We start from the raw sequence: 72,089 nt of genomic DNA, 5'->3' as shown, positions 1-72,089 counted from the left end.
TGAACCCAAATAATGATATGGACTGTGCTTAAAACTACAAGTAAATGTTTTTACCTCCTTCAAAATGAGAAAAAGGCAGACAGGCAAAATTTAGTGGGATACTAAAGTGCAGCAAAGCCCAGACAGTGCAACAGGGCACCATGAGCTGGGGAAGAAGCACCTACAGGGTCAGAGTTGACCCAACACACAGCCAACCGCTTAATGCCAACTGCACCCCAAAGGGACAGCTGCCTGTCTAACTGTGCACACTGGGGAAGAGTTTTTAAAAGCAACCAGTGCTAAAGAATGCTTGGCTGTAATGTGGGCACTAGAGAAGAGTATCTGTATGGCCATATGTTCACCACTGTCACTGATAAAAGAACTTAAACATTAGTAAGCCTGTTCTCCGGGCACAGCAGGTCCATAGCTGATCATTTAGCCCTGCAAAAGGAGGCCAGTGTCTATACCATTGGTGGACTGTCTTATGAATAATGCACGATATTCCTCTTATGCACCATACTGGAATCAACCATGCGATTAAAAGGGTGCTGTAATGACTCCTGATTGGTCACAGTTTACAACATAGATTAAATACTCAGCACACCAACAAGCTTGTTTAAAAGCGCAAAGCAGTTTATTCTTCTATAATCACAAAGAAAAGCAACATTTGGAACCATGCAGGGACCCTTCCTTAGCCATGTGACATCACATGGCTGAGGGAGGTGTTCCTGCATGGTCCCAAAACATTGCTTTTCTTTGTGGTCATACAAAAATAAAGAACATTGCAATTTGAAAGAAGCTTTTCAGGGCCTTGGTGGAATGTTTCATCCATGTCCTGTGAGGAAGACTCCTATGTGAGCTCTGTTAATGTAGATATGCTTTATATAATTGTTTGGGATTCATTAGGAAAGTTTTGTGTTTTTACTATTTGGGTTCCTAGTTCCTGGCATTTGTGTACAGTTTCTTTGAACTCCTGGTAAGCCCTCATTCACATTGAGGGAAGGTTTGAATTCAGCTGAACTCGCACGATTTCAAATCTGCATTTCAGTCCGACTTCAGGGGTGATTTGAAAGACATCTGTGTGGGTTCATGCACAGATGTCTATTGAAATTGCCCCCAAAGTCGCCAAAAGTAGTGCAGGAACTACTTTTGGGAATTGGTGCGGTGTTGCAAAGTCGGCGTCGCACCGATTCAGATGATACCTGCACAGTGGTTGCTTTCAGAAAGGAATATATTTCAAGCTTAAATCCACTCAGATACATGATATTTATTTATTACAGGTACTTATATAGTGGAAACAGTTTTACATACTGCGCATTCACACCAGTCCGTGCAGATACGTAAACATTTTAATTTACATTGTCAATTCTCTTTCTGTGTATGAATGATGGCATTATAATTATTTTAATTTAATAAAAATTAAAATCTAAATACATTTTTCCCATGTATCCAGCTGTCGCATGACCCGATATACCTGATGTACAGCTGTCACATGACTCAGATCTTTCCCAGCCTTTCTGCAGGGAAACATAAGCAGGAGGAGCTTCTAGTCCTCTGCTACTGGTCACATGTTCAAAATAAAAAAACAGCCTTTGGAATGCAGAGTCAAAATAAATAATTAATATTAATAAACTGTTTTAAATTGGCATACAAATATGTATTTGAAATCAAATCTTTATTTGTGTATTTTTTTGGCAATAACATGGTGGGTTGATTTTCTGCCAGTCACAGGCTGAGTCACGACCCTCCAGCCTGTGTCGTAGAATAAGAGGGAGGTGAAGCCTCCATCAATCTCCACGTAATATCCCGCCCTCATTGTGTTTAGATTGTTAGTGGGCATAGAAGAGGAGGGAGGGAGTGGGCTGTCATTTACCAGTGTATACACCCACATGTGTGATCCTAATGGGCTACTCAGATGTGATGGGAGGAAATACTTAGCATAGAATCTCACTGAAAACTGTGCAGAGCTGCCAACAATGCTCTGCAAAATCCCTTGCTGCGTTGGGGAGTCGGACAGAAGGGGGGGATAGGGAGCAGCTGAATCAACCAGGTTATTTTGCAGAATACATTTAATAAATCTCAAAGTGACTGAGTGAGTATGAACAGCATTCAATATACCATTTATAGATAGTTTTATATGACATGGGATTAGTGACACTTTAACTCACATACTAGGACCAGTTTAGACAGGAGTCAATGAACTTACCAGTATGTCTTTGGAGTAAGAGAGAAGACCCATGCAAGAACAGGTAAAACATACAAACTCCATGCAGAGTGTCCTGCTTGGAACTAGAACTGTGAACCCCGATGCTGCAAGGCAGGAGTGCAAACCACTAAGCACCGTGCTGCCCAATGATAAATGCATTATTTTCTGCATATTGCGTTGACTCACTTGACAAGTTTTTTTTAGAGGAGAACTTTTCGAGATTTCCAAAAATCCAGAAAAAAAAAAAAGATTTTTGATACAAACGGATATATGGCTGTAAAAAAGAGTAAAAAAATAACATTGCAAGAGGGAAATTGTCTATGTTTATACAGTATGTATCCTAATCCACCTTAAACTGGCAAAATAAAATAAACAGCAAGTAACACAAGTTGCAATTTAAGTGGCCATCAAATTGCAAATGTGACTACAAAAACTGTGGATGTAAATAAGATTTTTTTGCTACACACACAGTTAGGTTTTGGTTTAATTCTTCATATAAACAGTTTGCTTTCGGGTTTGAATAACCTCTTTGTAACTATGAGAATGGGGAAACAGGACAAGAGAATAGAATAGAACAAAGGAACAGTAAAACTCATGTTCAGGAATTTTACAAACTGTGACCCAAATGTGCCATCTAGTGGTAGTTTATGCTAAAGACAGTCACTAAGGCTTAGCGTTGTTCACTCTAGCTGTGATCATGGTCCAGTTACTACTTTTCTTTCTAGGAAGCTATGATTAGGCAGTAGTAAGGTGCTGATAAAAGATGTTTACATTGTTATTCTTTAGCACAGAATTATCTTTCATGTGGCATCTGTCCTTCTGGTGGAACTGTTGTGCACTTTAATGTTTTGTCAAAATACAATTCAAATTATTTCATTTAACAATTTTTTTAGCTGTTTAAAAATATAAGAAAATGTTTTGAAAATCTTGTCACACTTGTAAAAGGTTAGTTTAATTAGTCTGACCCATAATGGTACTTTTGAAGGCAAGTGCTTATATTTAGAGGTACACAGTTTAAAATCGAAGTTTAGTTTAAAAAAAAAAAGAAAACAGTACAAGGGACATTCCTATCAGTGGGATCTGTCCCTTGTGCTGCTGTCTTCTAGTTTAGCAGAAATCTTCCTCCTCCAATCCCGCTCCTACCCTGGCTGCTGTAATGTGGGAGGATTCTTAAACTGGAGACACACTATACAATATTCTTTAGATTTTTTCCTTTAGATTTACCAAAACCATATAATATGAGGTCAAACCTAAACACTTTCAATTTGTATGCAATCTGGCAGGCCCTTGCACTACATAGTTGAAGGTAAATCTAAAGGAAATCTAACAACAAAAGTTGTATAGTGTCTATCCAGCCTTAGCTGAGGAAGCTGTGACAAGCAGTCATCTAGGGTTCCCAATTATGCCCGCTCTTTCTGCCCTCCTCCTCAAGTCATTAAAGCTGTACTATAAATTCTATGAATGAAAATGATCTATGAATGGAGGATGGGTGGATGACTGAACGATCCACCCAAATTTCTACTAAAGCAGCAACACAAGGGTCACATCCTGTTGAGAGTAAGTGACTTCCCATGTGCTGTTTTTTATTAATTTTTTTAACCACACTTAACCTCCTTAGCGGTATTCCCGAGTGTGGCTTTGGGAGAAATTTTAGTGCCATTAGCGGTAACCCCGAGCCACACTCGGGGTACCGCCAGGGAGCATCGCTCGATCCTGGTAGAGGGTACTTGCCTTGTCCCCGGGATCCCGCGATGTGTCCCTGCAGCATACGGTTCTTCCGCCCGATGCTGTGAGCCCCAGCTTCCGTCTACAGCGACGTGATGCTCGCAGGGGTGTGGAACTGGTGGCAAATTCGAAAAAAAGTAAAACACACAAACACACTGATATATTGTAATCCTATTGGATTACATTACAAAATAAAATAAATTGATATTAGTTTGTCCCCCAGTGCCCTTTCCTGCAGCTTTACTGTACTTTATATATATATATATATATATATATATATATATATATATATATACTTTAACTTATTTATAATTATTTATTATATTATAATTTATGATTTTGTGTTTCAAACTTTATCATACCCGAGATGTTATAAAGAAGGACGCTTTGGGCTGCTCATTCTTAAGAATTACATGCAAAATAATCGTACCGCTTTCAGCACCTAAAATCGGAAAGAATCATACCGCCAGGAAGGTTAAGCTGGCCATACACTATGCGAAAAATCATTCAAAATCATTTTCGAAAAATGAACACTGGGATGTGAGAGCAGAAGATCGTGCCATCATGTAATGACCAAATTTAGAATGAATAATCGTTCAATGGACATAAATGAATCAGTTTTTTGTTAATTTTGTCACATACAGTATGCCTAGTGCAAACAGTTAAACACATTAACCTTTCAATTTATCGTTAGTTCGGCAGAATTTTTCCAAACTGTCCCTTCGATTTTTCGGCTCCGAAAAGTTTAAACAGATTTTCGATTTGTGCCCATTAACTGGACAAAAAACAAATGAATGGACCAAATGACAGATTTTCGAACAATTTTTTGGCTAGTGTATGACCAGCATTAGGCTTTAACAAAGTTAAGAAATGCTGCCTTAGCACACTTCATGTACTCTGCTTGGTTCGATCAGCCAATTCTTACACTGGTAGGTTTCCTTATATGACTGCAGTGATGTAAAAAAAAAAAAACACCCCTGATAAAAGTAAAAGGACCAATAAAAACTGATCATGTAAGCACCACTCAGGCAATAAAGCATATACTGGTAACAGTCTTGCTTACAGGTGAGCTGGTTTAATTAAGGGTGCAGTCCCTTCTTTTTTTGTTTTTAGTTATACAAACATTTAAACAATGCACATCCACCTTACAAATACAAAGAAGAAGGAAGAAAAAAACAAAAAGAAAAAAAAACAAAAAAAAGGACCCCATTTCTGTGCAACCCAAACTTACATATAAATAAGTAGGTATCTAAATATAATATATATATATATTAGCGCATATATGAATGAATATATATATATATATATATATATATATATATATATATATATATATATATATATATATATATTATAATATCCATGTACGGTCAAATTCAAATGTTGCATTACATAGATACAAGATATGTTTACTTCTCATATGGACTACACTTATTCAACTCCTCAGTAATTGTAGGGGGAGAGGCTAATGGGCCATACACACTATAAGATTTTCTGAAGACTTTTTCCTTTAGATTTACCAAAACCATATAATATGAGGTCAAACCTAAACACTTTCAAATTGTATGCAATCAGGCAGGCCCTTGCACTACATAGAAAAGGTAAATCTGAAGGAAAAAGTCTTCAGAAAATCTTATCGTGTGTATGGCCCTTAACACTCATTAAACTGTAATCCCTCTGTAGGCAATAAAAAGTGACCTAGAGGCTGGCAGCTACTTTTCTTTAAAATACAGATGAGATATCAGGTAAAGTCACTTATTGTACGTATCCAGAGCAATTAAACTGTTAAATTGGACAGTTCTGTAATCTGCTAGATTGTAAGTTCTGAAAGACAGGTGCTCTTCCCTTCCTGTGCCATGGCTTTGTATTTGTTGTTGTTGTATAGCTGTGGTTAACACCCTTTATTATTTAACCCCTTCCCACCAACCACCTCCCGGCCCTTAAAGAGTTCTAAAAGCCAGGAGGCGGGCATTCAGGTCATGTGACCGCTGTGATTGGCTTTTACATGATCAGAAAGCTCCCGATCGGTATGCATCAGGAGCTTGCTGATCCCTGCCAGCTGCCGTGTTCTCAGCGCGGTATGTTCTTTACATTGGGTGCTCAGCCGACCCGCTGAGAGGCTACATATATATGTACTGTCGGCACCAAGGGGTAAATGTATAGCAGAGTGCAATGTGTTGGCACTTTATCAAAAAGGTTATTCCAGCATCAGGAGGACATTCCACAGTTTGTCAGCGATGGCAATCTAAACATTTCTGTTTTCACAGATTCACTTTTAAGCCATTACAAAATACAAACATTAAAAACTTAAAAATCGTTACTTAAAGTGGATCTAAACTGTATCTGAGCACCACATAGTGAAAATGTGATTTAATTCATTTTTAATATTCATTGCAAACTCACCCATCCACCAATGTCTCAATGCTTTGTTTTGTTGAGAATCATGCTGAAAAACATGTGCCATCTTTTCTGGCCAGAGGCCTTCATGAGTAAGGGCAGATGATTTATGTAGTACTTGCTTCCTGGAATTCACCTGCCCTTTGCTCAGGCTTCCCCAGATAAAAGAAAATAAATGCTCATGAAGACCCCTGGGATGTATGACACAATTCAGGCCTAGGCCAGGATCCAGGAAGCAACTGAAGAAATGTAAAAAAAAGTTTAAATATAATATATTTGCCTGTCTATTTACTAATGCTAGCAGCATAAGGATTAAAATATTTAATACTGATTTAGAGAGTTTAGTCATACCTCCCAACATTTTGAGAAAGAAATGAGGGACACCTATTAGCAAAAGTATGTGGGCATAGTACACACCCCCCTGGCACGCCCCCTTAACCTCTTGCTGACCATCCACCGTAGTACTACGTGATTTCGTGCACAAGTTTTTGGTGGCGCGCGCGCTGCCGGAGCTGCGCTTCCGCCGTGTTTAGACACAGCGGGAGGCGGCCGCGGGAGTAGAGGCAGCGATCGCCGTCGGCCTCCCGCAATCGTCAGATAAACTGACAGAAGACCCGCCTGCTTATGTAAACAAAGCAGGCGGGTCTTCTGTCAGACAGGCAGGGAGAGATCAGAAGTTTCAGCTAAGCTGGAACCCCGATCTCTCTGTGCCTGTCACAGAACCATTCCCATACACAGTAATCATATTTAGGTACACATTAACCCCTTTGATCACCCCCAGTGTTAACCCCTTCCCTGACGGTGTCATTTATACAGTAACAGTGCATAATATTTAGCACTAATTACTGTATTAATGTCACTGGCCCCCAAAAAGTGTCAAAAATGTCAGGGGCCAGATCTGTCCGCCGCAATGTCGCAGTCCCGCTAAAAATCGCTGATCACCGCCATTGCTAATGAAAACAAATACATTTATGAAAATTCCAAAAATCTATCTCTTAGTTTGTAAACACTATAACTTTTGCGCAAACCATTTAAAATACGCTTTTTGGGATTTTTTTTACCAGAAATATGTAGCAGAACACAAATTGGCCTAAACTGATAAAAAAAATTAGATTTTTTACATTTTATTATTGGGAATGTTTTATAGCAGAAAGTAAAAAAAATATGGCGTTTTTTTCAAAATTGACACTCTTTTTTTGTTTATAGCGCAAAATCTAAAAACCGCAGAAGTGATCAAATACCACCAAAAGAAAGCTCTATTTGTGGGAAAAAAGGGCATAAATTGTATTTGAGTACAGCGTCACATGACCGCGCAATTTTTCATTAAAATAACGCAGTGCCGAATTGCAAAAAATGGCCTGGTCATTAAGGGGGTGGAATCTTCCGGAGCTGAAGTGGTAAAAGGAGAATAATACAAAAAAAAAAAAAAAGATTAGTTAAACCCAGGGCTTTTTTTTTTTTTTCAGAAAATAGGTGCAGGAACTCAACCACAACCCCCAAAAATCTGCCACCCCCTCCCCCTCCCCACACCCTACAAACAGCAACAAATAGTGGGTTTAGTCAGATTTCACAAACAGAGGAAGGGTCTTAAAGGGGAATTAAATACCAGGAGTGCATTACGTACAAAGTGCAGATTTTGGCGGTGCGCTACACAGAGTGCAGAGTTCAGGGGTGCACTACACACAAAGTGCAGAGTTCAGGGGTGCGCTACACACAGAGTGCAGAGTTCAGGGGTGCGCTACACACAGAGTGCAGAGTTCAGGGGTGCGCTACACACAGAGTGCAGAGTTCAGGGGTGCGCTACACACAGAGTGCAGAGTTCAGGGGTGCGCTACACACAGAGTGCAGAGTTCAGAGGTGTGCTACACACAGAGTGCAGAGTTCAGCCTTTTTTCCACATCTGCTTACCTCTGCATTCCCCATCCACATCTCACTTTCACTCCTATTCAGCTCTGACCCCTGCATACAAACCCCCCTCCACTGCCCCCATCCCCTCCCCCCCCTTAAAAGCTCCACAATCTTCCACATGTCTTACTTGTGTTGCTGTATTAAGCTGAAGCACCCAGCTGGCTCTAGTAGCCCCCCGCACACTGCCTCTTTTATTTGCAGGGAGATCATCCAGTGGGGGTGTCAGCATCTGCACTGCACCCCAGGCACCTGCATCTCCTTTGCCCCCATCCTGCACTCAATGGGAGCTCCTGGGAGACAAGCTATCACTTGTAAACACATAAACCAGACATCTGTGTTTACAAGTGATAGTGGTGATCTGGGAGCAGAGGGCCTGAGCCAGAGGTGGTGGAACTAAAGCCCCGTACACACGTACCGATCGTCGTCATACAAACGTTCGTCTTTTCTCCCCGGGATGTCGATGTCTGTTGAAAAGTGCAAAGACAGCACAAGAATTTTGTCCGCCGACTTCAGCTGACTGCAGAAGTGATGTCATGTAATGGTTAACTTTCCCTATGTTTTTTCTTTTCTGAGCATGCCCAGTCTTGCAAATCTGCGGTCTGTCGGCTGATTTCTGTACTGACTGGCGAACAATCGTCCGTTCTAGTGTCGGCATACAAAAATTTTTATGTTTGCAAGAAAGACTCTTGTCGGCAGAATGTGTGCAGACATCTGTCGGAGGCACCATACTAACAAGCGTACAATCGGCAGATCTTTCGTCCGCCGACGTTTGTATGACGACGATCGGTACGTGTGTACGGGCCTTAAGTTCCACCAAGTTCCAGCAGAAGAAAAGCCCTGGGTAAACACACAAGTGCTTTTTTTACCACTACTTTTCCCTTATATTGTCTTTTCAAATGCAGCAATTTAGAAATTGGATGAAAGGTTTAGCACTGGGAAACACCTTTTGAAAGATATAGAGTGCATTTTATATACAAATATATAGACTAGACCAAAATGCATCTTCTGGTCCGTTTCAGACAAAAATTCAGACTGAAATCAGACCTGAAACTGTGAGCCGCACCGCCTTGCCTTATTTTTTTTTGTCCACTGCTGGTTCATATACAGTAAGTCTGTATAGGTTGCTACACAAACCTAATGTAAGCAAGTATCTGACTATATGTAATACCTGAATAAAGACATACCTTAAGAGAATTTATATTAAAATGGTTGAAAACCTCTGACATGAAATATGAACAACGCATATCCCTCTATCTTGTGAACGTGTTTCAATCCAGAGTGTCATTTCTCTCTTCTACCTAGTTTCTCTACTATCAGCGTGACTCACTTCTTGTCTTGCAAATTTACCTGACACCAGGAGATAAAAAGGTGACAGGGGTTTCATTGCGTTGTATATGCATTTTTCAACTAAAGCTTTTGGAGAAAACAAAAAACAAAACAAAAAACAAAGTTACAGGGGAGGAAGCGCCAGCACACTGCCTGTGATTGACAGTTTTAGCTCTGTTCCTGTGTGAAGAGGGGGTGTGCCACTTCCTTCTAATCAGCTTTCAACTCTCCTCATTGAGCTCTGCAGAGTAGAATTTCAGCTCCCCATCCACTGCTTTCTGAAAGTCACACAAGCTGAATAAATTCTGCACTTTAAAGAGATGTAGAAAAGATAATACTGTAGATAAACAGGTACAACTGATGTAGGAGGATTTGTTTCACCTCTGTGTATCACCCACTTCATTGCGTATATATATATATATATATATATATATATATATATATATATATATATATATATATATATATATATATATATATATATATATATATATAATGTGTTTACAACCACTTTAGAGTAGAGCTAAATGCAAAATGTTTTTTTTTCCTTTTGGATAGAGTAAAAGAGGGATAGAACGCCTGTCAGTTTTTTATTTTTTTTTGCCATTTGTGTCTCATTGGGGATTTCCCTTCACTCTCTGTCTCACAGTCAAAACAGGATAGGAGAGGAAAATCCAATTCAAAGTGAAGGAATCCCTGGTTGTCACCAGAACTAGTATCCCCCACTGGAAGATTTGCTCTCTAGTACTGTTCTGGTGACAACCCAAAATTTGTGATTTTATTTCATTTTCCACAACGACAGTAAACATGACAAATAGAGAGGGTAAATCCCCCTAACAAGGGCACAGGTGGCAGTAAAAATCTGACAGTTGTGCTAATCCCTCTCCATACTGTCCAAAATGAAAAATAAAATTTCCTTTAGCTATACTTAAAATCTGTAACATGTATTTTTACATTTTTAGATAACATTTCCACACTGCCTGAAGAAGCAGAGTTCCTCTGTGAAAAGTGTAACAGTTAATGTCGCTGATGTATTAGCGACAATAAGCTAACTAGGCTGACAATAAAGTGAAAAGACTATAAGTAGCTGGTGTTAAGATAGAAACTGTCTGTTGTATAAAAAGAGGTGCCTTTACGGCGCATCCACTCCTGCAAATGTACCCTTAATGTGTACAAAGGAGAACTTATGCACTGTATGGCTGTTAGACATGTTCTTGTTCTTTCCATAGCTTACATAGGCTTTTTTATTGTTAAGAGAAAAGGTTAGATCAGGTCTGAATTGGCTGAGACCAGGGCTGGATTAAGAACATCATGGGCCTGGTGCTGAGGATTTTGGTGGTTCAGGGCTTCAGGTATGAATGAACACAGTCAGTAAATGGTAAGGATCAGTACCCAGAGAGCAGGGGGAATCTGATGGACAGTCTGGGGTGAATGTTGCAGGGGGTGGGGGAAATTATAAGCACTGATCTCCCTCTATGGCTCACAAAGGAAGCAGCTGAAAGTCGCAGGAGGGAGAGGAGGAGAAGCAGCTTTCAGCTGCTTCATAGAAAGTCAAAGAGGGCGATTGGTGCTTGTATTTGCCCCTACCACCGCACCGATAAACCTCCCACCCTCCTACCTCCCTCCCACCAATAGCCCCTATGTTAATCTGGTCCTGGCTGAGACAGAATACAACTTCTATGCCCAGTGAACAAGATCAGTGCTGGCTTTGCTCCTAAAATATTGAATGTTATCTCTATGTTCCCATGAGAATGTGTGCTGAAGCAAAGGAATCATTAAAAGGGAATTCTATGTGTATATCCACTTCCCAACCTTGCTATAGCTAAAAGATGGCTACAGAGCAGTCATCCAGTTCTGGGAGGGTGTCCTGACAGAACCACGTACCCTGCGCACCCCCTTCGGACACAGCTGATCAGATTGGGGTAAAGGGCCAATGACAGCGGCCCTTAACCATGTGGTCAGTTGTGTCCAATCACAGCTGATCACATGTAAACAAACTTGCTGGTTATGAGCATTCCTTTCCTCATGCACTGTCACAGCATGAGGAAAAGAGAACCAGCAATCCTGACAAGGCACATTTACACTGATAATCAGGGCACTGATCAGTGCCCATCAGTTGCAGCCTCATCAGTGCACACCAGTGAAGGAAACAAAATTGCTTATTTACACAATTTTATGAAAAACTAAGAAAAACCTATTTTTTTTTTTAAATGTTAGTCTTTTTTGATTAATTTAACAGCCAGTGGTGATTAAATACCACCAAAAGAAAGCTCCATCTGCATAAAAAAAATAAATCATTTAAGTACAGTGTTGCATGACAGTGCAATTGTCATTCAAAGTGTGACAGTGCTGAAAGCTGGAAACTGGCCTGGACAGGAAGGAGATGAAAGTGCCCGGTATTGAAATGGATATAAAATACAAAATGGAGCCTCAGCTTAACTACGAGCGAATCCCACTTGCTCACTGGTAACAGATATTTTGTTGAGAGTTGTTTTTGACAGGGTCTACATTGCATATAGTTTAATTGGTGTAAAATGTTTCTGAATTGTAACTACAAGCTAAGTTTTATTATACAGTAAAATAGTACAAACCTTAACAGTAATACGGTGAAACCTTGGATTGCGAACAGAATTCATTTTGGAAACATGCTTGTAATTCAAAACACTCCTATATCAAAGCGAATTTCCCCATAAGAAATAATGTAAACTCAGATAAATCCTTCCACAACCATTTATTCATAAGTCTCTCAGTCTATAGTCCATATAAAAAGATTATAGCAATGTGATAAGTGGTGTACTCAAAATGTCAATCCATAAAATGACAGCCTCAACAAGGGGATTAGAAGCAAAATACAGCAGGAGCTGCAGAGTATGAAAAAGAAGAGAGGTGCCTCAATATGGTTATGGAGAAGAGTGTGTCGCAATATGGTTACATTTATTGAAGGTACAACATTTAACAACTCACATGGTTGATGAGTAAAAGAGGCACATCTAAGAATGCAGGCATCCGGGGTAAAGCTGTCCACAAAGACCATCCTCAGCACTGCCGGCTCTCACCAGTCAGTCTGCAGTCATGACCGGGAAGACTACCCTGCAGTAGAGTGACCCGAAAGCAAAGCTTGAAGCGCTCGTGGAGCGCAGCATGGAAAGGATGACGGTCTTTACCCCAAATGCCTGCATACTTAGATGTGCCTGTTTTAAGCATAAACCATGTGAGTTGCTAAATGTTGTACCCTTATTAAATGTAATTATATTGCTACACTTAGAGACACCTCTCTTATCTTTTATACTCCGTTGTGACATGGCGCTACTTGCATATCAAGACATCGCTTGTTTATCAAGTCAAAATTTGTGTTTTCTAGTTTATTGTATATATCGACCCCTAAAAATACCCTTCTGTCCTATTTTACAATGGCATATTTACCAGACCAAAGGCAGTAATAATAGAGTTATTACCTGATAACTCCTTTTCCAGGAATCCTCCAGGACGGTCACATGAGAGATAGGCTCCACCTCCTGCAGGAAACACAAGCACACAAGTTTAAAACAAGCCGCCCTAGGCTGCCCCTTCAGTTGTATAAAGATTTCCTTGTTGTCTAACACGTATGTGCTGATATATGGACTTAGTATCTTACATCTATAAGGGTGGGGGTCTACCGTCCTGAAGGATTCCTGGAAAAGGAGTTATCAGGTAATAACTCTATTATTCCCCAGTCATCCTCCAGGACGGTCACATGAGACCCCAAAGATTCATACCTAGGGTGGGACTACCTCTTGCAGGACCTTTCGACCAAAGGTTAGGTCTTGGGTGGAGACCAAGTCGATCCTATAGTGATTCGCGAACGTGGAGTCACTGGACCAGATAGCTGCCCGGCAGATCTGCTCAATAGACGCCCCAGCGCTCTCTTCCCAGGAAGTGGCTATGGAGAGTGTGGAATGAGCTTTTATTTTTGTTGGTCTGACTGATTCCTGGCTGTCGTAGGCTACTTTAATTACAATCCTGATCCATCTTGCGATGGAGCTTTTAGATGCTGTTTTTCCTTTGTGGGTACCTCCAAATAGTACAAACAGATTTGAGGATTTTCTAAATTGCCTGGTGGCTTCAAGGTAGGCCAAAGTGCACCTCCTGACATCCAGGGTTGCAAATTTTTCTTCCCCCTGGTTTGTTGGGTTTTGACAGAAGGATGGCAGTATGACTTCTTGTGTACGATGGAAGTCTGAAGAGACTTTGGGGAGGAATAGCGGATCCGTTTTGAGTATCAGTTTATCTGGAAAGGCCCGTGAGAAACGGTTCTTTTATGGAAAAAGCTTGAATTTCGCTAACCCTTCTGGCTGACGTGATTGCCACCAGAAAAGCCGTTTTCAGTGTTAGGTTTTTTAGAGAAGCTTCCGAAATTGGCTCGAAGGGTGCTTGGGTAAGTGCCCCGATTTTTTTGCGTAACCGGTTTTCTGCTTTTCAGAAGAGTTTCTACCACCCTCGGGGTAAGTCCCTTTACCCGTAAGATTCCCCGTTCAACAGCCAGGCTGTCAACTTTAAGGTTTGGAGTTGGGGGTGGTAGGCTCCTGACTGCAGGAGAAGATCTTCTTGTATTGGTAGGGTCCAAGGTTTTTCTTCTGTCATATTTCCCAGGAACGAGAACCAAGACCTTTTTGGCCAGTAGGGTGTTATCAGGATTACCCTCGCCCTCTCCGTCCGGATCTTCCGGAGTGTTTTGGGGATTAGCTGTATGGGCGGGAAAGCATACCCCAGTTTGAATGACCATGGGAAGCCCAGTGAGTCTACTCCTAGGGAGTCTTTCTCCCTCTTTAGGGAGAAGTATTGCTTTGTCTTCCTGTTGCTTGCTGAGGAAAAGAGATCCACCTCCGGGGTTCCCCACCTTTTGATGATTCGGGAAAAAGAACCCCTGTTCAGCTCCCACTCTGTTGGGTCTAGCTGTTGCCGACTTAGTATGTCTGCTAGTGTGTTGAGTGAGCCCTTTATGTGTATTGCTGATATCGACTGGAGGTGTATTTCTGCCCAAGAAAGGAGCGAATATGTCGTCTTCATTAGGGTTTTTGACCTTGTGCCCCCTTGACGGTTGATGTAAGCCACCATCGTTGCATTGTCCGACAGGATCTGGACATGTTTTCCTATTATCATTTCCTGAAACGCCTGAAGGGCCTTCCATACTGCTGACAATTCTCGCAGGTTGGAAGATGCTTTCGCTAGCTGGGGTTCCCAGGGCCCCTGTCTGACTTGCTGCCCTATATGTGCCCCCCAGCCAGAAGCGCTTGCGTCCGTGGTGACCCGAACTTGTGTGTGAGGTAGCCACAGTCTGCCTCTTCCTAGGGTGTTCTTCCCGGTCCACCAGGTTAGAGTTTCCCTGACCGTTCTTGGGATTGGTATGACTTCTTCCAGGGAGTCTTGATTTTTGTCCCAGCCTTGCAGCAGATGATGTTGTAGAGCTCTCATATGTAGTTGGCTCCACTGGACCGCCGGGATTGCTGCCGCCATCAATCCCAGGAGTGACATGACTGCTCTCCTTTTCCCCTGTTTTTCGGTTATAAGTTGGTTTACTTTGTCGCCCAGCTTCATTATTTTTTCCTCCGGGAGGATAATTTTCTGCTCTATGGTGTTGATGGTGTATCCCAGGAACGTGGTCACTTGGGAGGGAATACTGCTTGATTTTTTTAAATTGATTTGCCACCCCAGATAAGTTAGGAACTCTTCTGTCTTCTGTAGGTTTGCTAGGGTTTCTTCTCTGGAAACCCCATAAATTAGGAAGTCGTCCAGGTATGGGACTATCTGTACTCCTTTTAACCTCAGTTCCTGTACTACCTCCGCTATTATCTTGGTGAAAATGCGCGGGGCTGAAGAGATGCCGAAGGGAAGCGCTTGGTATTGAAAATGGCGCATTTTCGCACCCTCCTGTGTGGCGAAACGCAGGAACTTTTGGTGGTCGGGGTGGATTGGTACATGAATGTAAGCGTCCTTCAGATCTAGTGTTACTAGGAAGGCTGCTGGTGGTAGGATTGTTCTTATTGAAAAGATTGTTTCCATCTTTCTGTATTTTTTGGATTTGTTTAGATTCTTTAGATTCAGAATTAAACGAGACCTGCCCGAGGGTTTCTCTCTGAGAAATATGTGAGAATAGTGCCCTCTGGTGTGAAGGGTTGGTTGTATCTCCACTATCACACCTTCACTTAGTAGGTCTTTGATTGCCAAGTCCATGAGTATTTTGCCTTTTGATCCTACTTGGACCTTTGTAGTTTTGAATCTGTACTGGGGTTCTGATTCAAATTCTATCATGTAACCCAGTGCAATGATCTGTAAAATAAACTGATTTGAACAGAACGTTTCCCATTGTGGGAGAAAATGACGTAGCCTGCCCCCCACCGCCATTCGGCTGGCGTCATTGGGTTTTGCTGGTAGATGCGGATTTTGGGAACAGGAAATTGGTCCTGCCCTTGTTCCTGTTGAAGTTCCACCGGCGTTGAGTCTGGGGTCTTTCCCCTTTCGCCTGGTTTTCTCATCTTGGTTGACGAAAGGAATGTTTTTCCCTTTGTTTGGGTTTTTTGAAGGGAAGCCCTTTGTTCTGTCAGCTGATCTTTCTAGCACTTTCTCTAACTCTGAGCCAGTAGGTTGCCATCAAAGGGAATGTTACATAGCTTGTTTTTAGAAGCATAGTCACCCTCCCAGGTCTTCAGCCATAGTGCTCTCCTGGTTGCGTTGATCAGGCCCGTGGTTCGGGCAGCGAATCTTACCGCTTCTGCTGAAGCATCAGCCATATATGCCACTCCTTTCTCAATGAGTAGGAGGGAGTCAAGGGCCTCTTCTGTCCCTGGAACCTTGCTCAGATGACCTCTGAGTTGTTCCAGCCAGAATGAAACATTTCTGGCCACGCAAGTATTTGCGATATTGGGTTGAAACCCCGCTGCCCCTGCCTCATAGGCTCGCCGGAGTACAACCTCCATCTTTTTATCTATTGGGTCTTTCAATTGGCCCATGTCCTCGAAGGATAGGTCCGATCTCTTCGAGATTTTGGCCAAAGATGCGTCCAGTTTTGGGCATTTGGTCGCGGTGATCTGGTTCTCCTCGAATGGGAATCGTCTTTTCAGCGCCTTGGGGAAGAAAAGTTTATTTTCTGGGTTCTTACATTCTTTTTCTATCATGTTTTTGATTGCCTGGTGTATTGGGAACGTTTTACGTTTTTCTTCCTGGAGTCCCCTGTACAGTCTATCCCTGATGGAGACTGTGGGGAGTGTTTCTGGGATGTCTTCGGTTATATATATATATATATATATATAGCCTGTAGTAATCCTTCCGTTTCCTCCGCCGGGAAGAGGTGTTTGGGCGTTTTTGGGGGTTCCGCCGTTCCCGGATCGTCATCTGAATCAGAGCTGCTTTTATCTAGCAGTTCCCCCTCTTCTGATTCCGAATCGAAATCGGAGGAGCTTGGTTGGGGTACTAGTTTGGGTTTCCCCTTAAGTTTAGGTGTTTTGCCTCTTGATGCCGTGGAGGGCTGATCCTCCCCTTTCATGGCATTAATTGTGGCCTGCAGAGACTGCATTGTGGCTGTCATTTCCTTTTTGAAATCCAAAAAGTCTTTTGCTAATGGCTTTGTTTCTTCGTCGACAATTTTTTTAATGCATTTGCTGCATAAAAGTTTTTCGCTTTCTGTTGGAAGTTTTGTGCTGCATGTACGGCAGTATTTTCTCTTTTTTGGTTTGTTCAGACTGTCCGTCTGTTCCTGGCTTTTGGTCTACAGGGGTGCAGGCGGAAAGTAGGGGAGAAAAGGAAGAATAGGTGGGAGTGGAGGTGGGAGGAGACATACAAGAAAAAGTGGGGGTAAGTGGTTGCCCTTCCTCTGTAAGACCCCCCTTTTTGGATTGCCCCTTGCTCACTTACCGAGTGAGAGCTGGGGCTGGGCTCTGCAGCCTCTGGCAGTCTGGTGCGGTCCTCTGCCATTGTGCCGCCTGGAGGGGTATCACTGCAGGAGCTGTGTGCAGTGGTGATCCACTTCTTATATTGTTTTGGGTCACTTTTAAAAAATTGCGCCAAAACGAGTGTGGGGCCCGCCCTGTTAAAGTAAGGGCATCCGCCCTATCTGCCATGTATTTTTCCCTTATCCAAGATGGCTGCCGAGGCACTTCCTGTGCGGGCGCCATCTTGGTGATATGTATGTTGAAGGGAAAGAGTTTGTAAACGGCGCTACCTGTTTGAGCAGTTTCTGAAAAAAAGGGGGGGAGAGTGACCCCTGTACAGGTGTATATACACCCAAAGAAAACTTAATAAAGTGCTTAGTGCAGTAGGTGGATGTTGAACCACCCCTCAAGGGGAAAAAAGTGCAATGTGACTAATAAACAATATATTTAAACGTGACTGCTCATATATTTATATAACGTGTAAAAACTGGTGACATATAAGGTGCCAGTGATAAATGTGCAAAAATGCAACATAAATACCAATATATCAATTGTTTTATTTTTGAAAGCACACCCTATAAGTGAAAGTGGGTACTGGTGAATAAAGTGAAAGTTCAACCACAGGGTGTATTTTGAGTGAGGTGCTCAAAATATATCATTCGATCAGTAACACTCTCCCCCTAAAAAACCCTCTTCTGGGCCAGAGAACTGGATATGTGACCACAGAAAAATCCAAAGTCAGGGGTTTCTTCAATCCTTCAGCTCGGTAGAAAAACGTTGGGAGTTGCCCCCCTTTAAAGCTGCGGTGCTCAAGCAGAAAGATATGGGACCCCAATAGCATAGCAATCCATGGGAAATACAATAGCAAGTGCAGAGTGACTTACAGTTCGGACTGATCACATCAGCTGTAGACAGGACGCCGGGACGCCTCCGCGTTCCACGGCTCCGAACCACTTAGACCGGAAGTAACGTATGGCGTACACAGCTCCGCCCTACGCGTTTCATCATCAGATGTCAACTGGAGCGGTTTAATGCATTTGCTGCATAAAAGTTTGTCGCTTTCTGTTGGAAGTTTTGTGCTGCATGTACGGCAGTATTTTCTCTTTTATGGTTTGTCCAGACTGTCCGTCTGTTCCTGACTTTTGGTCTACAGGGGTGCAGGCAGAAAGTAGGGGAGAAAAGGAAGAATAGGTGGGAGCAGAGGTGAGGGAGGTGGGAGGAGACATACAAGAAAAAGTGGGGGTAAGTGGTTGCCCTTCCTCTGTAAGATCCCCCTTTTTGGATTGCCCCTTGCTCACTTACCGAGTGAGAGCTGGGGCTGGGCTCTGCAGCCTCTGGCAGTCTGGTGCGGTCCTCTGCCATTGTGCCGCCTGGAGGGGTATCACTGCAGGAGCTGTGTGCAGTGGTGATCCACTGCTGTATTGTTTTGGGTCACTTTTAAAAAATTGCGCCAAAACGAGTGTGAGGCCCGCCCTGTTAAAGTAAGGGCTCCGCCCTATCTGCCATGTATTTTTCCCTTATCCAAGATGGCTGCCGAGGCACTTCCTGTGCGGGCGCCTTCTTGGTGACGTCACTTCCACTCCGATGTCCGTGGGTGAAGCAGACGCCGAGGGAGTAGGAGAGCTTGCCGGCAGTATGCGGGGAGATGTGAACAGCCTCTACAGCAGCCATCCCCTGCATGAGCCCGCCCGGAGGCTTACGAAGTGGCGACCGCACTGGGGGAGACCATCTGGAGTCCCAGTGAGTACCGTCAGGGCTGTATACCCATCCCCCACTTTGCCTAAAGCGGGAATGGGAAGTGTCCGGGAAATCCCTTTTGGAAAACCTCTGAGAAGCACCCGCCAGTGACTTACCTGTATCGCAGGGGAGGGTTGCTATGGTGACCCCCCCCCATTAGTCCCCCTTTTCCTTGGACCTGCATGGATCCCTACATGCATCCCTGAGCGTACACTGGGATGGGACCAATGAATGGCTCAAAACGCTGACATTTGAGCATTGGTTCCAAGATACAAACTCATTGATGCATGTGAAGATTCGTGCAGCCATCTGCCTGACTGCACAGATTTGTGTACCTCCTGGGCGGATTAATTCAGTCCTCTACATCAGTGGTCTCCAAACTGCAGCCCTGGGGGTCAGATTTGGCCCTTTTTCTTACCTCTATCCAGCTCCTGGGGCACTATTCCATCCACAGCTGACCCTAATGAAGGTGCACTATTCCTCCCAAGGATGGGGTGCTATTCCTCTAACTGATATCAACAATAGTGCATTATTCCTTCCACTAATGATGGGGCATGGTTTACTTCCACTGACGTTAGGGCATTTTGTACTCACATTGGTCAGTCTGGCCCCCATAAAGCCTAAAAGGACAGTAAACTGGCCCTTTGTTTAGAAAGTTTAGAGACCCCTGCTCTACATGATTGGTTGCCACATGTGAATGCGCCCCTAATATACTTTAATGTTTTGACCATAGCTACGCAATTTCCTGGTATTTTTTAAAATGTTATGAAACAATTTTACAAGAAAATCAGTAAGAGTTTTGGCCTCTATAAATGTTGTTATGTACTTGCTATGTTATTGAGCACTACATAAAATGCAAAAATTAAACTCTGGACCTCAAGACTGAAGGAACTCCATGTTGCCTGTAGGCACCAAGTTTTGTTTTACAGATAAATAGAAAAAATAAAAAGCAGAAGCTGTTTAACCAAGTTATGCAATATAGACAGTTCTGCTTTCAAATATTTTTTATAGCAAGGTCTTTGAAAAACAAATAAGTGGAGGTGCCTTATATATGTGAACATAAAAGAATGGGGGAAATTTTAATTTTCCCCATTCCAAGCAATGTGAAGCTGACAGCACCCACTGCCGTTTGCAGTTAATTGAACAAGCCGATAATTTGTGTCCAGAGCCGATCATCTGCAGGTAATAGCTGCATTTTCAGAAATGCTGCGAATGGCTGCAGGTGAGGTCAGCCTCCCATTTATTGCTTTGCGTGTGGCTTTCCGCCCGCAATTGTTTGCAGGAAACCCTGCTGAGTCTCCTGCAGGAAATTGTGGTTGGCCCCATACACAAGTGTGAATGAGGACTGTCTGCTACTCCTCTGTAAATTCCTCCACTGGCTTCCGCTCACCCAACAAATTAAATTCAAAATACTAACAACTTACAAAGCCATCCGCAACTCTGCCCCACCTACATTACTAACCTAGTGTCAAAATACCAACCACATTGTTTTTTTCGTTCCTCCTAAGCCCTCCTGCTCTCTAGCTCCCTCATCACCTCCTCCCATGCTTGCCTCCAGGACTTCTTCAGAGCCTCTCCCATCCTATGGAACTCCCTACCCCAATCTGTCCCACTATCTCCGCTGTTAAGAGGATACCTAAAAACCCTTCGCATCAGGGAGGCCTATCCTGCCCCCACCTAAGAACTGTACTTCATCAGCTCATCCCCCACAGGTATTACCTTTTGTATCACTTGACCCTCCCTTCTACATTGTAAGCTGTAATGAGCAGAGCCCTCCAATTCCTCTTGTATTAAATTGCATTATAACTGCACTGTCTGCCCTCTTGTTGTAAAACGCTGTGCAAACTGTTGGCGCTATATAAATCTTGTATAATAATGATGATGAGGTATAAGAATGGAACATTCTGATCAAACACTGAGTAGTCTTGCGAGTACAAAAACATTAGGGATTAAAATAATACAACCAGGTATATGCAAAACTTTGAACTTTTAATATCCTCAACTTTCATCCAATCACAAAATAGGACAGAGAATACTTTTTTGCCAGTTCCTTTCTAATTGCACTGACAAGAGGGAAAAGAGTCTTATCGAGCACGGCACCTTTACATTTTCACAGACCAGCCTACCAAGGTTATCTTGCAGCTACCTGGGATACTCAAGTGCAATTTACGTATAAAATTCATTGGTAAACCATGATGGCCGTTTCCGTTTTCTCTCAATAATCCTCTTTCCGTCATCTCCTGAATGTGGCTTTTCACCATCATAGAGGACAACTGACTCCACGGTAGGAGAATTGAACGGTCCATCTTCTTTCGCTTTTATTTCTTGCCTAATAAGATGTGTTTCATGTCGAACCTTCTCATAGCAAAATCCACATAGCACATGTTTCAGTTTCAAATGACCACATTCGGGACACTGATCAATGTTGTTCTGCAAAAGAATGAAAGATGGGTATTGGGTTAATGGCATCACGGTAACAACAAAGTATGTGAACTCTGGTATGTACTCCTACATTACTAAACATATCATTGCTTAGAACACATGTGTCAAACACAAGGCCCCTGGGCTGAATGCGGCACTCCAGGTCATTTCATGTGGACCTCGCACCTCTCCTGCAGCTACGGCAACCCCCTCATCTCTGTCCCCACCCTGTTTCAGCATTTCACACCAAATAGGAGGACAGCGCTTCTAATACAGATTCTGTGCAGCTGCAACACTTCCTCATCTTTGCCTACCCTGGTCTCAGCACTCAGCCCTTCTCTGGTCCTCCTCCAGACCCTGCACTTTCTGCTTCCCAGCTCCATCCACAGCTTCTTCCAGGCAGAAGAACAAGGTAAAGGGGCTGTATGGTAAGGGAGGGTGGGGGACTTTTGACCTCTGATAGCAGGGGGGCTCTTGACATCTGATGTATGGGGGGGGGGGGAAGTAGGGTGCTCTTAGAACCTCTGTCATGTTTCATTTCTATCTGCATCCCTATTGAGGAGATTTTTTCTCCTCACTTTCTATTGTAGATAACACTCGCCACGGGGACAAGAAGCGATAGCAATAAAAACTTGGGCAAAGGATTTAACACTGAACTCGTCTTACCTTCAGTTCAGCACAATTTATTTATTCATTTTTTTCCACGGTGGTGCAAATCTACAACGAAAAAACCTGATAACTGAACCAAAAAGGTGCATGTGGAGCACAATTTTTCTTTTTTTTTTCTTAAGCCCGTGGTGTGTGAAACACACTCAAGCTACACCCGGTGCATAAAAAAGTTTGCACACGCAAAACGTGAGAAACACAAAAAGTGCACAAGGCGTACACGTGGCCCTCCCCCGAAAAGGAAGGGCCCTAACCCTGATCCCCCGGGGCGCGAGGCTCCTGACAGGGACTGAAGTACTCACTTGGTCCTTGGCCGAGACCCCGTTCTCTGGGAGGACTGCCGAAACAGCCCACCCAAAGTACTAGGTGGGGCTCCCCTGAAGGGAGACCCCATGAGAGAGGGCGAACTAAGCCAGAAGGCCATATCCACCCCCTCCCAAGACTTTCAGGGCAGGCCCGAGGACCGACGCCATACTAGTCGTGCCGTGAAAGTATACACCGCCACATAAAAAGACAAACGTGAACACACACAACACAAAAAAGAGTGGGGAAAGGGAAGAGGAGAAGTGCGGGTAGTGTCAAAGTGCAAGACCTTGACAGGCCCCCCGGCCAGAAATAAAAAATTCCTCTGGTCCCAGCCAAAAGGCCTGTCCCAAGAGGCAGGTGCGAAAAAAGTGTATGTGGTGCAGTGACCAAGGTGCCAAAAACTCAAAGATTAACTGCGTCTCACCAGTGAGAATTACGGCACCCCTGAGCTGCCACCCCAAGGGCACATACACTATGGGCTTTTTTCAGTCCCGGCCTTCGGCCAGACCAGTGCAGCCTATCCCTACCAGCAGGCATCGGAACTTGAACAGCTTAGGGAGAGCCTACCTTCAACTGGGGACAAGCCTTTTGCAAGGCCAGATTCAACTCAGGAGGAAAGGCCCTCCCATCACCATCCCTGTTCCTCAGCCAATTACATCCAGGAGCAATACTAACTGGCCTCCAGGACAGACCGGCTTTCTTGCTCCCTTCAAACTGGTAAGAACAGCTTAACCCATTCAAATCAGAAGGCGACGGACCCCACATGCTTTCCCGGACATGACCTACTCTCCATACCCCAGTGACGTCCAGGCGCTCCGGATTTTGGTCATGCCGGTACTAGCCAAGGTCCATACCAACTGATAAGAACAGATACTACACTTGATCTTAGCCAAAAGGCAGAGAAGCGATGTAGGAGCACAATTGTACAGGTTCCTCCCCGATTGACATTACTTACTTTAATTTCACTGCACACTGTGAGCTTCTCTGAGGTCCCTTAGCCGCTGCAGCGAGTTAGATAGAGCCCTTCTTCTTTCCTGGCTGGAGGACATCCAGCATCATTTAACCCTTTTCCTCCCCAGCTATAATGTCTCTGGTTCACTGGATTTCAGTTCTTTCAAACATTTAAGACTCATCCTCACATATGGGCATTACAGTCCAATACAGTCTGCACACTAATGCAGCCTGCCTATGAACACCCACTCCTCCAAGACTGACATCCACTGATCAAGGTATTTTGATATTTTCATACCTCCTCCCAAGATGTAGCCCACTGTTTGCATTAGGGCTCGAGATAAAAACTGGCTCAGAGTGCTGTGTTGTGTTCAAGAAGCTATGTACAGCACCCTGCTGGCCCCTCCCATAAGCCATAATCTGCAGACAATGCACAGAAACCCTGTAATGACCTCACTAGGTCCAGAATAAGGTCTTTATCGAAAACAGAAAAGGTTTTATATATAACAAAAAAAAAAAAAAAATCACTTGAATGTTGATGGAGAAATCAGAGAAAGCAAAATATAACCAGATTAACTTTGACTTCAACCGTTTGTTGTTTCACTCACTTCCTGTTCCAATAGACAGTCAATAGAAGTAACAAAAGAATAAATTGGAACCATTTAAAGCTGATTTCCATGTTTGAGGGAAATTAGAACAGTTTGTTTGGACTAAGCTGGTCCAAATTAAATAATTTACTTCACTAACAGATGCTGTGGCTGGATATGCTGTAAAAACTGTATACAGCGCTGTGTTTTGGAAGTAGAAAGGAACTTTGCATCCTGCCCCTGGAACAAACTCGAGTTCAGCTGAATCCTGTTCAGCTATTCACAGCAAGCAGCTTTGTGTTCTATGAATACGAAAACCTTTCTTGACGTCCGCCCCCCCCCTCTTAGCCAATCAGAGGAAGCTTTGCATTCATAGAATACAAAGCTCCCTGTGAATGACTAAGCAACCCTCAGCCCGACTCAATTTTGTTCTTGGAGAGGGATAATGAGAAGTTTCTGTTTGGATGCAAAGAGACTGCACTGTATACTGTGTGTAGTTGAGGCTACATACGGTTTATCCAGCACACACAGCAACTGCATCTGTTACTGAAGTAAAATTGTTTGTTTGGACTAATAAAAAAAAAAAAAAAAAAATGATTGAACCCCAAGGGCTCTTACCCATATAGTGCTAGACAGCACACTATATTATCACAATATGGCATACTTACCTAGCAAGCAATCCCCTCCAAGCAGTGCGCTATCAGCATTCCCATCAGCCACAGGGCTTGCCATCTTCTCCTGATCTTCCCTAATGGGCCTGACTCTTCAGCCACTTGGTTGACTGGGCTGCGGTTATGCCATATGAGTCCATGCGTATTTGAGTCACATCATCTCGGCACACAGCATTGCTGCAAATGTATGTTGAGCTATGCAAGCACGGCTCAGTGTACATAAAAACGCTGACAGGCAGGGAGAAGGGTTAATGACAGAAGAGACCAATAGGGGCTCTTCTGTCATAAAAATCCTACCTGTCGGCAATTTGTTCTTTTTTAGGTTTAATCCCACTTTATACTTCAATTAATTTTTATTTGATTTTCACATGAAACAATACAGACATATAAAATATAAGAAAATATAGTAAAGAAAAAAATATAGATATGTTAATAAATTACAATGAGTTATAACAATATATAGAGCAAGAACAGGAAACAAAAGGATCTCATACTATATAGATTTAAGACCTAAGAAAATACCATCATGCTTTGAATCACGCCATAAGCTGGCGTTAGTATCTCGTTATACACTATGGAAGTAAGGGCTTTGTTGCCAAAGAGACTAGGCTGTGTGGAATTTGCTACCTCGAAACACAGAGTAGGCGTATGCCTTTTCCAAAGAGAAGTGTTGGTTGACTAAACTTATTACTTCTATGTGGGAAGGGGCTATAGGTTGTTTCCAGCACCTAGCAATGACCGTTTTGGCTGCTATCAATATATGTATGAACACCGTTCTAATGTCAAATGGGATGTTTTCAATGCCCAAAAATAATAACGCTAAGGCGGGTTCGGGTTTGATTAATATACCTGTAACCTCGGAAAGTATTTCAAAGATTTTCCTCCAGAAACTAATAAGACCTTTACAGGACCAAAATATATGAAAAAGTGTGCCAGTTTGGTCACACTTACGCCAGCATAATGAATCATATTTAGGGTATATTAAAGACAGACGATAGGGGGGTCAGGTACCATCTAGTAACTATTTTCTGAAATTGTTCCCAGTGTGTAACGCATTGTGTTGCTTTATAAGACGTACGTATCGCCCATTTCCATTGCTCGTTGGAAAAGGACGAACCGAGGTCTCTTTCCCATTTTGTCATGTAAGATGTTTTAAAAAAAGTGAGTTTCTGCTGTAGTTGGTTGTAGAACACCGATATCCCTTTGATCTTGGAGTTTGGATCTGTGAGGTATTTCCAAAGTGGTTGAGGAATATCGAATTTAGGGAGTGGATGTTTAGATATAAAGCTCACTATGCTAATATAAGCGAAAACAGCCTGAGGAGTGAGTAAATATTCTTGTTGGAGGGCTGCAAAAGATTTAATAGTGTTGCCTTGATACAATTGCGTAACTGTATCAATGCCTGCCGCCACCAATTTATTAATGTGAACACAAGGAAGCAAAATGCTCATGGTCGATAAGGGTATGGGAACTGATATATTATTTTGCTGTGGTTTTAGCTGTGATTGGGCAGTTAAGTATCGCCAAGACTGTAGAGAGGCTCTTATTGTTAGTGGGAGAGTATGCATTGTTATAGGTTTCCACATATCTGCCAAAAGTAACGTATATAGGTCCTGTGAATTGGATAGTACAGCTTCTATTGGAAGCCACGGAAGAGATGTTTTATGAGTTCTATGGGTAAACCAATGCTGCAAAGGAGCCAGGCGAGATGCATGGTAATAATCCTCTAGATTTGGTAATCCCAACCCCCCAACCGATTTAGGTCGTGTCATATGTGTATATGCGCATCTTGCTCGTTTCCCCTGCCAAACGAAGGTACGCAGGAGTTTGTTAAATGAGTTGATATAATGTTTAGGGATATGAATCGGAAGGGCGCGAAAGATATACAGTATCTTAGGGAGGCCCGTCATTTTAAATGCAGCTATTCTTCCAGCCCAGGATAATTCCGTCTTCTTTAATTTATTTATGTCATTAGAAATATAAGTTATCAGTGGTCGCAAATTAGATGTCAGTAACCCAGAAGTCGGAAACGTCAAGGATATACCCAGATATTGCAAAGCTTGAAGGGTCCATGTATAGGGTAGTTTTTGCTTAAGATGACTAAGTGCATGGCCCTGTATGCCCATATTTAAAATGAGAGATTTATCGAAATTGACCTTATAATAAGAGATAGTGCTAAATGTTTGCAAAATATTGTGGACAGCAGGTAAGGACACGGTGGGGTTCGTCAAGCTCAAAATTATGTCATCAGCAAAAAGCGTGATGATGTGTTGTGAATGCTGAAATTTAAAGCCGGAGACCCCAGAATTTTGTCTAAGCGTTTCCGCCAAAGGTTCGATCAATAAATTAAATATCAGAGGGGAGAGTGGGCAGCCTTGACGTGTGCCATTTAGTATCGGAAAAGTTTTTGATAAAGTACCCGCCGACAACACTCTGGCCGTTGGGGAAGTGTATAAGGTCATAATAGCCGAAAAAAATCGGACCATTAAAACCAAACCTTTCCAATACTGCGCTCATATACCCCCAATGGACACGATCAAACGCCTTCTCTGCGTCTATGGATAAGAGCAGAGAAGGCGTTTTAGTGCGCTCAGCATGATGAAGCAGATTGATAACTTGTCTTGTGGCGTCAGAAGCCTGTCTCCCCTTAACAAACCCCATCTGGTCCCACTTTAAAGTATAACTAAAGGCAAAAAACTTTTACATTTCAGTTTGGAATAGAGCGGGATTAGAACACCTGTTGTTTTTATTGCGGTCTGTATCCCGGGAACACTAGTTCTGATGATGACCAAGAGATTTCCTTTATTTGGAGGGATTTCCTCTCACTTCCTGTTTTGGCTATGGGACAGGAAGTGAACCTTAATCTCCCTAATGGGGCACAGATGGCAAAAATTAAACCAAAATGGGTTATGACCTTCCTTCTATCCAAAATGAAAAAAAAAAAAAAAAAAAGTTTTGCCTATAGTTCTACTTTAAAGGATAAACATACAGGAAACCTTAATAGAAAAAAAAAAAAAAAAAAAAAGGAAATGTATACAAGTCATTATTTACACACAGTGTATGATGGCATGATATACAATTACCTGGGATGATGTGGGTAGACCCATTATTCTCCACTATTAGAACACCATTTTTTTCAAGGTTATCAAAACTTCTAGAGCAACCGTTATAAAACAAACATCCCTAAAAGCTTTTTATTTTGGTGGCATTTGACCCACAAAAGAATGCATCATATGTCACTATGTCCCTTTAGAATGACTCTGTGGCTGTCAGTAGATTAGACACATGGGTCGAATATCAGGCGGCATAGGCCAGTTCAATTGAAATCAGCCAACATTCGGCTCAAGTGTACAGGAGTCGGTCCCACAGACGACTTCTGTCCAAGGGGCATGACTGAAAAAAGGTCTGTCGATCAGCACCCAATCAGCGATCTCTGCCAACGGCTGAAATCGCTGACCGGTGTGTTCTGGTAGGGCCCCCCCTCCCATTAGAATACAGTAGCTTAGTGGTGGCTCCTCCTGAGCGCTTCAGCTTTTTTTGTTCAGCTCGCTGGGTTGAATGAAAAAAAAAACAAAAAAAAAACAAAGTGTGTAGCAGGTTTTAGCTTTTAGGGTAAGGGCCACACTGGTAGGAGCTTCTTGTGATAAAGACTATTGTTCTTTCAAAACAGGGGGGAGCCGCACACAAAGGGTTTTTAGCTTAAAGCAGAGAATGCATTTGGTTAAAAAAAATCTTCTGCCATTAGAACCACTTTAATAAAAATCATGTTATTTTAAACATGTACAGTATATGTATAGGAGTGGCAGTTTTTTTATACAATCTAAATAGGGTGTCTGCAGAGTCCCACTTGCATTCCTTATTGAATGATATAATAACTGGAATGGCGACACCCTAATATGTGGAGAAACAGACTCCTACTTCATATCTCTAGTGGTCTATTATTCTTGGCTTAAAGCTCAATTACTGCTTATTAAGAATTAGTAAATACACAAGTGCCTATAGCCTGCCTCCAAGTCCAGTTCAAGAGGTATATTATAGTTCATAGTCCTATCGCACACCTTCCTGGTTTGTAGGCTCGTGTGTACTGGGTGCTGAAGCGATCACCAGTTGGCAACTGGATCGGTTACAAGTAGATACATATTCGCCAGCACACCAAGGATCTTGCAAAAGCAGTCCAAAAACTTTATTCCAAATAAGATCACATCAAAAAAATATAGTGCAGCGTTTCGGAGCTGCACAGGACCCCTTTGTCAGGCATGTGACGAAGGGGTCCTGTGCGGCTCCGAAACGTTGCATTATAATATGTATCTACAGTTCAAGATGTAGACAAAAGAAAAGCATCATGTTTAGCAAATTTCGGAATGACAGGTCGCAGTATTTCAATACAGCATTATGCATCAACACTATTAAGAGACTTAATGCAAAGAGAACATTGAAGTTAAGCTTTAAACAAATATTACCTTTTCTTTTATAAGTTTATTAGGATTTCTTCGTCTACAGCGATTTACTTCAATAGTTCTCCTGGACTTAGGTGCAGCCATCCAAAAGATGCTATCCAGAAAACTGGGAACATTGTCAGATCTGTCCTCCTCCTCTGCCTCAATGGGACTGGTTACTGGAGACTGAATAGCTAAAGCTGCATGAGAAGAACACACTGTTAATTAAAAAGAACCCTTTAGTGCTGGTTCACATTTGTGCGATGCGGGAACGCTGCAAAGATGCAGCGTGATCCCGCATCGCATCCGCACCTCTGGCAGTTCACACTGCCACATGCGATACGCAGGGGATGTCAATTAAAAATTAACGACACCCCCAGTTGCGATCGCATATCGCAGTGCGATCTGCAAGTTCGCACTAGTGTGAACCACTATGCGATCCGATTCTGCTGCTGCGGATAAAAAAAAAAAGCCTCATGTGCGAGTTTAGTGTGGATACGGTGTGAATTCAGCCATACAAAGTGTATGGCTGAAATTTGCACTGCACATGAGATCACATGTAATTTAGGAGCAGTGCGCTCCAAATTACATGCGATCGCACTAATGTGAACCGGGGCTTAATTTTAGAGCGTAGCGCAGGACTGCTTTAAAAAGGGAACTCAGATGTCATAGCATACACTTTTAATTTTTTTACATCAACACTATAATAACAAAAAAAATATATATAACTATCCAATATAAGCTTATTTGAGAAATCTCTTTTGATGTTGTGATTGCTACCTGTCTCCTGTCTGCTGACCATCTCTTTCCACAACTTCCTGGATTCCCTGCATGCTATTGGGGTTTATTTTAAAATTTCTAAAGACTACATATCCCATGGTATCTTGCTGCCTGCAAGCAGTGATTCCTGTACTGACTCCACCTCCTGAAACTCCTCTTCTCAGCACTTCTGTAGTACAAAAGCTGGCTCTCTAAAATGTGTGACACAGCAATGGCTCCAACAGGGCATAATAAATATATATGTCAAAGAATAAAAGAAATTAAATCTGGGGGGGATCTTTACAACATAAGTTGTAAGATTATTAGAAGTAGGCTAGAAATAATTGAAACAATGTAGAAATGACACAAGAATTTCAGGTTTTGACTATAGATGGGCTTTAAATGAACCCATGCAATGGGGTGCCCTCCTCACTCCATGGGTTAAATGCTCATTTGGCTGGGAAGGGGGAAGCTACCCTGGCAGCTGGTCCTCTCTTCCACTGTCTGACGCTCCGGGTTATGGGCAGGTCCTCACTGCCCTCTGGTACAATACTAGGCTTCTTATGTTGCATATTATGTGATGAGTGAGAGTGCTTGTTTCTGTGACGTTCCCCAACTGCCAGGCCTTCCCGACGTGCTCGCGCTCCGCCATGTTGTTGTGGTTGTGAGGAGGAAGGAAGAGCCGGGACTGGCAGCAACCGAGAACGGGGAGGGGGTGAAGCAACAGCTGACTTCGGGGGGGAGCTCCTGTGGTATAACCTGCACGATCTGGCAAAAATAAGATGTATTGAAGAAATCACTATTCCCAAGAGGGACATTCACTTATACAGGCGTGTTTCCTATGATCTCTGGTAAGCGCATGAGTGTGTCTATGTACTGAGCACCAAGGACCACAACTTTATCCCTATCGGTGGAGGACATTCGCTACATTTCACTTACCTGCAGAGATTTTGGACTTTTTGTGTTGTGTTCACTGCATTTGCACTTTATTCCATTCTCTATTGCCTGATTTGGGATCTATTTCAATCATTTACAGTGCACTGTAATTTTTCTGTGTTTGTTCACTCATTTGCACTGTTTTATTTGATCATTTATAGTGCACTGTACTTATATAATTTTTGTTCTGTGTTTGTTCACTCATTTGCACTGTTTTATTTGATCATTTAATCATTTATAGTGCACTGTACTTATATCAATTTTTTTGTGTGTTTGTTCACTCGTTTGCCCTGTTCATTTTGTAGCGCAGCTTTATTTTTTACTTATATTATGTGAGGACATCAGAGAGCTGCAACCCGCTTTAGGGGACCAGTTGCATGAAAAGAAGAATGTCTGCGGGAGCGAGGAAATGAGCTAAAGTGTTTTATGATTGGAGGAGGGGAGATTCTGTAATTCATCCTAGATTTGAGAGGAACCCTCTCCCACTTCTGCTCGGGCCGCCTAGGCAGCTCAAGCAGAAGTTCTCATCTCCCCCACCCTCCCTGCAATCTGTCACAGGCCCCAGAAAATTGCCCGTCCACTCGCGACTTGCGCAGTATGCACCAGGCTGTGAAATCGGTAGTATCCCGCTTTTTGACACTTTTACCTACAGGTAAGCCTATAATAAGGCTTACCTGTAGGTACAAATAATATCTCCTAAACCAGCACGGTTTAGGAGATATTTACAGTGCATGCAGCCGCTCGCGCGGCGCTCTGAAGGTCCAGGGGGACCTTCAATTAAGTTGCCGGGAGCTTGCCGGAAAAATCACTCCCACGCGCATGCGCGGGAGTGACGTCATCGCGGCTCCGGCCAATCATCGCGCCGGAGCCGTCTCTTCCGGCCAATCAGCTCGCCGGAGCCGCCGAACCCGGAAGAGACGACGAGGGATCATGGCAGCGCCCGCAGCGATGTCCGGGGGTCCGTGTCGGGGCTTCGTTTTAAGGTAAGTTACACATAATGGGCTAGTATGCGATGCATACTAGCTCATTATGCCTTTGTCTTGCAGGTTTTTTTTTTTTTATAGGGTTTACAACCGCTTGAAGCTGCAAGCTGTCACGGCTGGGTGCCCACACTACAGATGCCGATGCCACGGAAAGAAGAGGGAGAGGCATCTGGCCGCATCCCTAGACCGTGGGACAGGTAAGCGTGTGTTTATTGTTCAGCAGCTACAATTTTTGTAGCTGCTGACTTTTAATAAACACAAAAACGGGTGGAACGCCGCTTTAGTGCTGGGTCACACTTGTGCGATGCGGGAAGGCTGCGAATATACAGCGTGTTCCCGCATCGCATCCGCACATCTGGCAGTTCACACTGCCATATGCGATATGCTGGGGGTGTCAATGAAATGTTAACGACACCCCCAGTTTGATCGCATATCGCAGTGCGATCTGACAGTTCGCACAGGATCGGATCGCACAAGTATGAACAACTGTGCAATCCGATCCTGAGGTGGCTGAAAAAATGCCTCATGTGCGACTTTTTGTACAGGTGCAGTGCGAATTTAGCCATACAAAGTGTATGGCTGAATTCGCACTGCACATCCGATCGCATGTAATGAAGGAGCAGTGCGCTCCGATATTACATGCGATCGCCGCACACGCGAAGTGTGAACCGGCACTAAAAAAATCACTTGGTGCCTTATGTGCATTATATCAGCCTCAGAACCTGTGTACTATATTAAAGGGATGAGGTGGCAACCCTACTGTGAGAACTGGTGCTCAGCCTCGGTCCATACAGGAGAAGCTGATGTCTAACTGCTAGAAGCATGTAGAAAAATTGTCACCTGGATGGAAGGGCTGCAGGCCCAGAGCCCTGAGAAGAGTCTCCTCTGTCCTTATCCAACACCTCAGCAGCAGGCTGAAGACACCTCCGGATGGTCCTAAGGGTAACGCCATCTTTCCCTTGACCTCCCTCCTGTCAAAGAGCAAACGAGCACGCGCCGTAGCACCATCCAACCACGTGACATGTTCCCACCACAACATGGCCTCTGCCAACCAGCCTTCACACTACACTGCGCATGCCTCAAATTCCCTGCCACATAAAAGAGCCCTTATTACACGTAGACCACAAAAAAATAAAATAGACTTAATAAATAATGAACTCTGACAGAATAAAAAACGGGTTTTGTTGTGCTTTCTGAACATCCATAGTGCGTATTGTATTTCCTTGTACTACATTTCCCGGCAGGCAGTGCGCGGCCCCTGACGTAGCGAGGAGTGAGGCGCTCGCCTTACGGCTCACAAAGAGGAGGAGCGGAGTAAAGATGGCGGAACGTGGTTACAGTTTCTCTCTCACCACTTTTAGGTAAGTGGGATGCTAAGGCGAGGACCTACCGCTGTATGAGACGTATAATATCCGCCACCCATCCCCAGTGTGTTCCCTCTACCTCCCCGGCCGGCCGCCCCCCTCAGCCCGCTCTGTGTCCCGCCAGCCGGCACTTTGCAGAGTCACTCCGCCGCCCGGCCGTCCAATCACAGCGTGCGAGGTGTTCTGTACACATGGAGTATGCACGGCTGTCATATCCTCTCTACCACCTACCTAGGCCCATAACGAATGGTTAGTCCAGCCCGGGAGCGTGCTTCAGGGCCTAGAGCCTCACTGCATTAGTGGCCTGACACTGTCTGTGTAAGCCGACCAATCACATTATCCCTTTCATTTAGAAGCTGGCCAAGAAGCAAGAAAAATAGATTGTGATTGGTGGAGCATCAACGCTTTCTTATTCAGTAGCTTTCATTGTGCTGATGTCTGTGTCACCTAATGTATGGATGGGAGGTTGTGGCTGGGCCTTCTTTTTTACTTTCACATGTAAAAATGTGGGTCTTAGGTTTTGTATTTGGTGAACTTGTGTCACTTTCTGTTCTGGCCTGTTATAGTATTAAGCCATCCACAGACACTGCCACTGATTGGATGTCACAGTGGTCACATGACCAGGAGTCCATCCGGCCAGATCCTGATGACTAGAGACTGAGCTGTCTGTGATCGCTCAGTGCTAAAATCTCAGCTATCCATGGATAGCAAAGCTTATCGTCCTACGTAACGCACGTGTGCAGCCGCAAAGAGAGCGAGCTTTAACGCACATATGCGTCCATGGATAGCTGAGATTTTAGCACTGAGCGATCAGACCATAGACCGCTCACAGTCTCTAGTCATCAGGATGTGGCGATAGTAGGTAGGATGGCGCTCAGAGGTAGTGCTATGGGAGTGACAGCTGCAATGGAAGGTTAGTGCCAGAGGATGTATCCGGGGTATCTAACCGGGATACAGTTCGGCATCACACAGTGAATCATAATAGGTAAGCACAAGGGGGGGATGGAAAGTACATGTGCAAGTCCCAGGGGGAGGAAGATGTTAAATTAACTTGAAATCCAGTGAGGGATGAGCAGGTCCGGGGTGGTTTCAGGGATGGATGGATGGACACTCAGGGCAGCTGACCAGGGGAGTGAAGCCAACTCTATGTAAAAGGAGGGGAAAGCACCTCTTGAGTGTGATAAAAGATTTTTATTACAATAATGATGTAGCAACTTACATAAAGGTAAGAGGATACGCAAGTCAAACGTCACGCTACATCTGGTGATGTATGCGGCATCTAGGCAAAGTCACTCAGTTCCGGAGGCCTCTCCAGTCCTCCAGAACTGAGTGACTTTGCCTGGATGCTGCATACATCACCAGCGTGAGGTTTGACTCGCGTATCCTCTTACCTTTATGTAAGTTGCTACATCATTATTGTAATAAAAATCTTTTATCACACTCAAGGCGCTTTCCCCTCCTTTTACTTATCAGGATGGACTGCTGGTCATGTGACCACTGTGACATCCAATCAGTGGCCCCCGGACAGCCTTATAGACAGTACTAAAGCCATGAGACTGCATTGTGGCACAGGGCATACTCAGTAGGTGGTATCACCTGTCAAGATGTTCCACAGATGTGTGTACACTGTAACCTTGTCTAATGGACGTGGTGAAGAGTGATTTGTGTGAAATGGGTCTCTGAGGCAATGCTGCAACACATACCCATTATTGACAGGCTAGGGTTACACGTATGTGGCAGGTGTGGCTCTCATTTGTCAGGCACAGTAGCCTATCCATTTGAATAAGTTGCTGTACCTGTGGGAAATGCTCCCCCCTTTTTTTTTTTATCTCAGCCACATGAAAATCGCATAGCGATTTCCTGCACCTGGATTTCAGAGGAGTGGGGGTGCAAGTAACGCCCTTTCACACAGGCAGACCGATCGGGGTCCACCTGTCAGTTTTTCAGACAGACTGGATCGCACCCTCCAGGCTCTTCTGTGGAGCAGCGGGTGTCAGCTAATGATGCACTGTAATTTCGGCGGCTGAAAATACAGTTTTCAGCATTGTGGGGAAACAAAAATAAAAGGCGCCGATAATGACTGTCAAAAACGGCCGCAATTTTGCTGTGCTTTTGGTGTGTTTTTCATAGGTCATATGACTCAAAAACCGTGCGGGTGCATTTTTGATGCTTTCTTGTTGCGTTTTCAATGGGGAGGTGCATTTTTGGTGCCGGTTTTTTTTTTTAAAACTCACTAAACATGCACCAAAATTGCAGCAAGCAGGATTTTTACCATCACTTCAAATGTGCCGACAATAAATTCATAATTTAAATTCATGATATTGGAGTCGAATATAATACAATTATTTATAACAATATGTATATTTTTAAACTGCCAATTTTGGTTTTCGGCCAAGTGCATCCTGAATTTTCGGTTTTGGCATCAGAATTTTCATTTCAGTGCACCACTAGTGTCAACCAATATGTGTCTGTTGACCCCCGCTGACATCTGATCCAATCCTGTCCACTAAAAACAGACAGATGGGGGTCATATGGGAGTCGGGTGTGGACACGGACAGCCATCAGCCTGCTCAGCTGGGATCAGAGGACAGATTTCCTGCTAAGCAGGTGGAGTCCAAAAGAGCCCGGTCTGTGTGGAAGGGGCCTAATGCCTTGTTTCCACTGAGCGGTTCGGTTCGGTACACCTTGGATCAGGTTTGCATTTCCACTGCCAACAGTACCTAAGCTTAACAGTACCTCAACAGTATTGCTCCACCCTGTTGGTACGGTACTAATGTGCTTGGTACCCCAACGAAAGGGTACCAAAAAAGTGGTACGGTTTGGAATTAGGGTACCATTTACAACCTTTGACAATGGAAACAGCAAAAATTGCGTACCTAACCGTACCACTCAGTGGAAACAAGGCATTAGACTTAATGGCACCCCTGTGCATCTGCTAAAAAGCAGTGCATTTTGCCTACAGGTGCAGGAATGCGTGAGTCTTGCATTCATTACTGCACCCACTTATATGTGGCCCTATAGTGTATAATTCTGTATTCCAGAGACCTTTTCCGCTGCCATCGGGGGATACACTCTAAATTCGAGATGTACACTCATATAGTGATAAGGATCGGTGAAATCTACCAAGGATAGTTTGGGTTGTTTTACAATATCAGGATCATTTTTGGGTGGTAGTAATCTACCTCAGTCTATTCAGTTGTTTAGGGCCTCAGGCGTTTTTTACAGCTGCTTTAAGGAGCGTCAAATTTTTTTTTGCGGCTTAAAAAACGCCCCTCCATGTTATTTTATGGCCTCATGCACACATTTCAGGTACTTGTATATAGCGCTGTCAATTTACGCAGTGCTTTACATTTACATTGTACATTCACATCAGTCCCTGCCCTAAAGGAGCTTACAATCTAAGGTCCCTAACTCACATTTATTCATACATACATAGTAGGGCCAATTTTTTTATACAGGATCCAATTAACCTATCAGCATGTCTTTGGAGTTTTACACACATAGGCTTTTAAGAGCTGTAAGTGGCATAGGCATTTTCAAGCTGTAAAAAAAAAAAAAAACCCAGGGCCAGTGCGTTTTGGAGCAGCAGCGTTAGGCTGTAAAAACGCCTAACGCGCCTAAACGTGTTAACGCTGTATACAGCCTTAAGCCGCATCAAGCATTTTTAAGCTGTAGTAGTTGGATTTGAGTGGAAAATAGAAGAGGGCAGAGGAGGGCTGCTAAATGTGGCTAAACGCACATTAACGCCAGCGCAAAACTCTTCTAAAAGCATTTTTACAGCTGCTTTTTCCTGGCGTCAGAACTGGCTTTGCAGCTCGTTTTTCAAACGCCCTGTGTGTATGAGGCCTTACAATTGAAAGTAGTTACGTTGAAGCTCTGTAGCTAGCATTGTGGCTGAGTCACTTCCTGAATTGTAATATATCTGGATAAGTGAAAGATCGCACCATCACAGTTTCAGTCCAAGGCCGAGGCCTAAATTATTCCTTGTGCTGAGACCCAGAAAAAGGCAAAGTTGATGTTTTATAACGAAGGAATTCAGCAATGTCTACAGTATAGGGTTTTTTTGTGGGGTGAGCCCACGTTTGTTATGTTCTCCCTGGGATGGGGGTAGCTGCATGCCAAGTGGTGCACCCAGAATTTGGGGATCCATTTAGCTTGTGTCTTGTACATTTGCCTTAGTGCATGCATATAGATCAGTGTTTTTGGGGGTGCTTGTCGGGAATGACCATCTGCCAAGCAGTAATGCTAGTAAAGCCTTTTTCTTCTCTTCTTCCACCACAAAATATTAGTTTGGCATGAAGTTGGTATTCTTGGCAGGCGCCAAACTATTTTTCGTCCCAAAAAACTGCTATAAACAAGTCCTTGCTGTCAGTTATAAAATGTTTTGTAGAAATCGGGTATAGAATAATACAGGTCTTGGGCTATCACCGCATTTCCTTTAGTCCACAAAAGCTACTTAATGAGAGACGAATTTCAGTCTGAGGACAAACAGTGTACATATTAAGTTTCTCTGAAAGCTAGCTGGATACACTCTATACGATTTTCTATCGATTTTTTTTTTTTTTTTTTTTCCCTTTAGATTTAACAAAACCATATAATATGAGGTCAAATCTAAACATTTTCAGCTTGTAATTAATCAGGCAGGCCCTTACATTACATAGTTGAAGGTAAATCTGAAGGAAATCACATAAAAGTTGTATAGTGTGTATTCAGCTTTGGGATGTGTTTTCACTCAGCAGCAATGACACAGCTTTTCAGCTTTCACTTTCACTATCAGCGGTTGGGAGGGGCTGAGTACAGAAGGGGAATTCTGATGGCTGACGAGCTGTAGTCTAGAATACCAGCAGTTGTTCTTTGTTAGGTTTTCATTTAAAAGTCAAACTGTCAATATCTCAATATCCACATCCTGTTTGATTGTTGGTGCTGTTGTGACCGTTAAGTATTTTGTAAAATTCTGTTAGAGCCACAGGCAGCTTAGTAAAGTAAAAGCAAAGTATAGTTGGAAAACAAAAAATCCCTTCCGGCTCGTTCACACCATACCTGCATGAAAAATGATGGGAAAGTCACACAGATTTCACTTGCAGAGATAGTTTACATTAGTTTTCATGTGCGTTTCAAAGTTTTTAGGCACATTGACATCAGTTTTCATGTGCCCAGTTCACACCAGTGTTTTTTTTTTTCGCACAAAGAAAACTGCATACACTTTGCAGATTTCTGCGCAGAAAAATCCGCGAGTGATACCAGTGCTGTGGTGTGAACAGGGCACACAGAGAAGAATTTTTTCCTTTGGTGTCCTTGCAGAACGCGTGCAAAAAACTGACGTCTCTGCACATGGTGTGAATGAGGCCTTAGTGTCATTTGTCTATCAGTATGACTCATTCTGACAAGTTTTCCTGACACCCAAGTAGAGCTGCACGATTCTGGCCAAAATGAGAATCACAATTTTTTAGCTTGGAATAAAGATCACGATTCTCTGTGTAACAAAAAAAAATGGGGATAACTTTACTGTTACGTTTTTTTTTTTTTTTTTATTCATTAAAGTCTATTGCGTTTGAAAGACTGCTGCGCAAATACAGTGTGACATAAAATATTTCAACAATCGCCATTTTATTCTGTAGGGTTTCTGCTAAACAAATATATAAAATATTTGGGGGTTATAAGTACTTTTCTAGCAAAAAAAAACTGATTTTAACTTGCAAACAACAAGTGTCAGAAAAAGGTCTAGTCTTTAAGAGGTTAAACTTCCTTTCTCCCTGGCAGAGGGAAGGAAAAGATACAGGTGTCCTTTTGGCTCCGTTCACATGTTAGCGTATGGATCGCGGGCAGAACCGACGCGATTCCGCCCGTGATCCGGAGATTATTGCAAATCGCGGGACGCCTGTACGTTGCCCGTTGATTTGCAATAGTCCCCCAAACGCTGAGCGATGTTGCCGCAATTTCCGCCGGCCGAATCGCGGTAACATCGCGCAAAAAAAATCGCGGTACGCAATACGCTCCACGGAAGCTCTTGTACTTATTTGGGCGTAATGCGTCCCGCGATTTTTTTTTTTGCGCGATGTTACCGCGATTCGGCAGGCGGAAATCGCAGCAACATCGCTCAGCGTTTGGGGGGCTATTGCAAATCAACGGGCAGGCGTCCCGCGATTTGCAATAATCTCCGGATCACGGGCGGAATCGCGTCGGTTCTGCCCGCGATCCATACGCTAACATGTGAACGGAGCCAAAAGGACACCTGTATCTTTTCCTTCCCTCTGCCAGGGAGAAAGGAAGTTTAACCTCTTAAAGACTAGACCTTTTTCTGAAACTTGTTGTTTGCAAGTTAAAATCTGTTTTTTTTTGCTAGAAAAGTACTTATGACCCCCAAACATTTTATATATTTTTTTAGCAGAAACCCTACAGAATAAAATGGCGATTGTTGAAATATTTTATGTCACACTGTATTTGCGCAGCAGTCTTTCAAACGCAATAGGCGTCCCGCGATTTGCAATAATCTCTGGATCGCGGGCGGAACCACGGCGGTTCTGCCCGCGATCCATACGCTAACATGTGAACGGAGCCTTTATGAAATGGAGATGAGCAGTGATCCTGCTGATCACAGCTCATTTCCATCATTCTCAGTTTATGAAACAGAAATGATCAGCGGAGAACATGTTCTTCACTGATCATCTCTTCACACGGGAATCTGTCATTGACAGACACAGAAACAGCCAGGCTATGAAGCTGCGATCCCCGCACTTCACTGGCGATCTGTGCCAGAATTCACACTCCCGGGTTCACCAGCCTGGAGCTTGTGAAGCGGGGAGTGAAGACAGAATCGGGGGAGAACTGAGGGGGAAAAAGGAAGATTATGGACTTCCTTCTTCCTCGTTCAGACCCCCCAACACAGTAATCATGTCCTCCTGCCATATTTATGTATATATATATATATATATATATATATATATATATACATGTGTGTGTATATATACACACATACATGTAGATATATATTTAATGTGTAGATATATATATATATATATATATATATATACACAATGTATGTGTGTGTGTATTCAGTGTGTGTGTATATATATATATATATATATATATATATATATATAATATATAATTTATGTAAGGGGACTATTATTTATTAACCTCGTGTACTCAGCAGTGATAATTTATCACTGCTTGTTAAAGCGCGCCAGAGATTTTCATACTACGGTAATCTCGCTTTGTCTCCTCTGATCACCCTGGGCGAACTGAAGTTCTCCGATTCATAAAAAGGGTGCCAGATGTGATCATTTTTCCCGGAGAACTGCAGAGAAGCCAACATAGAAAAAATGTACACCATGTAAAAGTACACCACAATGTAATCATTTTGTTTATAGTTACTGGGAGACTTAATGCTGATAGGTGTTTGCCAGGAGGCTTTTTTTTTTTTTCCACAGCTGTTCTCTCTGCTTCCTCACAAGCTATGCAGCTATGCAAAGAATCGAGCATATGTCAGGTTTAGATCGTCAGGGGGGGGTGAATCGAGATCGCGATTTTCATACGATTAATCGTGCAGCTCTACACCCGAGAGAAAAATTGTGCCAGGGGAGGAACCTCCAGCTGATTGACAGTATCAGCTCCATTCCTGTGTTCTGTGTGGAGGGTGTGTGTCCCTTCTGTCCAATCAGCTCTCAGAGCTCTTCTCGCTGAGGTCTGCTGAGTGTAACTTCAGCTCTTAAGCCCCGTACACACGTACCGATCGTCGGCCGAACGATCGGCCGTCTTTTGTCCGAGGGCTGTCTTGTCTGTTGAAAACTGCAAAAGACTTCACACGAATTTTGTCGGCCAACAACAGCCGACTGCAGAAGTGATGTCATGTGATGGTTAACTTTCCCTGTGTTTTTTCTTTTCTGAGCATGCCCAGTCTTGCAAATCTGCTGTCTGTCGGCCAAATTCTGTACTGACTGGCGAACAATCGGCCGTTCTGGTGACAGCCAACAAAAATTTTAAAGTCTGCACACCAGATTCTATTCGGCCGAAAATTCGCTGTCGGTTGTCGGAAGCATCATACTAACAAGCCGACAATCGGCCGATCGGTCGGTGGCCGAATATTTACGGCCGACAATCGCCAACAAAAATTTTAATGCTTGCACGACCGATTCTTTTCGGCCGAAAGTGGGCTGTCGGAAGCATCATACTAAAAAGAAACAAATCACCGCTCTGAACACAATCAGCTGAGCCAGATGGATCCCGAGCAGCTGTGGCAGTCCTGTAGGAATGGGTGCTCACCAAGGTCCGTGACCTGAGGAATCCATGTGAATGAAGAAAAAAGTGGCACTTCCAGACCCAGAAACTTGGAAACTTGAGTTTATTTCTTCAAATCATAGGTGCAACATCAGACAAGACCACAAGACGACTGGACAGCAGACGCGTTTCACACCTTGTGCTTATTCATTGTGCAATGAATAAGCACAAGGTGTGAAACGCGTCTGCTGTCCAGTCTGTCTTGTGGTCTTGTCTGATGTTGCACCTATGATTTGAAGAAATAAACTCAAGTTTCCAAGTTTCTGGGTCTGGAAGTGCCACTTTTTTCTTCATTCACATGGAAGCATCATACTAACAAGCCGAAAATCGGCCGATTGTTCGGCGGCCGAAAGTTTTCGGCCGACAATCGGTACGTGTGTACGGGCCTTAAGCCCCCTTTTTGTTTGAACTCCCAGACAAGCTTTAAAAATTCTGGACTTTGAATGTAGAGAAGAAAAGTTTGCAGATAGACAGGTACAACTCATGTAGGAGGATTTGTTTTATCTGTGTATCACTTTACTGGGTGTATGTAAGGTTTTACAACCACTTTAAAGTGATTGTAAAGTCATGTTCTTTCATGGTATACTTACTCTGTGCAGTGATTTTGGACAGGGTAGCTTGGATTCTCCAATTCTCAGGTTCTTGGCTGGAGGTCCTGGCCTCTCCCTCCTGTTGAGTGCCCCCCACAGCAAGCAGCTTGCTATGGGGGCACCCGAGCCAAGCTGCAGCTCCATGTATCCATTCAGACACGGAGCTGCAGTTTCACCCCGCCCCTCTCTCTCCTGATTGGCTAACTAAAGCCCTGTACACACGTAGCTATTGTTGGCTGAACGATCGGCCGTCTTTTGTCCGGTGCTGTCCTGTCGGCTGAAAACTGCAAAAGACTGCACACGAATTTTGTCGGCCAACAACAGCCGACTGCAGAAGTGATGTCATGTGATGGTTAACTTTCCGTGTCTTTTTTTTCTTCTCTGAGCATGCCCAGTCTTGCTAATCTGCTGTTTGTCGGCCGAATTCTGTACTGACTGGCGAACAATCGGCCGTTCTGGTGACGGCCAACAAAAATTTTAAAGTCTGCATGCCAGATTCTATTCGGCCGAAAATTCGCTGTCGGTTGTCGGAAGCATCATACTAACAAGCCGACAATCGGCCGATCGGTCGGTGGCCGAATATTTACGGCCGACAATCGCTACGTGTGTACGGGCCTTAAGTTTGACAGCAGCAGAAGCCAGTGGCACCGCTGCTGTGCCTCAGCCAGTCAGGGGAGAGTGTCCTGGATGGCTGAGGCACTTGTGGACGTCGCTGGACAGAGAGGGGGGATCAGGTATTAGGGGGGCTGCTGCACACAGAAGACGTTTTATCTTGATGCATAGAATGCTTTAACCACTTAAGCCCTGGAAGATTTTACCCCCATTCCGACCAGGGGGTATTTTACGACTCGGCACTGCGTGACGTTAACTGACAATTGTGCGGTCATGCAATGTGGTACCCAAACGAAATTTACGTCCTTTTTTTCCCACAAACAGATCTTTCTTTTGGTGGTATTTGATCACCTCTGCGCTTTTTATTTTTTGCGATATTAATAAAAAAAGCGAAAATTTTGCATAAAAAATGACATTTTCAACTTTGTCTTTTAAAAAATATCCAATATACTCAATTTATGTATTTTTTTTTTTGGCCAAAATATATTTAGCTATATGTCTTTGACAAAAAAAAATTCAATGAGCGTATTTTTATTGGTTTGCGCAAAAGTTATAGCGTCTACAAACTATGGTGTAAATACTGAAATTTACGCAGCTTTAATTTTTGACTGCCTATCTCATTTCATGAAGTGCTAAAATGGCAGGGCAGTACAAAACCCCCCCCAAACTACCACTTTTTGGAAAGTAGACATCCTAAGGAATGTTCTGAGAGGCATGTGGAGCTCATTGAATATTTCATTTTTTTTGTCACAGGTGTTTGAAAAATGACTACAAATTTTTTTTTTTTTTTTTACACAAAGTTGTCATTGAAATTATATATTGCTCACACATGCCATGGGTATATGTGTAATTACACCCCAAAATATATTCTGCTGCTTCTCCTGAGTACAGGGATACCACATATGTGGGACTTTTTGGGAGCTTAGCTGTGTACGGGACCACAAAAACAAATCCCCACCATCAGAATTTCAAAGGGCGTACATTTTTCATTGCATTTTCTCACTACCTCTAACGGTTTAGGAGGCCCTGAAATGTCAAGATACCACAAAACCCCCCCAAATGACCCCATTTTGGAAAGTAGACACCCCAAGCTGTTTGCTGAGAGGCATGGTGAGTCCATGGAATATTTTATATTTTACCACAAGTTTTGGGAAAATTACTATTTTTTTATTTTTTATTTTTATTTTTTTACACAACGTTGTCACTAAAAGATAAAATTCTCACACATGACATGGGTATATGTGGAATGACACCCCAAAATACATTCTGCCGCTTCTCCTGAGTATGGGGATGCCCCATGTGTGAGACTTTTTGGGAGCCTAGCTGTGTACAGGACCGCGAAAACCAATCAACACTCCCAGGTTTTCTAATGGCGTAAATTGTGCATGTCACCTCTGCACTACCTGTCACAGTTTCGGAGGCCCTAAAATTTCAAGATAGCACAACCCCCCCCCCCCCCCAAATGACCCCATTTTGGAAAGTAGACACCCCAAGCTATTTGCTGAGAGGCATGGTGAGTCCATGGAATATTTTATATTCTGCCACAAGTTCCCGGGAAATACATATATATATATATATTTTTTTTTTTTTTCACAAAGTTGTCAGTAAATGAAATATTGCTCACACATGCCATGGGTATATGTGAAATGACACCCCAAAATACATTCTGCTGCTTCTCCTGAGTACAGGGATACCCCATGTGTGAGACTTTTTTGCAGTCTAGCCGAGTACAGGTCCCCGAAATCCAGTCCCCGCTTTCAGGCTTTCCAAGGGCGTAAATTGTTGATTTCACTCCTGACTACCTATCAGTTTTGGAGGCCATGAAATGCCAAGACAGCACAACCCCCCCCCCCCCCCCCCCAAATGACCCCTTTTCGGAAAGAAGACACCCTAAACTATTTGCAGAGAGGCACGTTGAGTGTTTTGCAGATCTCACTTTTTGTCACAAAGTTTTGGAAATTGAAAAAAGAGGAAAAAAAATGCATTTTCCTGTTTTTTCTTCATTTTCCAAAAAAAAATGAGAGCTGCAAAATACTCACCATGCCTCTCAGCAAATAGATTGGAGTGTCTACTTTGCAAAATGGGGTCATTTGGGGGGGTTTTGTGCAATCTTGGCTTTTTATGGACTTCAAAAGTGTGATAGGTAGTAAGGAGTGAGATCAACAATTTACGCCCTTGGAAAGCCAAAAGGTGCGCATTGGTTTTCCGGGTCCTGTACGCGACTAGACTGGCAAAAAGTCTCACACATGGGGTATCATTGTACTCAGGAGAAGCAGCAGAATGTATTTTGGGGTGTCATTTCACATATACCCATGGCATGTGTGAGCAATATATCATTTACTGACAACTTTGTGTAAAAAAAAATAAAAAAATAAAAAAAAATTTTTTCCCCGAAACTTGTGGCAAAATATAAACTATTCCATGGACTCACCATGCTTCTCAGCCAGTAGCTTGGAGTGTCTACTTTGCAAAATGGGGTCATTTGGGGGGGTTTTGTGCTATCTTGAAATTTCAGGGCCTCTGAAACTGTGACAGGTAGTCAGGGGTAAAATCAGCAATTTACGCCATTAGAAAACCTGAAGATGTGGATTGGTTTTCGGGGGCGCGTACACAGCTAGGCTCCCAAAAAGTCTCTCACATGTGGTATCCCTGTACTCGGGAGAAGCAAAAGAATGTATTTTGGGGTGTCATTTCACATATTCCCATGGCATGCATAAAATACTCCGTTTAGTGACAACTTTCTGTAAAAAAACAAAAAAAAAAAAAAAAATAATAATAATTTTCCCGAAACTTGTGGCAAAATATAAAATACTCCATGGACTCACCATGCCTCTCAGAAAAAAGCTTTGGGTGTCTACTTTTCAGGGGTCATTTGGGGGGTGTTTGAACTGTCCCGGCATTTTTACGCTCAATCTTAGCCACACATCACCCACTCTTCTAACCACTTGAAAACCAAGCCTTTTCTGTGCCTTTTTGTTTACATGAAAAAATATTTTTTTTTTTACTAGAAAATTACTTTGAACCCCCAAACATTATATATTTTTTTAAAGCAGAGGCCCTATAGAATAAAATGGTGGATGTTGCAATTTTTTTTGTCACACGGTATTTGCGCACAGATTTTCCAAACGCAATTTTTGTGAAAAAAATACATTTTTTTTTAATTTATTGCACAAATACACTATATAATTCCAATTTTTTTGGTAAAATTTAAAAGATGATCTTATGCCGAGTTTATAGACACCTAACATGACATGCTTTAAAAATTGCGCATGCCTGCGCAGCGGCAAAAACATACGTACATTTTTAAAAACCTTTAAAAGTCTCTACAGGTTACCACTTTAGACTTACAGAGGAGGTCTACTGCAAGAATTACTGCACTCGATCTGGCGATCGCGGCGATACCTCACATGCATGCTGCAATTGCGGTTTACATATGACACTAGACCACCGCTTGCGTGCGCCATTGCGCGCAAGCATCGGGGGAAAGGGGGGGGGGCTCAATTTTTTTTTTTTTTCTTTTGCTTTTTTATGTTATTTTGACACCTTTCCTTGAATTTTTTTTTTTTTTTCAATCATTTTTATTGTTATCATAGTGAATTTAAATATCCCCTATGATAGCAATCTGTGGTGACAGGTACTCTTTTTTTTTTAAAAAATTGGGGTCTTTTAGACTCTAGATCTCTCCTCTGACCTTAACGCATCTGACCACACCAAAATTGGTGTGATAAAATACTTTCCCAATTTCCCAATGGCCCTGTTTATTTCTGGCGAAACAGAAGTCATAAAATGCTCGTAGCCTCCGGCATCTTAGGCCATAGAGATGATTGGAGCCATTCTCATCTCCAATTAGCTCTATGGTTAGATAACTGAACCACCGGCTGCACTCTCGGGTTAACCGGTGGGACAGGAGAGCCCGAGAAAAAACACCGAAGGCGGCGGTGGGGGGGGGGAGGCCCCTCCCACTGCATGTAAAAGCAGTCTAGCGGCCAATTACCTGCTAGGATTGCTTTTACATGTAAGCCGACCGCTGGCTGTAAAAAACGATACCAAGATGATGCCTAAATCTGCAGGCATCATCCTGGTATAACCACTCAAAAGTCCAGCAACATACCAGTACATTGCTGGTCCTTGTTTGGCATATAGGTTTTTTTTTTTTTTTTTTTTTCATGCAGCCTGTGGGCTGAACGGAAAAAAAGAGAACCTATCAGAAATCGGCACAGGAATAATGCATAGTATTACTCATCATTAACCGCCCAAACAACCACCCACTGAATTTAATGATGGGTATACACAACACTATCCACGTATACCAAAATAGGATTTTAACTGCAGTGCTGAAATCAGAAAATCACCACAGCTGCTATCAGCAAAGGTATCCATATATGCTGAGCGCAAACGCTGTTTGTGTCAGAATATATAAAATCAATGCGTGGTAGCCGACGAGTACCTGCAAGAGAAACAGGTCACAAAAGAATGAAAAAAACAAACAAAGGACATTGAAAAAAGTATAGTAGGAAGGAGTAGAAGGACATATAAAATTACTGACACCACAACAGTTTTTGGATCCTTTTATTTTTCTTTCTAACTGTTCCTTTATTTCTTGATTTGGGACTGCGATCTTCTCTTCCAGCTTGGGTCTCTCAAAATGTCGATGTACATCCAACATCCTTCGAGACCCTGTGTTTATGTGCCCTACACTGTGTCGTGCTGTACCCTACGCTAATAATCCACTAGTGTATGGTAGAGCTCGAAACATTCCCCGATGCAGAGACCAGGTTGGTCAGGACATTTGGGACAATAATAGCGGGTGTCACACCTAAATCCGCGCTTGCTACAGACACATCTTCTTTGGGGCCATCTTTGGGTAGGGGTACTCGGGAGGACATGTGAAAAATGCCTCTCATGCAGCCGGCTCACTGCATCTGGAAGGGGAAGTTGGGCAGGCATGCCTCCTGGGTACAGGTAGGCAAGGATGATCTCTTCCTGGAATTCCCGGAAAGATCCAGTTCGTCCTGACGCCCTGTATAGGACAAAGGCGTTCAGCATAGCCAATTGGTATAGGTAAACAGACACTTTTTTGTACCAGCGTCTGGCTTTACGGGCAACTAAATACGTCGCCAAAAGCTGGTCGTTAAGGTCCACCCCTCCCATATTAAGGTTATATTTGTGGACACAGAGGGGTTTCTCCATAACGCCAGTTGCCGTAGGAATTTGGATCGTCGTGTCTGGGTGAAGGGAGGACAGAACATAAACATCCTGTGTATCCTTCCACTTCACCGCAAGCAATTTGTCCGTTTTCAAGCAGGCTCTCGCCCCCCGACTAAGACGGGAATCTACAAGCCGTTGGGGGAAGCCCCGGCGATTAGGTTGCACGGTGCCACATGCGCCAATTTGTAAATCGAGAAGGTGACTAAATAGTGGCACGCTTGTGTAAAAGTTGTCCACGTACAAATGGTACCCCTTTCCGGATAAGGGTGACACCAAGTCCCAAACGATCTTACCGCTGCTCCCTATGTTGTCTGGGCAGTTGGGGGGCTCCACACAGCTATCTTTTCCCTCATAGACCCGGAAACTAACTGTATAGCCTGTGGCCCTGTCACACAATTTATACAGTTTGACCCCGTACTTGGCACGCTTGCTGGGGAGGTACTGTTTCATAGCAAGGCGGCCAGTAAATTTAATCAGGGACTCGTCAACGCAGACAACTTGTTCGGGGGTAAACAAGGCTGCAAACCGCTGATTGAAGTGGTCTATGAGGGGCCGAATTTTGTGGAGCCGATCGTATGCAGGGTCTCCCCGAGGACGACAGATTTCATTGTCGCTGAAATGCATAAATCGCAGAATTTGCTCATATCTCGTCCTGGACATAGAGGCAGAGTACATGCGCATATGGTGAACTGGGCTAGTGGACCAATATAGCCGCAATTCACTCTGTTTAGTTATGCCCATGTGGAGGGAAAGGCCCAGAAAGATTTTAAATTCGGAAACCGTTATAGGTTTCCAGCCCAATCGTCTGGCAAGGTGCGAATTTGGGTTGGCGGTGATGAATTGTTGTGCATATAAATTTGATTGATCCACAATCGATCTGTAAAGATCTTCCGTGAAGAACAGCTCAAAAAAGTTCAGGGGCGTAAAACCAGCTGTCTCCACGTGGATTCCAGGTTGGGCAGTGAATGGGGGAAGTACTGGCGCTGTAGAATCAGTGGGTTGCCAATTAGGAAATGCCAGTGCATCAGGGAGGGCACTATGGGCTCTACGGGCCTGTCTTCGAATACGCGGTGGCTGCGGGCCACTACTTGTGCTAGCCACCGCACCAGCTTCAACTGCACTTAGGGGACTCGCCACGCCACCAGGTCTTACTGCAGTGCTGGTTGTACTAGGTCCAGGTTGTACTAGGCCGCTGGCGCTTGCCAGGTCGTCAGAAGGATGAGCGGCACTAGTACCCACACTCTGCTCCATACGAGCACCCTGCGATTCCTGCATCTCAACAACTTCAGAATGGGGTCGGGTACGCCTGGGTCTAACAGGGACCCATCTGTCGTCGGAGCTATCTGTCAGGGAGCCGCTGCCGTCATCAGGTTCATATACTGACACTAATTCGGTCATTGTAGCTTCCCCTTCGCTATCAGATGACCTGGTCAGCATATAACTGAGAAGCTCTTCATCACTGTACGAACGTTTAGACATTTTGGTCTCGAGATTTACCCGTACAGTGATGCGACTCACAGGCAATAAAAGCACCTGGTTGTCGAAGATTATTTCAAACGCTACAAAAAAAAACTGCTAATGCTAGCAGGGATCAGGCCTGACTCTGCTAACACAGCGGTTTTGTGTCTTGTGTTTTTTTGCAAGTGACAGTAATCTATTGATTACTACACTTGCCTGGGTGAAAGGGTTAAACGCAGGTGCTGGCCGGAATCAGTACTGATCGTGCAAACACCGCGTTTTGGAACCCTAAACTATGGGGGCGCTAGTATAGTTCTGATCAGATCAGATATTGATCTGTTCAAACACTATACTAGAAATGGAAGTGTATGTGCGTGCGTGCGTGCGTGCGTGCGTGGTAATCAAGGGGTTACTTCTAAACTATGCGCCGGGGATCTGGGGGGGGGGGGTGGCGGGGACCCTAAACCTCCTTTGGGAAAGAAACTAGCTCGCTAGCGCAACCTCGTCACAATGACACCAATACAAAATACAGTAAAAACAGTATATTATGTGTGTATTAGTGCTAATGTGACAGAGGGTGTAGGGGTTAACGGGATGTGATCAGGGGGGGATCAGGGGTTTAAATCTTTATTGGAAGGGACTGGCGGGTATCCTAAGGATAAAAGGAACGGTGGCAAGCGCTAAACCTGGTCACAAGTCACACTTATACGGGTATATAGAAAATGCTATATACTGTATACAGTGTGCGTTGTGGCAGGGGGTGTAGGGGTGATCAGGGGGGGATTAGGGGATTAAATCTTTATTGGGCGGGTGGCGGGGACCCTAAACCTCCTTGGGACACAAACTTAGTCGCCTGCGCTAATTCTGATCACAATCACACTAATACAAAAATACAAAAACACAGTATATTACGTTTGTATTAGTGCTGATGTGACAGAGGGTGTAGGGGTTAACTAGCGGTGATCAGGGGGGAATCAGGGGCTTAAATCTTTATTAGGGGGGGGGGTGGCGGGTAATTCAAGTGGAAAAGGGGGGGTCGCAAGCGCTAGACCGGACCACAAATCACACATATACGGGTATATAGCAAAATGCTATATACTGTATACGGTGTGTGTTATGGCAGGGGGTGTAGGGGTGATCAGGGGGGGGTCAGGGGCTTAAATCTTTATTGGGCGGGTGGCAGGGACCCTAAACCTTCTTGGGACAGAAACTTAGTCGCCTGCGCTAATTCTGATCACAATGACACTAATACAAAAATACAATAACACCGTATATTGCGTTTGTATTAGTGCTGATGTGACAGAGGGTGTAGGGGTTAACGGCGGTGATCGGGGGGGGTCAGGGGAGATCAGTGTGTTAAATCTTTATTGGGGGGGGTGGGGGGGTAATTTGAGTGGAAAAGGGGGGGTCGCAAGTTCTACACCTGTTCACAAATCACACTTATACAGGTATATAGGTAACTGCTATATGCTGTATATAGTGTGTGTTGTGTCAGGTGCTGTAGGGGTTAATTGGGGGGGCGATCGGGGGTGAAATGTGTTTATCTAGCTGTGTGTGGTGTGCTTGGTGCAATTACTCACAGTTAGAAGTGCTCTCCTCTCACGCTGGATCCAAAAAGACCGTTGTGGGGGGAGGGCACATCTCCTCTAAGCCTGTGTTTTACATTTCACAGGCTTAGAGGGTGATTTGATTGGGCAGGACCGATCAACAGGTCCAGACCAAAAATGATTGGCCTGGACCTGATGACTGTTCGGTTCTGAACCCAATCGAGCCATCGGTGGTGGCGGGGGCGCGCGGGAGCGCGCACAGGGCCGGCAAAAAGTGCTGACGTAGGCCTACGTCAGTTTGCCTGGCCGGGGCTGAGTCCCGACGTAGATCGTCGTGCGCCGGTCTTAAAGTGGTTAAGATGAAAAAACCTTCTGACTTTACAATCCCTTAACTGTGTTTGGAATTAGTTTTGATTTTGTTTTTGGTATCTGTTAGTTACCTACCTCCTGATATTTATTTTGCATTGTATAGATAATTGAAGTGGACTTATCAGGCAATTCACCTTCACATATATCAGTAGGGAATAAGGTTTCACTGGCAAATTACAATATTTCTTGGTATAAGCTACTGTACCCCATACATATATTGACAAAATATTCTAAGAAAAACTAAATGTTTCTGATACACTGATGATATTTACATTAGGGCCCATATCTAGGTAAATGTGACCACCCATTCATTCAAATTTGGGGAAATAAAAGCTGGATGACGTGTCTGCACTTCAGTTTCCATTTGTGTTCAGTGCTATTGATCGACTGCATCATCAGTCACTTTGTATTTTTCACATTAAGCTGGCCATTTCAATTACTGATAGCAATCAATAAATCAATCAGTTCTGTTTTTTTTTTTTTTTTTTTTTTTTTTAACCCATGTGGGAATGATAGCATTGGGTTTTCTCTGTGCATCTCCATATGGGTTAATAGAATAGAATTGCATCATTAGCTACAAGTGTGTTGTAGGCTCACTGGTAACTGAGCCAAATGTATGTTGGCCAAAAAAGTGGATAAAGCCTTAGGGTTCCTTCACATTAGTGGTGGGGGCAGCAAAACCCCACTATTTAGCTATGCTTTTTTGTTGAGTGCCCCCACAGCAAGCAGCTTGCTATGGGAGCACCCGAGCCGAGCTGCAGCTCCATGTATCCATTCGTACATGGAGCTGCCATTTGACACCGCCCTCTCTCCTGATTGGCTAAGTTTGACAGTTTGATAGGCAGTAAAACCCCACTATTTAGCTACGCTTTTACTGCCCCCCCCCCCCCATTGCCCCCTTTAAATGCTAGGCAACTGCATGGGGGTGTACACATGCTTTGTCCGTGATGCACTGCTTTGTGCCCACAGCAGGAACTATACCCTCTGTTACTTTTAAATGATCAGGGCTGCTGTGTAAGCGCTTCATAACCAGGTGCAAAGGGGAATCAAGGGGTTAAAGCAGGCAGTGAGGTAGTGATGCATAACCTCCTCCCCACCTGGCCGATGTTCTTTGGGAAGAGTGATCTCTTTACTGAGCATTTCTAGTATGAACGAACCCTTTCAGGAAGCAGTGATATGATCATATGCCAAGGTAGGTTGTAGTTTGGGCGCTTCCTGCCAAAACCAGCAAGATGTTACTGCCTCACTAGTGAGTGAGATCCTTCCACTTTATTTGCCAACACGGGTTTCTTTCCAAATCAACAAGATTTTACTTTCTTGATGGTCCTTCACCAATGATTGTGCTTTTACTGCTTTTCGGCCAGAAAACGTCTCCTCTCCAAACCAGTAAGATTGTCAAATCGGAGAAAACGGTATGGAGCAACAGTTTTACTTAAAGCGGAGTTCCACCCATTTTTAATAGGTTGGAATACATAGATCTTTGTAATCCCCTTTAAAATGGCTTTTACCAATGGAAACTTTTTTTTTTTTTTTTTTGCTAGTAAATACCTTAATTTTGGCTTTATTCCTCCTCTCCTCACTTCCTGGTCCGATCGGCGATGACGTCATTCGGCGATCCGCAGTGTCTGCTGGGATGTATTCTACTTGCTGTAGCTGTATCTGTACTGAGCCGTGCCTGCCCCGCCTCCTCTCATTGAATTGCATTGTATGAATGTATTAAGGCTGTTCTCTGCCCAGCCTTCGCCCCGCCTCCTCTCAATACAACTCAATGAGAGGAGGCGGGGCGGAGGCTGGGCAGAGAACAGCCTTAATACATTCATACAATGCAATTCAATGAGAGGAGGCGGGGCGGAGGCTGGGCAGAGAACAGCCTTAATACATTCATACAATGCAATTCAATGAGAGGAGGCGGGGCGGAGGCGGGGCAGGCACGGCTCAGTACAGATACAGCTACTGCAAGTAGAATACATCCCAGCAGACACTGCGGATCGCCGAATGACGTCATCGCCGATCGGACCAGGAAGTGAGGAGAGGAGGAATAAAGCCAAAATTAAGGTATTTACTAGCAAAAAAAAAAAAAAAAAGTTTCCATTGGTAAAAGCCATTTTAAAGGGGATTACAAAGATCTAAAGTTCCAAAAATGGGTGGAACTCCACTTTAAGCAATCTGTGGAGGCTTGTAAAGTGCACTTGGCTTTATTTTATACCTCTAAATATGGATTTATAATTACAGCTGTAATGAATATATACTTTTTATTAACTTCTGTTCTGAGTCTTGGCATGTATTTTCTGAAAAGTACCAGGGTCCTCGATTTAACAGATCTTTTTGTTTATCCTAGTCCTTCAGGAAAACTTGTACAGATTGAATACGCTTTAGCTGCGGTAGCTGCAGGAGCACCATCTGTTGGAATCAAAGGTATGTTATAAATTGTCAGTTACTTCCAGTACCTTTTTCAATCCCCTTTAGTGTTAAAGAGGGTTTGAACTGTGGAAGCTGCACCCAAAAAAAGAGCAAGAAGGAAAAGAACCAATTACCAGTATTTCCTATAGACCTCCTGTAGCTGATCTGTCCCCCTGTAGCTGATCTGTCCCCTATTACTGACTTACTGGGGGAGATTTACTAAAACTGGTGCACTCAGAGCTTGGTACAGATGTGCATGGTAGTCAGTCAGCTTCTAACTTGAGCGTGTTCAGTTAAACTTTGACAATAAAACCTGGAAGCTAATTAGTTTCTATGCAGTGCTGCACCAGATTTTGCACTCTCCAGTTTTAGTAAATCAACCCCAATGTGTTTTATTCTGCATTGTCTCAGTGTGAAGGTGGCCATTGTGGTAGAGGCAGGGCTGTACTTCTTCATGTAAGAGCTGTTCCTCCTGATGTCTGAGGAAGTGCAGAAAAGCACAAATACACACAGTGGAAAAGAAGGGAGATTTTGTGTGCTGCAGGTCATTGGATACAGATTTTTCCAGCTATAAGTACAAGCACAAGCAGCACAGTGTTGGCATTGCTAAATCCTCACTTCAAACCATGTGAGTTTAGATCCACTTTAAAGTTAGTTCCTTGTTAGGCTGGCAGCATTCTTAGTTCTTTTTAGGACGATGTGCTGGAGTAGAAAACATGTTGTTACTTAACCAGACTACACGTTTCAAGCGTATTACATTAGCCTTCTCAGCACTTAATGTCACGAACATACAGTATAGAAGATGCACTGCCAACAACACTAAGTGAAATGTCAAATTGCATCTGAAATACTTTTCTTTATTATTTTCCACTGTTGATGTTAGCATTTCCCAGAGAATTAAAGAGCACACGTTCTTTTCAGACATGTTTTATTATTCACTATATGAATAGAGTTGTACAATTTGTTTTTCAGCTGCAAATGGTGTTGTATTGGCAACTGAGAAAAAACAGAAATCAATATTGTACGATGAGCAAAGTGTACATAAAGTGGAGCCAATTACCAAGCACATAGGCATGGTGTACAGCGGCATGGGCCCAGATTACAGGTGAGCATCACTGAAAGTAAAACTCTGATCATGTTGATGGAAAATGTAACAATGGAATACAGAACAATTCTGCTTTTAAAATATTTCTCTTTACTGCAACTGGATAAAATGATGGCGTTTTTACTTATGAAGTTACTAATTTTACCCAATGCTTGAAATTCAGATGTAAATTTCTTAGTTTGGATTCCATGGTTAACAGCACCATTGTTGCCTTTGCATCTTTAGGTGTACTTTTGCCTGTATTTGCATCCTTGTGTTGCAGTAAAATGCACAATTTTTTTGCTTGAGCTGCATCGCCATTCGTTTTGGATGGTACCACAATGGAGAGGCATGAACTGTGAGTGTTGTGATAAAATACATTTCAGTTCTATTTAAAATCTGCTTTATTTGAGCAGTCCATTCAAAATGACATGTTGCAACATAGGCATTCTTGCCATGCATTGTGGTTGTTTCAGTGCATGGCAACACAACACACTACACTGCTGTACATGCATTGTGATGAATTTCTACAACACAAAATATGAATAGGTTAACACCAATGATAATTATGCAGTGATCTTTTGACATATATGTTGTATTCTCATCAGTTTTTAGTACCTGTACTATATTATCTGTAAAATATAATTTGTATTCCTCTCTAGAGTCCTCGTTCGAAGAGCCAGGAAACTAGCCCAGCAATATTACCTTGTGTATCAGGAACCTATTCCAACAGCACAGCTAGTACAAAGAGTGGCATCAGTTATGCAGGAATATACACAGTCTGGGTAATGTTTATTTGCTTTTCTTTGATAAAACTAGAAATTTACCTCCTTTCTTCTCCCTTAAGTTTGGTGCATCTTTAGGAAATCTTGTGAACGGTTCTGTTTTAGATGAATATGCAGAGATTATGTCTGAAGAAGGGAAAGGAGACCTGTACCTGTGCCACATCCAAATTTCTATGAACATTCCACAGAATAGCAAGAACCAGTCCTGACGGTGGACTTTACTGGCACTCATGTGAGACACAATGAAAATTGTATGAAAGTATCACATTTTATTAACAATGATTTAAAATGAACTCTTTTTGCAATACAGTTAAAAAAAATGTATAATCTGATAAATTCTCAATAAAAACACAATATTTGAAAAAAAAAAAATGGATTGTCATGGATACAAAAGTCCTACTAAGGACCGATATACAGACGCCTCCTTGTCTTGGATAATCAGAAATTTAAGGATAGTGGTGTGTGTATTTATCTGCAGCCAGTGGATTTTAAATCTGTGTATTGATCCAATGGTATTAATTTTAAATAATTGCGAATAAAATTTGATACTTTTATACAATTTGCATTGTGTCGTGTGAGTGCCAGTAAAGTCCACCGTCACCAAGACTATATATAAAGAAAGCGGCAAATCCCATGTCACCTCCTTGTCCACATAAATCCCAGAGTGAAACTTGTCCCACTGTAGCCCCATCTTTGAAGGATATAGATATGCTGTAATATAGCTGGATCTTTACAACCCCACTGTAAACCTGTATTTTGGAAGCTGGACTGCTGATTGTGTTATTGAAAGTATACATTACCTGTTATTCTGGACATGTGGCAAAGGGCATCCCCTCCTTGAGTTGGAATTGTTTTATTTGTTGATTTGTTTACCTGCCATGGACCACATGAAACACTGAAAACAGAATGTAGGAAGATAGCACAACTTCTATCCTGTAGTTTTTTTTAGGAGTTGCCTACTGTGAATTTTTGTTTGCTGTAAACTTAGATTTTTACTTTATAATCTGTGTAAACCATGCTACGCAATATATTAGGGATAATTGAATTACTTTTATAAATTATATTTATATAATATTATAAATAACTTTTATAATAAATACCATGTTCGTATTTAGTGTTTTTCTTATTTTTTTTCTGGTATGAAATGTGCTGCTCTTAACATTTTAATAATTTAAGTAAATGGTTAGTGGTTTTGTGCTGAAGCAGTATACTACATGGATTGGTGGGTCAAAACATCAGGGCAAAAGCAATAGTCTGCAACTGAAACATCAGAAGTCTCCATGTTTTGATCTTTGAGTAACTAATAGTTTGCATTTTTTATCTTTTTGTTTTCTCTCTCCAGTGGTGTACGTCCATTTGGAGTCTCGTTATTAATTGCAGGCTGGGATGAGGAGCGACCATATTTATTCCAATCGGATCCTTCAGTAAGTAGCACTAATAATTCAACCCTGTCCTAGAACGTATTGCAGTATATGGTGTCTAATTTCTGGAACACCTAAAAACTTGGATATTATATAGTGTGTGTGTGTGTATATTTATATCTATCTCAAAAAAATTAAAGAAGCACATTTTAATCAGTGTAGCATCAAGTCAAATAAATTCCTGAGGTATTGATCTGGTCTGTTAAGTAGCAGAGGGAGTTATCAGTTTCAACTGCTTTTGGTGTTAATGAAATTAACAGGTGCACTAGATGGGCAACAATGAGACAACCCCAAAAACTGGAATGGTTTTACAGGTGGAGGCCACTGACATTTTTTCTCCCTACATGTCATCCTTTTTGAATGTTTTTCTCTAGTTTTGCATTTGGTTAGTGTCAGTGTCATTACTGGTAGCATGAGGAGATACCTGGATCCTATGAAGGTTGCACAGATAGTCTTCCTCCAGGATGGCACATCAATGCGTGCCATTGCCGGAAGGTTTGCTGTGTCTCCCTGCACAGTCTCGAGAGCATGGAGGAGATTCCGGGAGAGGGGCAGTTGCTCTAGGAAAGCCGGACAGTGCTGTAGAAGGTCCTTAACCCATTAGCAGGAACCAATCTCTACTCCTTTGTGCAAGGAGGAACAGGATGAGCATTACAAGAGCCCTACAAAATGACCTCCAGAAAGCTACTGGTGTGAATGTCTGACCAAACAATCAGAAACAGACTTCATGAGGGTGGCCTATGGGCCCGGCGTCCTCTAGTGGCCTTTGCTCACTGCCCAGCTCAGTGGAGCTCAGTTGGCATTAAACACCAGAATTGGCAGGTCTGCCACTGGCTCCCTGTGCTTTTCATAGATGAGAGCAGGTTCACCCTGATCACATGTGAAAGGGTCTGGAGAAGACGTGGAGAATGTTATGCTGCCTGTAACATCTTTCAGTATGACCAGTTCGGTGGTGGGTCAGTCATGGTCTGGGGAGGCATACCAATGGAGGGCAGCACATACCTCTACAGGCTAGACAATGGTACCCTGACTTCCATTAGGTATCAGGATGAAATCATTGGATCCATTATTGGACCCTTTGCTGGTGCAGTAGGTCCTGGGATCCTCCTGGTGCATAATAACGCCTGGCCTCATCTGTCTCAAATAGGTTTGACAAATTATAAATTAATTTTTTTTTATCTTTGCAATAAAAAAAAATCATATTGAACAGTGAGTGGTAAATCCAGTTTTTATGTGGTAAGTGTGCAGAATGATTATGTATTTGAGTAACTGTAAATTTAGATCCGATCATCTAACATAATAGTATATTATCCACTGTGGTTTATGCAATTTGTATTCAATACAAAATCAGAAAACTAAAACAAATGGCTCTTATGTCTTGCTTAAGATAATGGAACCTACCATATTCTACGTGTGTATGTATTTTTTGGCTTGCTGCACGCAATAGTAAATAAATAAGGATGTTGGTAGGACTAGTACGCTCCATATTGGTCGTCATTCCTGAGGGATGGTGTGGTATATTCCCACCTAAGGTGACCATAACTTATCAAATTTTTTTTTGTGCAACCTTAGGCTTCATAGGTCATTTTGTATGATGGTAATGCTTGGTTGATAAGTGCCTGCCAGCTGCCAAACAGGAGATTTCTAAAGCAGAGCTCTAGTATTTTTGGATAGAAGTAAAGCGTAAGTAAAGGAGGTGTTTAGTATACTTGGTCATATCAGAAACCTCTAGCCCAAAAGACATCTAGTAGGTTTGCATACATTGGGTATAATTCGTAAGATAGTGTTTAAATCTGTTTCACACCAAAAGGCACTTATTTTGGGACGTTCCCAGACTTTATATAAAAGGTGCCTATATTGACACAAAATCTCTGACCATTTAAAGTAGGGCGTTTGCCCAACTGAAAAATGTAGGTGATGTATAATAAACACAATGTATATATTTTAGTTGAATTTGTGTCTCTGGAAGAGATGACCAAAGTGACCTATTGACTTATAATATCCTGCCAGTCATCCATTGGAAGGGTTGCCAGATATGTTTGCCAAAGGTGTTTGGTTGAGAGTAAGCAATTTAGTCTTATAATGTACAAGGGTAAAATAATACACTATATTGTCAAAAGTATTGGGACTATTACACGCACATTACCTTTAATGGCATCCCAGTCTTAGTCCTTAGGGTTCAAAATCGGCCCACCCTTTGCAGCTATAACAGCTTCAACTCTTCTGGGAATGGGAAACCTGTCCACAAGGTTTAGGAATGTGTCTGGGAGTTTTTTACCATTTTGCCAGAAACGCATTTGTGAGGTCAGGCACTGATGGACAAGAAGGCCTGGCTTGCAGTCTCCACTCCAATTTATTCCAAAGGTGTTCTATTGGGTTGAGGTCAGGACTCAAACCAGTCAGGTTTCTCTACCCCAAGCTTGCTCATCTATATCTTTATGGGCCTTGCTTTGTATACTGGTGTGCAGTAATGTTGGAACAGGAAGGGGCCATCCCCCAAACTGTTCCCACAAAGTTACTTGTGACAATAGGTGTATGTGGAAATCTGTTTTTGGTGCTCTGGTTGAGTGAGCATTTGCTTTAATTTGGAAGGGGTCCAGGTCACTTCGGCCAAACCTAACTTGGCCACTGCAGCGTGTCTGACCTGCAAAGCATAAAATAAGGCAGTATTGGGTACGCCATATTTAATCTAAAAATTTTCAAAGGATCTAAAAGCTAGGGATCGACCGATTATCGCCAAAGCCAATATATCGGTGGCCGGTATTTCAGAAAGTGCTTCTACCGGAGTGATATCTGCAGCTAGAGGCATCACCCCGGTACCGACGTCCATAGCCGACGGTCGGCTTTCTTGTAATGACAACCGATGCAGTTGAGAAGTCGCTCGGCTGTCATTACAAGTAGCGGTAGGGGACGTCCTTCCGCGGCTCGCCGGGGTCTCCCGTCCCGACTTGGACCAGTTTCCCTAGGTACTCAGCTAAAGTAGTGCATTCTTTTATAAACCTAGATTACACAGAGTGGAGGGAGCATGGGAGGAGCTGGAGTGCAGAAGGCTGGAGGGGCGGAATTCATTTCAGCTGGGGAGGTGGAGCTGGATTGCAGACAGCTAGCGAGGCGGAGTTCCAATCAGAGCCGAGTGCCTGGTTTCGGCACCACACCGGGCAACCAGCCTGCGCAGCCGCTGTCTATGGCAGGACACCCCCGAAGACCCGATCAAAGCTGCATTCTGCTCTGATCAGGTCTCCATGCAAAAACCCGGAAGTGATGTCATGACAGCACTTCTGGGTACTCGGCGCTAGATTTAAAAAAATGACAGCATTCAAAACAGCCAAACTTGGCGTTTTGAATGCTTTTAAGTGCAGAGGAGGAGGGGTTTGGGGTCTTTTAGATCCCCAGATCCCTCCACAACAGTACCTGTCAAGTGCTAAAAATAAAAATAATTTTTTTTAAATGTACAAAAATATCGGCCGATACCGATATTCAATGGCCAAAATATCGGTATCGGCAACGAAAAACCGATATCGGTCGATCACTACTAAAAACCATTACCTTCAAATACCGTATATACTCGAGTATAAGCCGAGTTTTTCAGCACATTTTTTTGTGCTGAAAACGTCCCCCTCGGCTTATACTCGAGTCAAGAAAAAAAAAAAAAAAGTTCCCGGCCGCTCCGACGTGCTTGAGTTTTAAAAATGGCGCCGCCCGGCGCATTTATGTCATTGCGCACGCGCCGCCGCCGCTCGTGTAATTTCGGCTATTCCCGGCGCCGCTCGGGAGAGGCCGGGAATAGCCGAAAGTATACGAGCGGCGGCGGCGCGTGTGCAATGACGTGTCGGGGCCGGGCGGCGCCATTTTTAAAATGAAGGCGCCTCTGGAACAGGTAAGGGAAACTGCTGCACTACCTGCCATTCTGCAGGGCTGCGGGTATACTACAAGGGATGCAGTGCTGCGGCCATGGTCCACCTGTACCATGCCCACAGCACTGCATCTCCTGTAGTATGCCCACAACCCCGGATCCTCTTGTACCATGCCAGTCACCCTGCATTATCCTGCACCATGCCAGTCACCCTGCATTATCCTGCACCATGCCAGTCACCCTGCATTCTCCTGCACCATGCCAGTCACCCTGCATTCTCCTGCACCATGCCAGTCACCCTGCATTCTACTGTACCATGCCAGTACCCTGCATTCTCCTGTACCATGCCAGTACCCTGCATTCTCCTGCACCATGCCAGTACCCTGCATTCTCCTGCACCATGCCAGTACCCTGCATTCTCCTGCACCATGCCAGTACCCTGCATTCTCCTGCACCATGCCAGTACCCTGCATTCTCCTGCACCATGCCAGTACCCTGCATTCTCCTGCACCCTGCCAGCCACCCTGCATTCTCCTGCACCATGCCAGCCACCCTGCATTCTCTTGTACTATGCCAGTCACCCTGCATTCTCCTGTACCATGCCAGTACCCTGTATTCTCCTGTACCATGCCCGCCGCCCTGCATTCTCCTGCACCATGCCCGCCGCCCTGCATTCTCACCCTAGGCTTATACTCGAGTCAATCATTTTTCCCATCTTTTTGTGGTAAAAGTAGGGGCCTCGGCTTATACTCGGGTCGGCTTATACTCGAGTATATACGGTAAATGATAAAATTATCTGTAGTGGGCCCAATAGGGTCCTTAATTTTTAAAGAACTCCTTGAGTCTTCTGTTGATGTGAAGAGTAATGGCAGCGACTTCTAATCAGTAAAGTTTCATCACTTGCCTGCCCTCTCTTGCCTCCTCCGCCAACTCCTCTTTGAGCCAAGATGTGTGTGAGCCGCTCAGGCTATATGGGAATGAAGTCCTGTGCCCACTGCTGGGAGTGCTGGCCAGGAAGGGAGATCGTCTATGCTCCAGGCAATGGTAGAGAGTGATAGGTGTCCCGGGAGACTCACATCAAGTCAAAGCCCATCACGTATCACTTTCTACCCTAGAGCTCCTCTTACTACAAACACATGATGCACAGAGTTTTGTGAATGGGAAAATTTAAATGTTGTTCGTCTCTTAACCCAGAAGACAGCTACTAAGGTCAATGACCGGTGGCTGTGAAGGAGTCACAGCATGAATGATTTTGAGCAGAAGCAGCTGCCTGCAAGTAATGGAATACACCCAGCTTTACATATACCTAATGTGTATTGTGCTATATCAGACAAAACATTACTAAACTTCAGCTTTTAAAGGTCAATCTAGTTAGTCTGCACCACTAAGCATAGTGTTTAATATACACTCTCTCTTAAGGCTGTTTTGCACGTTAGCCATTTAATGTAGCAGTAGTGTTAATGGCTCGTGGGTAATCCATCAACTAGGGAATACCCAATCAAACACACACATTGTCTTGAGATGACAATTTAAAAATATTTTTTTTTTTGAAGGCTTTTCAGTAATGTTCACTAAATGCTGTGTGTACTGGGTATAATGCCTAACTTGTCTGGGGCACTGCTATTGTTTAACATTCATTTTTTTTCCTTTTCTTAGGGAGCCTATTTTGCATGGAAGGCGACAGCGATGGGAAAGAATTATGTAAATGGAAAAACCTTTCTTGAAAAAAGGTACAGAAATTGTTGTAAAATCATCTCCATATCCTGTTTACCCTATTGCTTCTGTGCCAATTTTTTTTTTTTTACACATGCTTAGATACATGTTTTTGGCTTGAATACTTTTAATCCCCAAAATGTATTAATATTTTCTGAAAGCAAACTAATAAAACTGTTTATTTTATTATTTATTATATCAGATTGTGTTGAATAAACAAGTACCAAATATGTCGGGTTCCAAAACTGGGCAGTTTGCTCTGCAAATTGGCAACAAGCTACAATACTCAAGATTCTATAAAGACCACTTTTTAAAAACTCTACAGCTGATCAAATCGGGGTTAACTGTAAATGATGCTCATAGAATTATTTCTCCCACTATGGCATGCTCAGCAATATGTAATGTGATGTGCAATTGGTGTTTATGTACAGTCGTGCATCTTACTACTTCTAGGGAGGGTGGAAATTGTCAGTACACTAAATCAGAGTTCACACTAAACGGTATAGTGCTTTGTGTTGTAGTCCCCAACCCACTGGCATTGACAGAGTTAACTTTAACATGTTGCAGAAAAGGATTACCTACACCAGGGGCATTTAAAATGTTCTTTTAAAAATGGCAAATTTTCGAGCCCAAACCTTGCAATGTGTGTGTGTGTGTGTGTGTGTGTGTGTGTGTGTGTGTGTGTGTGTATGCGTGTGTGTGTGGGAATGTCCCCTATTTATTTAAATAGACAGGTTGCTGTCACCTCAGAGCTGTGAATCCAGAAGTGCTCAGAGCAGTGTGCTTCCAGGTTCACAGCACAGAGGTGAGATCGGCATTGGATGTGCTCCCTATTGGAAATCCTGACACACATAGTTACATAGTTAGTGAGGCTGAAAAAAGACACAAGTCCATCCAGTTCAACCTATGATGTGTGTGTGTGTGTGTGTGTGTTTGCTTTTAACCGTACATTGTATACCCCTGTATGTTGTGGTCTTTAAGGTGTCCATCCAATAGTTTTTTGAAACTATCAATGCTCCCCGCTGATACGACTGCTTGTGGAAGAGAATTCCACATCCTTACCGCTCTTACAGTGAAGAACCCCTTACGCACTTTAAGGTTAAACCGCCTTTCCTCAAGTTTTAGTGAGTGGCCACGTGTCTTATTGTATCTCCTTTCTCTGAATAGTTTGTTCCTTATGCTAGGGTCGCCAGTACAGTATTTGTACATTGATATCATATCCCCCCTCAATCGTCTCTTCTCCAGAGAGAATAGGTTCAGTGCTTGTAGTCTTTCCTCATAGCTGATGTCCTCCATTCCCCTAATTATTTTTGTTGCCCTTCTCTGGACTTTCTCCAGTTCCAGCACATCTTTCCTGAGGACCGGTGCCCAGAACTGGACCTCATACTCCAGATGTGGCCGGACCAGAGTCTTGTAGAGTGGAAGAATAATCTCTTTATTTCTGGAGTGAATCCCCTTTTTTATACAACCCAGTATTCTGTTGGCTTTGCTTGCGGCGGCTTGGCATTGCATGCCACTGCCAAGCCTGTTGTCTACCAGTACCCCCAGGTCCCTTTCCATCCTAGACTCACCCAGAGGTTCCCCCCCTAGTGAGTAGCTTGCTTTCTGGTTTCTGGCCCCCAAGTGCATTACTTTACATTTTTCTACCTTAAATCTCATCTGCCATGTAGTTGCCCACCCCGTTATTTTGTTCAGATCTGCTTGCAAGATTTCCACATCCTGCATAGAAGATATTGGCATGCCTAATTTAGTATCATCTGCAAATACTGAGATTGTACTAGATATCCCCTCCTCTAGATCATTTATGAATAAATTAAACAGGATTGGTCCCAGGACAGAACCCTGGGGGACCCCACTTTCCACACCCACCCAATCCGAGTACTCCCCATTAATCACCACCCTCTGTACTCTCCCCTGGAGCCAGTTCTCTATCCAGGTACTCACCTTATGGTCCATACCTACCTTCCTTAGTTTGTACAGTAAGCGTTTGTGGGGAACGGTGTCAAAGGCCTTTGCAAAGTCCAGATACACCACATCCACAGGCTTACCTTTATCTAAGTGGCAGCTCACTTCATCGTAGAAGGTTAATAGATTGGTTTGGCATGAACGATTTTTCATGAATCCATGCTGATTACTACTTATAATACCGTTTTCATTACTAAAGTCTTGTATGTGGTCCCTTATCATCCCCTCCAAAATTTTGCAGACTACTGATGTTGGGCTGACCGGCCTATAGTTACCCGGGATATATCTCTGCCCCTTTTTAAATATTGGTACCACGTTGGCTTTTTTCCAATCAGCTGGCACCATACCCGTCTGTAAACTATCCTTAAAGATCAAGAATAATGGTCTGGCAATCACCTGGCTGAGCTCTTTAAGAACCCTTGGGTGCAAGCCATCCGGTCCCGGGGATTTATTTATGTTAAGTTTCTCTAGTTTGGCTCTAAACTTTTTTGTGATCCCAAGAATTATGGGGGGATAGGTTTTGGGGGATGGAGAGGTAACTCCCACTTCCACTACTCTGATTACCAATACATTTTAAAACAGGCTCACAGATGAATTTACCTGTATTTAACCCTTTTCAGCATCATGTGGTATGTGTTATTACCAGTAAAAGGGTGAAAGGAAATCTCCACCATATTTTTTAATCGGTGGTTTGACTCCGCAGTGGTTTATGCATGGACGACCAGCTTTGTTCAAACAAACTAAGTTAAATGAAACCTGGAGATCAGCTTTATCTGTTAGACTTTAGAGGGGTTATGTGTTAGAGCAAGTTAAGTACACTTAACCTTCCCACAGCCCTAGAAAATACATTATTTTAAGGGTTAAATTGTGTTTAGCTGCACTTTTTACGAATTTCACAGGGCTGTGATTTTAAAGTTTTGCTGGCAAAAAGTCCCTTGCAATATAGGTGCTGAAAAGTTAATGTACCCTGGATTTAGATTTATCAATGCATCCCTCTGATTAGAAAGCACCACTGAAACCTGACCTTGCACATGGTTGCAAAACTGTTGTAGCTGGCCATTTAGGATTGATTAAAACAGAGCCTTATTTCATTAAATTGGTACCTAATTGTAACCTAATTGATAAAAGAAAACTGTCATGCAGAGTTAAAAACCGCTGTGTGGATTAGACCTTTTCTGTTTACCATGCGAGGAGTAAACAATGATTGCTTTATATTAAATGAAAGGAAAAAGAGTGCACAAGAAGAGAGCCATATTTAAGTTTCAATGGTTTTTATTGAGTTTTTATAAAAGGCATTACAGTGCAAAATGAGCCAACGCGGCTCAACCATACAGTTAGAAAGCAGTACATCATATGTAGAACATGAAGTATAAAGATGCATATACAGTAATCCCCCCGCTGCATCGCGGTTGTTTTTGCGGTCCCGGTAATTCGCGTTTTTTTTTTTGTAATGTTATTTTACTATATAAATCATTAAAAATTAAATATTTTTGTGTTTTCCATAGCTCTTGCTATGTCTCTCAGTATCTTTTATGTGTTTAAATGGTTTAAATGAGTTTCTATTGTTTTAAAAGTGTGTTTAAAGACCTTAAAATGCTTCTACACGTACAGTGACAGTAAAATAAACATGCCTACAATGCATTTTAATAGTGTTTTTCTATTTCGCGGAATTTCACTTTTCGCGGCTGGGTCCGGAACGTAACCCCCGCAATGGAGGGGGGTTTACTGTACAGATATCTGCAAAATCAGGAATCAGAAAAAACAACAAAAAACATTAGCAGTAGAATTAGCTAGGCATCTACCAAATCAAGGTGGACACAGTGCCCCCGCTCTATAACACTAAAGGTCAGGCGGTCCGGGCCCGACCCACCCCCGGCGCCCCTACGGGAACACACTGCGCCCCCGGGAGGAGGCGGCCCCCGACCCCAATACATAGCTGGATGCTGCCTCCTCTAGTCGAGTGCTATCAGTGCACTGAAAGGGAGAAGGAGAAGAAAGAAATAAAGAAGGAAGAAAGAAGAGGCAAGACAGGAAAAGTGTGGAAAATTAGAAAAAGGTAGCAGGAATGGAATGGGGGAAGGGAGGAAGAGAACAATAGCGGCTGGTAAGGAAGGAAAGGGTCAACATCCAGGTCCAGCACCCCCCAGTGGGGTAGGCCCCCAGAACTCGCTGTCTAAGGAGACCAAGGCACCCGATTTCCCCCCCCCCCCCCCCCAAATATCTGATCTCGGCCAAATATCTGATCCAGGGGTCCTAGGTCTTGTCAAACATGCGCATCTTATCATTCAATAGCGGTACCATCCGTTCATTTATCATGATTCAGGTCAGTTTATCTTTGAGTAGCTCGAATGGCACTACAGGGGTGCGCCAGGAACGGGCTATAGCAATCTTAGCGGCCGTGAACACAAAGGCTATAAGGCACTTGGCATGTTTGGATGCCCCCTCAACCGGTTTACCCAAAAGGGCTTGTTGGGGATCTTTCACCAGGTTGACCTGCGTCAGGGAATAAATAGTTATAGACCCGGATCCAAAAGCGTCTAACCTTCGAGCAAGTCCACCAGATGTGGAGCACAGTGCCCGCTTGTCCGCATCCCCGGAAACAGTTGGGGGATGCAGTGCGAACCGCTACTGCCAGCCTGACCGGGACCATGTACCAACGTAAAAACACCTTGTAGTTAGCTTCTATCAAGGAAGTATTAAGTATGGATCTAGAATTTAACTGTGCTAAAGAATTCCAATCGGCTCGGTCCAAATTCTCATTCAAATCCTCCTCCCAGCGTAGCATGTACGATAATTTAGTGTCATGTCATGTAGTATATTATAGATCGTGGATATATAGCTTTTTTGTTTATCTAGCATACGATGGTGTGGAGGTAGTGATGTCACTCTTACGCTTAAGGGAGGCTGTGAAGAGAGAAATTTGAGCGTAGTGAGAGAGCCATATTTAAAGTGACACACTGCTAAGTAAATATTGGCAGCAGGCACCATCTTATCAGTTCTGCTACCATTAGAGTCTATAAGAAAATTCAGCACCTCAGTCCATCACTTTGCACACAAGTCACCTTTCCTTAGGCCAGTCCCTGTTGTATACTGTCTTCTCACATAAACCATATTGGTATAGGACTTCCAGGGTATTTGAGGCACTACAGCTGCTGGTGAAGCTGGCAGGGCAAAAGCTAGAAGTTGTTTGCTGCCAAGGTTCATTATTCCATTTTCATTGGCTCCAAGTCTCAGCATGGTTTGACGAGGACTGCAGATATTCAAACGCTTGCTTTCTGAGTTATTCCTTTTGAGCGGGGATTTTTCTGAAAATCTGTAGTTTCATTGTTGGAATATTTAGCCGAATGGGAATGTGAACTGATATTGCTTTTTGTTTCCTAGATACAATGAAGATCTTGAACTTGAAGATGCTATACACACAGCAATTTTAACATTAAAGGTAAATACTCTGTTAAGGTAACACTGCTTACCCTTTATTGAAAAGATTTGTTTGCTGATTGCAATGCTTACATCTGACTTCAGTACCTTTGACTCAAGGTACTGAATAAGTATGTAAAATGTTTGGTCAGTATCTGTGATCTTAATAGTAATATCGGTCCATGATGCAGAAAGTTTTTCAGCCAAATCACAATGAGAGATCCATACAACTAGGATTTCAGCAATGTCAGCCTATCCACCTTTCCCCTAATGCAATTCCTTTTAATTGTTTGCTTTCTCTACTCCGCAGGAAAGTTTTGAGGGCCAGATGACAGAAGACAACATTGAAGTTGGTATTTGCAATGAAGCTGGATTTAAGCGACTCACTCCTGCTGAAGTCAAAGATTACTTGGCTGCTATAGCATAAAAGGCTTCCAACCGTGGAAGAGTTGGTGTAGTTTTTTTTTCTGCCACTAAAGGATTCAAAAAAAGGTTTCTTTGCAGATTGTTTTGCATACTTTCTTATTTCTACCTGTCTGACAGATCTTTTTAAAATGACATGGTTCTAATCACAATAAATAATATCAAATACAACAAGGACTTATTTATTCAGTTGTCTGTTTCCCACTTATTTATATTGTGGAGTTATTGTTACTACCACAATCATATTTCATAAGAAATCAATATTGGGAGAATGCACTTAGTCATACAATTGAGGCTTTGACAAAAGAAAGTTGATACTTCTCCCCCTAGTGGTAACATTTAGATCGGTTGTAGGAACTTTCATGTCCACAGGGTTAGATAATGCCAAAGCTGATTTAGTCTCTGTTTTGTATTTCTGAGTTATATGTTGCATAGGTTAAAATTCATATTTAGTGTCTGTCACTTTACACATGCCACTGGTCAAGAGAACCTGCAAATGTAAATGGTTTTACAGTCTGTTTTTAATGGGTGAATTTTGGTAAAAAAAAGAACACAGTAAAAGCTGCAGTCAATGCATTCTACTGGTCAGAATATTTAATCTGATCATTAGCATGCATTAACACACAAACGTGCCTAGCATTAATGAGCCTTTTTGCGTATTTGGGTCTTCTCTGTTTAAATACTCCTCACCTGAAGGTGCTGGTGGTGTTCTTGTTTTTTGTTTTTTTGCCTGTAAATGCTCCTCTTTTAAAATGCCTGAGTGTGCAAAGACACGTAGGCTAACACTCGGGTGCATTTATTTACAGGCTGAAAAAGTAAGCAGCTTTTTTTCCCATGCCCAGTGTGCATGACAAGGTGACACGTATTGCCAGGAACCTAAAGGAAAGCCATAAACAATGCAGCATTCTTGAGCAATAAACATTGCCTCCTAACTGGCCAAATTCATTAATTGTATTTTTTATTGTTTTTAAAGGTATTGCAAAAAAGTTACAACATAAAGAAAAGGTACCAATATAGTACAAAAAGTTTACAGTTTCAAATATGGCCTTGCAGGGCCTACCTCATATACATACACATATATATATTTCTGCTATAATGATTTGAAAAAATCCCCTCCCCATTGGGTCCATCATGATTGCAAACAGGCAGGGTGAGAGAGGAAATCCTTGACAGGGGTTCCCTTGTCAATATCAAAAAAGGGGAGAGAGTAGACCCTATTTTACTGGCAGCTTTGGGATTTCTATTAAGTATCTATGCAGTGTTGGCGTATGGGCTCAAAACTTGTATGTTGTAACACTTTTCCCATATATCCACAGATTTCAAAGCTTTTTCTATTCAGTCTGTAAATTAGATAACATTTTATGCAAATTAGAAAAGTAGATTTTTAGGGACAAATCCTGACTCATCTATATAGATCAATACATATTTACCAAAGCAGAAATAGTAGAAAGCCTGGAGACCAGTACATTAGTAAGGATTTTGAGATCCATGTTCAACAAGGCAGTAAGTCTATATGATGAACATTCAGTGAGTTCTTTACCAGGCTTGGGGAGTAGTACCACATGTGCTTCTAACCTAGTATCAGATAAAGTATCAAGAGCTTAAATAAAGATTGCAACCCTGGAGCTAAAATTTCACCATGTATTTCATTCCATTCAGCCAAAAGACAATATGAACCAGGTGATTTGTTGTTTGTAAAGGTCTGGATTGCAAGTTAAAGCGGAGTTCCGGCCTCAAAATCGATTTTGGGCCACCTGCTTGCTGAGGGCCACCTGAAAAAGAAATGGATGCTCTCAATTTTTTTTTTTGGTCACTTACCTTGATATTGAAGAAAATATACTCACCTTCCTTCCACTTCCTCCCTCTGCGGCCAACGCCATCACTTCCGGTTTGCGATGACTCCTGGGAGCTGAATGTCATCGCTCCCAGGAATCAATGCGCCTGCACCGTCCCTGCTCCTCACTTTCGGTGCAGGCGCGGCTTTCACTGCTAACCAGCTTCTGGGCATGCCCAGAAGCTGTGCAGGGATGCCGCGCCTGCACTGGAAGTGATGAGCAGGGCCGGTGCAGTGCATTGTGGGACTCTGACGTCACTGAAGAGGCAGCAGAAGAGGACGCGCTGGCTTCAGCTGCCCACACCTGAGATGACAGCACTGGAGAAGAACTTTTCAAGTTAAGTATTTCTTCTTACAGGTAAGTGCGACCCGGGACAGTTCAGAGTCTATCCATTGTGGAATGTACTAGCCCTGACTGTCCCGGGGGTATTTTTATCTAAATTTCACCCCCGAGGCCGGAACTATGCTTTAAGTTTCTGGAAACCATGATATCGTGTCCCATGATGTCACTATACGCTCCCAAATTACTAACCTTTATTTTTTTTTTTTATTAGTGGATTCTTTTTCTGTTGACTTTAACCTCCCTGGCGGTAATCCCGAGTGGGGCACGGGTTTAATTTTCAGTATCAAAAGCGGTAACCCTGAGCCACAGTCTGGATTACCCTGTAGTGAAATTGACCTTGTCCCTGCAATCCCCTGATGTCCTCCAGCCGATGCTGGCATCCGGGTTCCCTTTCCTGCGCGTGCCGTGATACAGAGGGGCAGAACCCGGCGGGAAATTCCCTAATGTCCCTAGTGCTTTGTCCAGTGCCCTGCCTGCACTTTTACTGTTCTTTCTGCCTGGAAACTTCCTGACAACCTATCACACTTTTGAAGACCCTGGAGCACCAGGACAATGGAAACCCCCACAAAATTGCTTTCCAAAATGGGGTCAAACACCCCAACACATAATCTAGGAGGCATAATTCATCTTTTGAACTTGTCATTTTTCCACAAGTTATTGGAAAATGTGGAAAGAAAAGAAAACTTAATTTTTTTTACACGAAGTATCCATTTATAAGATTTCTAACACATAGCATGAACATAGCAACAATGACACCCTAAAATACATTCTGCTACTCCTCCTGAGTATGGCGATACCCTATATGTGAGATTTTTACACAGCCTAGCCACATGCAGGGAGCACCATCATTTCCTGGCTACCCATTACAATTTTATGAGGCACTGATGTGACATGGATGAGCACTGACATGGCATGGATGGTGGCACACATGAGCCATGGATGAGCACTGAGGTGGCATGGTTTAGCACAGATGAGGCATGGATGGGCATGACCGGTATGAACGAGGCAAAGATCAGGCAGTGTTGAGCGATGGTGCAGCCTCCCTCCTCTCCTCGCCCGCTGTACAGATCGCTGTGTTCAGCGTGCGAAGAGAGGAAAGAACTGAACCGGACATGCGCCGGTTTGTTGACAACTGATTGCTCCATGATTGGACGGAGCGATCACGTGGTAAAGGGCTGCTGTGATTGGCCCTTTACCACGATCCGGGAAGTGCGATTCTGGGAGGACGTCATTGTATGCCCTCCCAGAATAGGCTGACTGCGCCATAGCCGTCATTCGACCCGGTCGGCAAGTGGTTAAAGAAAGACAGGCCCCGAACTCCACAAGAAGAAATCTGGACCTAATTAGGCATGCTGTAATTCGTACATTTCCATCTCTTTTTGACCCTTGATGCTAAAATAATTTGATCGAGTGCATTGGGGGTTCCTCAAGGCAGTCCTGCATAAATTTGGATTTTTGGACTCTATTTCCCTCAACTATAATTTCACTTTACACTCCGCTCTCTTTAAAAGTGTACACATCTAGGGCA

The 72,089-nt window shown here is 43.2% G+C and overlaps 2 protein-coding genes across 2 annotated transcripts; one reads left to right on the top strand and one right to left on the bottom strand.

The window, feature by feature from the left end:
• Window positions 1–21,263: 21,263 nt before the first annotated feature.
• On the bottom strand, window positions 21,264–32,914 carry MRPL32 (mitochondrial ribosomal protein L32). The gene is made up of 3 exons (XM_082259793.1): window positions 32,739–32,914; window positions 29,245–29,420; window positions 21,264–21,612 (listed from the first exon to the last, which is right to left on the bottom strand). The coding sequence occupies exons 1-3, from the start codon at window positions 32,848–32,850 to the stop codon at window positions 21,349–21,351; spliced, it is 552 nt and encodes a 183-aa protein (XP_082115919.1). The 5' UTR covers window positions 32,851–32,914; the 3' UTR covers window positions 21,264–21,348.
• Window positions 32,915–33,146: 232 nt separating this feature from the next.
• PSMA2 (proteasome 20S subunit alpha 2) lies at window positions 33,147–68,561 on the top strand. The gene is made up of 8 exons (XM_082259853.1): window positions 33,147–33,259; window positions 53,662–53,738; window positions 54,696–54,828; window positions 55,470–55,592; window positions 56,935–57,016; window positions 62,523–62,596; window positions 67,926–67,983; window positions 68,272–68,561. The coding sequence occupies exons 1-8, from the start codon at window positions 33,219–33,221 to the stop codon at window positions 68,386–68,388; spliced, it is 705 nt and encodes a 234-aa protein (XP_082115979.1). The 5' UTR covers window positions 33,147–33,218; the 3' UTR covers window positions 68,389–68,561.
• The last annotated feature ends 3,528 nt before the right edge of the window (window positions 68,562–72,089 follow it).

This window comes from Pelophylax lessonae (genome assembly GCF_965119305.1).
Source record: "Pelophylax lessonae genome assembly, chromosome: 5".
NCBI classification, from domain to species: Eukaryota; Metazoa; Chordata; class Amphibia; order Anura; family Ranidae; genus Pelophylax; species Pelophylax lessonae.
The sequence above is the reverse complement of the archived record's forward strand: the minus strand, read 5'-3'. Positions and strand labels throughout refer to the sequence as shown.

Bases quoted from the DNA above. Each gene is read 5' to 3' on its own strand.
- MRPL32 (XM_082259793.1), bottom strand. From the start codon at position 32,850: ATGGCGTTACCCTTAGGACCATCCGGAGGTGTCTTCAGCCTGCTGCTG. The intron at 29,421-32,738 runs GTGACAATTTTT...CTTCTCATGCAG, and splicing joins CCTGCAGCCCTTCCATCCAG to CTTTAGCTATTCAGTCTCCA. The intron at 21,613-29,244 runs GTAATATTTGTT...ATTCTTTTGCAG, and splicing joins ATAAACTTATAAAAGAAAAG to AACAACATTGATCAGTGTCC.
- PSMA2 (XM_082259853.1), top strand. From the start codon at position 33,219: ATGGCGGAACGTGGTTACAGTTTCTCTCTCACCACTTTTAG. The intron at 33,260-53,661 runs GTAAGTGGGATG...TGTTTATCCTAG, and splicing joins TTCTCTCTCACCACTTTTAG to TCCTTCAGGAAAACTTGTAC. The intron at 53,739-54,695 runs GTATGTTATAAA...TTTGTTTTTCAG, and splicing joins ACCATCTGTTGGAATCAAAG to CTGCAAATGGTGTTGTATTG.